The sequence below is a fragment of the Nuphar pumila genome, chromosome 16 (genome assembly GCF_984573655.1).
Source record: "Nuphar pumila chromosome 16, dmNupPumi1.hap1.1, whole genome shotgun sequence".
NCBI lineage: Eukaryota > Viridiplantae > Streptophyta > Magnoliopsida > Nymphaeales > Nymphaeaceae > Nuphar > Nuphar pumila.
Genome location: NC_143264.1, coordinates 58,716,384 through 58,788,472, shown reverse-complemented (window position 1 = coordinate 58,788,472; position 72,089 = coordinate 58,716,384). Strand labels below are relative to the sequence as shown.

General features: G+C 37.1%; 1 protein-coding gene across 1 annotated transcript; it reads right to left on the bottom strand.

Annotated features, from left to right (window-relative positions):
• Positions 1-28,136: 28,136 nt before the first annotated feature.
• Positions 28,137-64,042, bottom strand: LOC149813281 (uncharacterized). Its single transcript, XM_089991095.1, has 3 exons — positions 62,826-64,042; positions 28,248-28,323; positions 28,137-28,157 (listed from the first exon to the last, which is right to left on the bottom strand). Exons 1-3 carry the CDS (start codon positions 64,040-64,042, stop codon positions 28,137-28,139), a joined length of 1,314 nt encoding a protein of 437 aa, XP_089847221.1.
• Positions 64,043-72,089: the final 8,047 nt, after the last annotated feature.

Here is a 72,089-nt window from a genome sequence, read left to right as displayed (position 1 = left end):
GCCACCACACAAGACACCTGAAATTCCACTAGAGGCGGGGTGAATAGTGAAATACGATAAAGATCGATAAAATAAAATAATCAGGCAATAAGGCACAACACATAAAACACAGAATTTATACTGGTTCGGCCAGTATCCAGACCTACATCCAGTCCCCAAGTAAACCACTTGAGCTTTTCACTATAACATCCGAGTCACCGGATAAATAGTACAACACCCTCTTCCTCAGAGGTCTTCTTCTCTCAACAGAGAAGGGGCACACCCTCTTCCACAGAGGTCTTCTTCTCTCAACAGAGAAGGGCAACACCCTCTTTCACAGAGGTCTACTTCTTTCAACAAAGAAGGAATACAGTGAATAACAGAGTTATAATACTTCCTATAGAACCTTCAGAATGATATGAATGCACGAATGAAGGATTCTCAGAATGTTCTGTTTGTCACTCAGAGGATACTCTTTGTCAAAGAGCTGGACTTGACTTTTTCTCTTTTCTTTCTTTTCTTTTTCTCTTTCTTTTTCAAAGGCTCTCTTTTCAAATATCGAATAAGAATTTTTCTCGTTGTAAGCTCACACGTCTATTCCATTCCATGGTTTGAATAGTTTATTTGAGTGTGTTTATATAGCTTTTAAAAAGTAGTCGTTACATTTTGGAATTGTAACTTTTTGAAATGTGAAATGTGAAATGTTATGTCATTTCAAAAATATCTTTTAGAGAAGTTCGAGAATGCCTTTTTCCATAAAAGTAAAATAGAGGGTACACTAGTCGTTGTAATATTTTAGGTAATACATATTTTATGTAAAAAGTCTATTTCTTACAATAGTACATTGAACGTTGGGTTGTAGTTTTGTCTTTATTCTAATTAATGTTTTGAGGTACATTAGTACTTCTTTGCTTTAAATGAGTGTAAGTACAATGAGTGCTTTGAGATATTTATTTGTATATAGTCATGTCAAGTGTTTTCTTTATGTTGTGTTTTTCAAAGTCTCCAGAGAGAATGAGGACCAAAAGAAGGTCGACATTCTTTGAAAAGGATATTAACAAGGATTTGTTACAGGAGGTATTTAATGCTTTGTAAAGAGAATGATGACTTTAAGTAAGTTGACATTTTATGGTTATGAAAAAAGGTAACTAGAGTCCTTTAAAAAAACATATTTTATTTGTTTTTCTTTTGTGTAGCCGATTTATGTTTTTGTCTTCTTCTTATATTAAAAAACATTTCTTTAAAGAAGGTAACTAAAGTCTTTTCAAAACATATTATATTTGTTTTTCTTTTGTAGCCGATTTTATGTTTTTGTCTTTTTCCTATATTTCTTTTTCATGTTGTCTTGTATATAGTGTAAGGTACAATTATTACATGACAAAATATATTTTTCATAAAGGGTTGTAAGAAGGTACAATTATTAGTTTTCAAAAAGGAGCTTTTTGAAACTATCGTATACTTTTATGATATAGTGTTTATGAATGAGTATGTAATATGCAATATGCAAGTTCCTGAAGGTTCTATTACATATGACTCTAAAAAAGAAAAAAGTCTTCATCTTGAGGTAGCCGATCTCTTTATTTGAACTTTAGAAATGCATGGCTCATCAAGCTTTTTCTTCAAGGAGTATGATTGCACCATAGTTGTACTTGAACAGGAAGTCTTCATCCTTATTGGGTGAGATATCCTTGCATCAAATACTCGTTAGATTTATGGCAAAACATATTCAGTCATAATATAACATTTTCCAAGAGGACATATTATCATATCATATAAAATCAAATACGACAGTGTATCATATTATGTGACATCAAAACAGAGTTTCTCAACATTCTCCCCCTTTTTGATGATGACAAAATATGCTCCCCCTGTCAAAAAGACATTATGCATAGAAATAATAATATGATAAAAAAAAATTGAAAAATGTTTAAAGAGAGTATTTCTCCAATAATGGAGACAGGTTTTCTCCCCCTTTGTCATGGACAAAAAGGAAGGGATCAGTGTAAGAGAGTTATTACAGACCAAATATTACAGTCCAAAAGTAATTAAAAGTTATTACAGACCAAAAAAAATGAGTTTATCTCGAAGGTGGAGGAGGTGAATGTGTTCGGTCGGCACGATTCCGCTTGCGAGTCTGCTGCAACAGGGCTTGATTACGAAGGATACGATCCTGAGTGTGCTCGATATCCATCATAGCAGAAAAGTAATTGAAGGAGGATGTTGGATCTGCTTCATCAGAGTCGGGCATGTGCAGGGACCTTAGATTGAAGGTGGTATCATCGAGGACCTGAGAGGGACGGAGGATGACTTCGTTGTGAAGGGGTACTTTGAAGTATTTGAGAATGGGAGTTATGAAACACCCAAAAAGAAGAGGCTCGAATTTTTGATAACGAATAAAAAGGTCGAAAAGAATGGATGACCAGTTTATCGAAAGAGAAGAAAAAATTGCGTAGATAAGAAGAGAGATTTTTCGAGGAACTAATCCCTGGCGGGGAAGCTTGGGATAGATGTTGTGGAGAAGAATCTGGGCAAGTAGTTGAGCATGAGGTTGGAGATTCCTCATGTGCCATGGAAGTTGGTAGCAGTTGGTGCAGAGAAGTATTTTTCGAAGTACCGATCGTTCGATTGGTACTATGGTGTTAAGGTTGGTACCGGTGGAAGGTAGGTTTAGAATTCTACCTAGGTCGGAAGCATCGAAAATCATCAGCTTTTCTCGGACTTTGCTGGTGATTGTGGTTTGTTCATGATCAGTAGAGAAGTTGGTATAAAACAGTCGAACTAGTTCGGGATAATAGGCAGCTTGGGATGAAGATCCTAGTAGAGGTTTGAGTTCAGGGAGATAGGTGTCTAAGTCAAAGAGCATGAAGTCGTCAAAGTTAACCAATTTACCTTCATGAATGGGGCGAGAGCATAGTAAGTTGTAATTGTGAAACAAATCTGGATACCTTAGATCTGCTGCAGTAATCACATTGTTGGAGGAAGAGGCCATTGCAAGAGTTTGTAAGGAAAAAAGAGGACTAAGAAGGGCGAGTTTGAAGTGGGTAATAGTTTGTAGGATGATAGATAGATACGAGTGGAATTGGTGTGTGATGAACCAATCCATTAAATAGAGGAATGAAAATAATTTTGATAGGTTTTGAATGACATTGGAAGTGAGTGATTTTAGATTTTAGTCAAATAAGGAAATCCGTGAGGAGTAAGTTAAGAGACTTGTGAATGACAAATCAAATCAATGTTTGAGGATAGTGTATTATATTAGGTTGAGAAGGACATAGTATTGAAATATATAGTATATATATAGATTTTACTATGAGTGAGTTTATCGACTAGTGAGAGAAGCCATTAATAGAGTATGGGGTGTCATGTTGAAGAAAAAAAAGAGAATGATTTTTGAAAATAATGGCCTAATAAAACAAGCAACTTTTTACTTTATGTGGAGGTATTCTAAATTCGTGAATGGAGAGTTTAGAATAGGACAACCCATGCGGTATGAGTGAGAGGCAATAATAGTTTAAATATATGGATAAGCGTGAAAAGAAGAGTGAAAGATATAAAAAGATAATACGGATATGTAGAGAAAAGAGAAAGGTTATAAAGGACAACATTTACTTGATTTAGATATGACATAAAGTAGAGTTAGAATAAATAAAGTTTTGCTTGGATACAAGACTTTAATGATTCTCGATTTTAGAGAGATATACAATGTAAGAGAGAGGCATGGTCACGGATGGAAAGAAATGTCATGCTTGCTTATTTAATATAGAAATAGTTTTTTATGGAAATAGGTCATAGGGTGATCATGTGATGTGTACTTTGAAAGATATGACATTTTGAAAGAAAAGAATGACTTAAAAAAATGTGTCATGATTAATGTGTTTTCATATTTGTAATTTTTATGAGTATACGTAAATATGAGAAGGACACACTTTGACTTTGAATAGTGGTGAGAGAGATGATGAGACAAAAAGATATTCATGAGTGAAGAGTAATAATTCTTTTTATAGGAAGTATTTTTATGGATATGCGTGGAAGGAGTAAAAATAGACATAAAGAAAAGTGAGATGACATATATGGATTTTCGAGTAGGATAGGAATAAAAAAACAAGAGAAAAATTCATGATTGATATGAGATGAAAGACATAAAATAAAGTTATGATTGACATGAATTAATGTTTATTTGATAAACATATTTTTAAAGAAACTCGATTGGAGAGAGATATAAAATATATGAGAAGGAGCTACGTATAATATAAAGAGAGAGAAAAAGGTGATACAAAATGTACTAATGGGTGGAGTACAAGTGTTTTTATGATACTTTTTGCAAAAGATGTAAAGCATGAGGAGGTGATAATAGATAGTTCGTTAGGCTATGATATAAAAGATGATGTAGTAAAAATTTACGTGAGATATAATAGAGTGTACGTAATCTATGATATAACAAATGATATAGTAAAAAAATTTTACGTGAGAACATAGCAACTAGATCTTTTAGAAAAAGGTAAAAGAACCAAAAAAAATAATCATTCGATTTTAACTAATGAAAAGCATGAGTTCTCATAAACTAATATGTTATCAAGTAGAAAGGTGAAACAATTTATCGTAAGAGAAGTTTTCACAAAAGGACAAAAATAATAAAGGAGTTATGAGATGTTGTGATAGCTTTTAATATAATTGGTTTTTATGGATATGAGTGAAAGGAGATAGGACAAGGAGTCATAATGGATGTGTACTTGAAAGATGACAAGTTGAAAGACATAAAGCATGTGTCTTATAAGAGTTTAATGTATACGTGAATATGGAAACCTAGTTTGACTAACAAAAATCGATAAGAAGAAAAGCTATTTAAAATAAGATTTTAACAAAACTTATAAGAAGTATTATAATAAGTGTGATTAATTTATAAGTCACTTTGTTTGCATATTCCTAGTTCTCTTCTAATTCGTATAAAGTCTTCATGTTTCAATGGTTTAGTGAATATGTCTGCTAACTGTTGATTAGTGGGTATGAATTCTAGTTTGATTATGTTGTTTAAGACTTGTTCTCTTAAGAAGTGGTGTCTTATTTGAATGTGCTTAGTTCGTGAGTGTAAAATAGGATTCTTAGATAAGTTTATAGCACTCGTATTATCACAGAAAATAGTTGTATTTTCAAAATTTAAACCAAAATCTTTTAAGGTTTGTTTCATCCAGATAACTTGAGTACAAGCTAGGCTAGCAGCAATGTATTCGGCTTCAGTAGTTGATAAGGATACACAGTTTTGTTTCTTACTGAACCATGATACTAATTAGTGCCCTAGCATATGACATGTTCCACTTGTGCTTTTTCTGTCAGATTTACTTCCAGCAAAGTCAGCATCGCTGTATGAGATTAGATCAAATGTAGAGGATTTTGAATAAAATAATCCAAAATCAACTGTGTCTTTTAAATATCTCATTATTCTTTTTACAGCTTTAAGATGTGATTCTTTTGGATTTGACTGAAATCTAGCACACAAGCAAACACTGAACATAATATCTGGACGGCTAGCAGTTAAATAAAGAAGTGATCCTATCATACCTCGGTATACATTTGTATCAACAGACTTACCATCTTCATCTTTGTCCAAAACAGTAGTAGTGCTCATAGGAGTAGATTTTGAAGCAGTTGAGTTCTTGTTGAACCTCTTCAGAAGTTCACGAGCATACTTAGATTGATTGATGAAAACTCGATCCTTGGTTTGCTTAATATGCAGTCCAATAAAGTAGGTGAGTTCTCCCATCATACTCATTTCAAATTCTTTCTGCATGGACTTAGAAAATTCTTCACAAAGAGTGCTGTTAGAAGATCCAAAGATGATATCGTCGACATATATTTGAACAATTAGGGTATGATTATTCACTACTTTAACAAATAATGTAGAGTCTGCTTTGCCAACAGAAAAACCAGTTTTTAATAGAAAGGTTTTAAGTCTATCATACCAAGCACGAGGTGCTTGTTTTAAACCATATAAAGCACGTTTGAGTTTAAAAACATGATCTGGGTATTGTTCATTTTCAAATCCTGGAGGTTGTTTTACATAAACTTCTTCATTTATAAAACCATTTAAGAAAGCACTTTTAACATCCATTTGATATAATTTGAAATCCATATAGCTTGCATATGCTAAAAACGTTCTAATAGATTCAAGTCTAGCAACAGGAGCAAATGTTTTATCAAAATCAATACCTTCCTCCTGGTTGTATCCTTGAGCTACTAGTCTGGCCTTGTTTCTTATAACATTACCTGTTTTGTCTAGCTTGTTTCTGAAGATCCATCTTGTCCCAATGATTGGATGATCCTTTGGTCTAGGTACAAGATCCCAAACATCATTTCTTTGGAATTGATTCAGTTCTTCAGTCATGGCTAGCATCCAGAACTCATCAATGATGGCTTCATCAATCTTCTTTGGTTCAAGTTGAGAAATGAATGTCATGTTTGCAATCCGTTCTAGCTGAGCTCTAGTTTGAACCCCCTTTGTTAGTTCTCCCAAAATCTGCTTTTGAGGATGATCTTTGATATCGACAAAGATTCTTTGATGATCATCTTCATTAGACTTAGCTGTGTTATCTAAAAATAAATCTGTACTTTCAACATCATCATCATTAGTTTGTTTATGAACAGATTGATCAATAGATTCACAAAAACTAACATGCATAGATTCTTCAATAGTATTATGACTCTTATTGAAAACTCTGTATGCTTTACTATGACTCGAATATCCTAAGAATATGCCTTCAACAGATTTAGCATCAAACTTATCGAGGCTATCTTTTGTGTTTAGGATAAAGCATTTACATCCAAAGACTTTGAAATAGTCTATTCTTGGAGTTCTGTCATAGAATAGTTCATAGGGAGTTTTATTTAATAAGGGTCTAATGAGAACTCTATTTGTTATGTAGCATGCAGTATTAACAGCTTCTGCCCAAAAAGATTTAGCAAGATTATTGTGTTGGAGCATAGTCCTGGCAGATTCCTGAAGGGTTCTATTCTTTCTTTCTACTACACCATTTTGAGGTGCAGCTCTAGGAAAGGCAAAGTTATGAGAAATACCATGCAAGTTACAAAAATTTTTAAAAAGTTCATTTTCAAATTCTCCTCTATGGTCACTACGGATTTTAACAATAGAACAAGATTTTTCGTTTTGTAATTTTTTACATAAGATTTCAAATTGACAAAACATGTCACTTTTGTTTTTCAAAAATATTACCCAAGTAAATCTTGAGTAGTCATCTACAATAACAAAAGCGTATTTATTGTGATTATGACTAGCTACTCTAGAAGGACCAAAAAGATCCAGGTGGAGAAGCTCTAAAGGTCTTTTACTTGAAATGATATTTTTTGATTTGAAAGATGATTTTGATAATTTTCCTAATTGACATGCATCACAAAAGTAATCCTTTTTAAAAGAAATTTTGGGTAACCCACGTACTAACTTATTTTTAGCTAATTTAGACATGTACTTAGAATTTACATGACCCATTCTCAAGGGCCATAAATGTTGAGAGTCATTATTAGCTATAAGACAATGTTCTGTGATGTTTTCTAGGTATAGTTCATATATATTATTCTTTCTTATACCTTTTAAGATGATGTTTTCATTGGTGTCTGCTATGAGGCATGCATCATGATTAAAGCTAACATTATAACCTGTGTCACACATTTGACTGATACTTAGTAGGTTACGTTTTAATCCTTTAACAAGGAGAACGTCTTTGATAAGAGGTTTATCTATGTTACCAATATTTCCAATACCAATTATCAAACCTTTGTTGTTATCTCCAAAGGTGACGGTTCCTCCTTCTTTATGATGAAGAACAGCAAAAAGGTCTGGATGTCCTGTCATGTGCTTTGAACATCCACTATCTAGTATCCATCTGTTCTTCTTCTTTGGAGCCTGCAAAACATTAAGTAAATCTCTTTTTTGGTACCCAATCGGGTCCTTTTTTGTTAGACTTTGGAACCCATATCCATTTGGATTTGGGTTTGTCTATATCTTTAGAGGAGTTAAAAAGATTATCATTATAATACTCCTTATTTGGTTCAGATGAACTTTTCACAAACGTGGTCTTTTGATTCATACAAGAAGGCTTTTTGAAATGAGAGTAGCCAATACCATTCTTGTAAAAAGAGACTTTCTGAGAGGATAAGAGTTTATCCAAGTTCTCTTTACCTTTAGTAAACTTGAAAACCGTTTTCATGAGGTTCTCAGTTTTACTTTTTAGCTCTGAAATTTCTACTTGCAGATTTTTAGTTTTGGAGCTAGTACAAGAAATTTCAGACATAAGCATAAGATTTTCCTTTTTCAACTCAGAATTTTCCCTGCTGAGTTTTTCATTCTCTTGGGAAAGCTTTAGATTTTCAGATTTTAAATCTTTATTTTTGAAACTCAATTTTCTAGATTCTTCAAATAGTTCTTGAAAAGCATCTAGAAGTTCTTCAAAGGAAAAATCAGAGATTTCACTTACCGAACTTTCGTTTGCCATGAAGCACATATTTGCAGTTTCGGCTTCATCATCACTTGACTCTTCACTAGTGGATGGTTCTGAATCATCCCATTGAGCATGCAGAGCCTTTTTCTTGAAGAACCTCTTCTTTGGTTCCTCAGTCTTGGACTTTCTTTTGAGAAGGGGACAGTCACGTCTTAAGTGGCCTGGCTTATTACACTGAAAGCACATGGGATCTTCTTTAGGATCTTTTCTTTCCTTGTGCCTGTTTGGAAGCCGGTTCCTTCTCATGAAGCGCTAGAATTTTCTGGTAGGTAGCGCAATTTCTAATTCTTTATCTGAGTCTTCATTCTCAGATAGGGCTGGGAAAGCTAGAGTTTTCTTTACTGGTTGCTCTTCTTCCCTTCTTTCTTTCATGTGGACTTCATAGGCCATAAGATTGCCTATTAAGTCGTCCAAAGTAAGCTTAGATAAATCTTGAGCTTCTTCAATAGCAGTAATCTTTTTCTCCCAATCAGTTGTGAGAGATCTCAAGATTTTCTTCACCTTTTCAGTCTGGGAATATGTTACACCCAGAGATTTCAGATCGTTGGTGATGTTGGTGAATCTGGTAAACATCTCTGTGATGGGTTCATCTTTGTTCATTTTGAACAACTCATATTTTCTAACAAGAGATGAAATTTTGGCTTCTTTCACTTTGTTGGTTCCTTCATGAATAACTTCCAAAGAATGCCAAATATCATATGCAGATTCACATATAGATATTCTATTGAATTCGTTTTGATCAATGGCACAATATAAGGCATTCATAGCCTTTGCATTTAGGTTTGCCATTTTCTTTTCTTCATCAGACCATAAGCTATAGTCTGCGGATGGAGATGTGTATGGATGCTCAATAATTTTCCATACAGCAAAATCTATGGATTTGAGAAATATAGCCATTCTGCACTTCCAGTATCCATAGTTGGAGCCATTGAAGAAAGGTGGACGAGATGTGTGTTGACCTTCAATATCACGAGCATAGGAGGTAGATGCCATTTGTGCTGGAAGACTTGTTACGTCGAAACCAGCAAACCTGCTTTGATACCAAATGAAATTCCACTAGAGGGGGGGTAAATAGTGAAATACGATAAAGATCGATAAAATAAAATAATCAGGCAATAAGGCACAACACATAAAACACAAAATTTATACCGGTTCGGTCAGTATCCAGACCTACATCCAGTCCCCAAGCAAACCACTTGAGCTTTCCACTATAACATCCGAGTCACCGGATAAATAGTACAACACCCTCTTCCTCAGAGGTCTTCTTCTCTCAACAGAGAAGGGGCACACCCTCTTCCACAGAGGTCTTCTTCTCTCAACAGAGAAGGACAACACCCTCTTTCACAGAGGTCTTCTTCTCTCAACAGAGAAGGGCAACACCCTCTTTCACAGAGGTCTACTTCTTTCAACAAAGAAGGAATACAGTGAATAACAGAGTTACAATACTTCCTATAGAACCTTCAGAATGATATGAATGCACAAATGAAGGATTCTCAGAATGTTCTGTTTGTCACTCAGAGGATACTCTTTGTCAAAGAGCTGGACTTGACTTTTTCTCTTTTCTTTTTCTCTTTCTTTTTCAAAGGCTCTCTTTTCAAATATCGAATAAGAATTTTTCTCGTTGTAAGCTCATACGTCTATTCCATTCCATGGTTTGAATAGTTTATTTGAGTGTGTTTATATAGCTTTTAAAAAGTAGTCGTTACATTTTGGAATTATAACTTTTTGAAATGTGAAATGTTATGTCATTTCAAAAATATCTTTTAGAGAAGTTCGAGAATGCCTTTTTCCATAAAAGTAAAATAGAGGGTACACTAGTCGTTGTAATATTTTAGGTAATACATATTTTATGTAAAAAGTCTATTTCTTACAATAGTACATTGAACGTTGGGTTGTAGTTTTGTCTTTATTCTAATTAATGTTTTGAGGTACATTAGTACTTCTTTGCTTTAAATGAGTGTAAGTACAATGAGTGCTTTGAGATATTTATTTGTATATAGTCATGTCAAGTGTTTTCTTTATGTTGTGTTTTTCAAAGTCTTCAGAGAGAATGAGGACCAAAAGAAGGTCGACATTCTTTGAGAAGGATATTAACAAGGATTTGTTACAGTAGGTATTTAATGCTTTGTAAAGAGAATGATGACTTCAAGTAAGTCGACATTCTATGGTTATGAAAAAAGGTAACTAGAGTCCTTTAAAAAAACATATTTTATTTGTTTTTCTTTTGTGTAGCCGATTTATGTTTTTGTCTTCTTCTTATATTAAAAAAGATTTCTTTAAAGAAGGTAACTAAAGTCTTTTCAAAAATATATTATATTTGTTTTTCTTTTGTAGTCGATTTTATGTTTTTGTCTTTTTCCTACATTTCTTTTTCATGTTGTCTTGTATATAGTGTAAGGTACAATTATTACATGACAAAATATCTTTTTCATAAAGGGTTGTAAGAAGGTACAATTATTAGTTTTCAAAAAGGAGCTTTTTGAAACTATCGTATACTTTTATGATATAGTGTTTATGAATGAGTATGTAATATGCAATATGCAAGTTCCTGAAGGTTCTGTTACATATGACTCTAAAGAAGAAAAAAGTCTTCATCTTGAGGTAGCCGATCTCTTTATTTGAACTTTAGAAATGCATGGCTCATCAAGCTTTTTCTTCAAGGAGTATGATTGCACCATAGTTGTACTTGAACAGGAAGTCTCCATCCTTATTGGGTGAGATATCCTTGCATCAAATACTCGTTAGATTTATGGCAAAAACATATTCAGTCATAATATATCGTTTTCCAAGAGGACATATTATCATATCATATAAAATCAAATACGACAGTGTATCATATTATGTGACATCAAAACAGAGTTTCTCAACAACACCAGCTGGTCCATCATCTCCAACTCCATCAACGGCTCCAGCTCCGCCGAAGTACATCATCTTCCCCACTGGTGCAGCCACCCTTCTTGGCAACACAGCAGCATCCCTACCCAAGTCAAGGTAAGATCCCTCATATCCAAAGTATTCATTATATGATGTACATCTGTTTTTTCGTTTTTTTTTAATATATGTATTTCATACGTTTGCTATTGAAATAGAAGAATCCGTCCAATCAATGGACCAGATCTTCCCTTCTCGTAGCCACAAAAATAAGAATGGATATGATTCATACTCCTTGAGTTTTTCATGTTTTCTTCTAGGTTTAAATGCATTTTACGTTCTGTATATTGCAGTTAATTTCATTTTTTTTTATTTCTTGTTATTTAATTCAGTTTATATTGGTAGTTTACCGTGTTTCATCTAAGGTGTCTGGTTTAGTCGCCATTTCAAGCAAAAATTATCTTTTAAAATTCTAAAATTTTTATTATAGTTATGTTGTCTTGTCTGCAACATCATTCCAAAAACTTGAATCTATTCGGGTTTCGGAACCCATCCAAACCGATCAAACTCAACATCGGGTTTTCTGTCTTTGTGAACTTCCAGTTTGCGCTTTAGCAGACAAGAACCTCTGGTACCACCCTTGTGGAAGATCCAGATTGCTCTCCAAAAATCACAGTGGATTCATAATCAAATTTACTGATGATCTGGAAATTTTGAGGTTTTTCCAGTTTGTTTTGACCTCTGTCAAAAATCGGATTTTCCAGACTCCTGGGAAAATCGTGATTTTACTTTGTCAGGGTATAGATAGACTCTAATGCACCAAGTCCATCCAATCTGTAACCTTTCTGCAAAAACTTTCAACATGAAAGTTGTTCTTAACATCATTTCTTGTCATTTTCCAAAAATTGGGAATTTTTAGATCTGTTTTAGTATTTTTTACGGATTTTTAATTTCTGTCTGACAGATTTCAATATCCAGAAATCTCAGAGATTTAGGTCTCTGATAACAGTATGGCCTTTTCCAAACCATAACCAGAATCCCAATGGTATCAAAAGATAAAACTTTCCCCTATTTGTCAGAGATATTTTCCCACAATTTCAACCTTTTTCACATCTGTTTACTATTTTTCCCACATTTTTTTACCGAAACCTGTCTGTTTCCCCAAATCCTAGAGTCGTCGGATTCCGATCCGACTTGCCAGAGTGGCACAGCTCCGACCATAGGTCAAAACCAGAAAGTGTAAAATGAAAAAATCCTTGCCTTACTATCCTCTGTCACCCCATAAAATTTGGAATTTTTTTATGGAAGTTTGATATCCTAAATCTCCTTTAGAATCAACCTTTTAGGCAAAAATCATAAAATTTAGGATTTTTATTTGAATTTCTATGTTTAAAAATACAAAAAAAATAGATTTTCAATCTCCATTCTGTTTTTAGTGTTATTTTAGGTGTCCATGCCAAATTTGGTTTAATTCCAAGTTCATTTGCTCCATGTGTTAGTTTATCTTTAAATTCAGAAGCGAAAATCATGCAAAAATCAGGTCAAATTTGATATTTTATGATATTTTCGCCATTTTAGGGTTTTTATCATGTACATAAGCATGTAGAATCATATTAGGGTTAATTTCAATCTCCTTTGCATTTCATATTTTTCAATTTTGCAAAATTTATTTCAGAAAACCCTGGTTTCAAGGCCATAGTCTTGTTATCTGGGGTATTTTGGTCATTTTGACCTAAATTTCGAAATTTCAATTTCTAATTTCATAAATTTTCATGCATATCATCATATTTCAGCATATTATGTTTGATTTATTTCATTTGATTTTCAAATTTACAAAATTTCTTTCAAAAAACCTTGATTTTAAGGTCATCAGGGGTATTTTGGTCATTTTGACCCCAATTTCGGATTTTCAAGTTTATTTTAGAAATTTATTCATTATTTATCATGTTTATATCAAAGGGGGTATGAATTTGGGTTTATATCTGAATAATATCTGATAATTTCCCATATTTTCGGATAAATTCAAAAAAACCTACATTTTTTTGCTAACCTTGTTTTCTAGTTTTGCAGGAACATTCAAGAAGAAGATTTAGTTTTTATTTCTTTTATTTCAGTTCAATGTAAAAATCAATGTAATATTTGGAATAAGAGTTACTTTTCTGCTTAGAATAGGGTTGCATTGCATATAGTTTAATTTATGCAAATTTCAATATGTGATGTATCATTTATGCACATTATTTCAAATTCACTATGGTTGACACGAATGGCACATGCACAAGATTTTATGGAGTTTATAAACTCGGTGGGATTCGTATTTATGGCCATAGTCAGAATACAAAGAAAACCAAGATTTATGATCTTCATATTAGCCACATTCAGCCTACACATTTAGGCTAACTTTAAAATGCACTGCATTTCTCAAAGTTTTAAAAGGATTTCCCAATTTCTCAATTGAAATTCCCTTTTCAAATTCATATTCATTCATTCACATCATTCAAATTGCATCATTTTCCAAATCATTTCCCAATTTCATTGCAGAAAAATCAGTTTTCCCAAGAATTTTCAAGTCTTTCTTAGGATTTGATTTTCTCAGAATCCTAAGTTTTCAAATGACATTCCAAAGAATTTCCCAAGTTCAAATGAAGACTTTCCAATGTTTTTAAAATTCTCAAATTTCAAAATCCCAAGTTTTCAGAAATCGATTTTCTCAGATTTCCCATTTTCCCGAGGATCTAGTTTCCTGAGAATCCATTTTCCATTTCAAAAGTCATTTTCCAATGAATTTCTTGATTTTCTCAAGATTCTCAAATCCATTTTCTCATAAAAGCAATTCCAAGTTTCCAATCTCAAAACCAATTTTCTCAGATTTTCAAGTTTTCCTGAGAAATCACTTTTCAATGCAAAATTCTGATTTCCAATGAACTTCAATGATTTTCCCAGAAACTCCAATTTCAAGCACTTTTCCAATCATTTTCCAAATGCATTTCAATCTTCCAAAGCAAACATCATTCTTTCAAAACTTGCATTATTTTGAAAATTTCATAGCACAAGCCTGATTCTTTGTGCATTCTAGGAAAAATAGAGCATAATTTAGCTATTTAAGTCAAATTAAAGCACGTAATTGATCCTTGGTTCAATTACCCCTGGTAAAGGTGCCAGGAACGGTTGAACCTCGTACCGACAGGCGGATCCCATTCTACAGAATTTTCCCACAAATTTTCAAAACGGAGGCGAGTTAATTTTTAAAACCATTTTCAAAACTTTGGTCGAGTTTGACTCGCAAAATTCGTTTCTCTCTCGCAAGGGAGGGGGAAAATTTTGCGATGATAACATAAATGAGTTAAAAAAACATATGCAAAGTAATTACCCATACTCTTGTTGAGGAATACCCTTCATGGTCTGCACTGTCCAATCTTCGTAACAGTCGTACCCAACTATATTAAAAAAATGGACCTACAACACATATACAAGAGAATAAGATAACAAACATACGCAACAAAGTGAGTACATTATTGAATACATTATGTTATCATACTATTTGTTTGAGGTTCTTATTGGCTAAATATGTATTTGCATGGAATTGTACAGCCTGAAGTTCTTCTCCTTCATGTTCATTTCTCAAATAACCCAGTGATCTCTGTCCCAATTGAGAGGAATTAAGAGCTGCAACATAAATTGAGTTTAAGGTCATTGTGCTTATGAAAATTGAAGTTTTGTAAGTATGCAAAGTTTTGTAAGTGCTACTTTGTCTGTTTAAAGGAAATAATACATGTACTCTCTCTCTAAGCAGTCAACTGCCCCACTTCCCTGCCCTTTAGTTGCAACTATTTGTTGCGAATAGACAAGGTTTACTAGTTAGTTTTATTAGGTGGTAGAAAAATAATAGAAACATCGCTTTTTAATCTCACAAAGAAATATGGGGTAAGGTAAAGGGTCTTCGGCAAGTCGTTTATATCCATGTCTTTGTTATGGGCCGATTGGAGTCTATCAATGAATTTTGCTGGATGCTACATAGTATAAATTCAGTATAGTACATTTATGTTAGATTCAAATGAGTCTACATGCAAACGTAACAAAAGAACAAACAAATAAATGTGTAAACCTAATACTTATGTCACTTGCCAAATTTTTTTGTCAAATTCATATTCTTTCGGCTCTTCTATTTCTGCATAATTTTTTTTTCTTATTAACCTATTCTTATAAACAATTAAAACTGTATCAGATTCACATACATGTACAGTAGGACAAATATACACACATGACTTAGGATATTGATTATACCTTATGTACCACAATTTATTCCTTGCTTGGAGAATCTTTAAGCAATTTGGTTCTCTTTCTGCCATATTTATATATTGTGAACTACCTAATATATACATAGAAGACATAAGACATTAGAGTAATTGATTAAAAAATACTAGATATACATATAAAGAAGCAATTCATTAAACAACTTTAAAAAATCCTATATTTTGCAAAGCATACATACTCTAAGATACTGTTATTCGTGCTTCTGCCTATTATGGTTAACCTCACCACATACACTGCACTTGTATAATACAATATTCCCGTGTTTTGTTTTTTCTCTGTTCATCTTAGGTCTCTGCTTTATAAATCACTTTTGGTGGACAAACAAGTATAAAAGTAGATGGAGCGATCTATGAGACATTATCCACCATAAGAAAGAATAAATGTTCATTATATGCGGCTCAATATGATCCAACTATGAAAAAATTATCACAATAATCCTCTGGTAGCTTACCGTTATACAAAATGCATGTGATTACATCTTCGCAAGGAATCCCGCTAAACTGCTACTCCTCACAAGAGCGCAAGTACATCAAAAGATCAAGACTATAACCATGAGATCGGTCACAAACTTTGTATCAATGTTGGATGCAATGTATTACTTTCACACGTATTTGTTGTACCTTTTTCTTCAATTTTTCTAGTTTTTTTTACCTTTAGCACCACAAAACCTATCATAAGTTGACTGACATTCTTTCTTTTCTAAAAAAGTTTCATCAGTATTAGACAAAACTTTTCAATAAGAGAAATTAGGGGCTTGTCACATATGGCGATAATCCATGAATTAAAGCTCTCTACTATATTAGACATTAAGCATATATATCTTTTTGCTGAAAAGTGAATGTTAGCATAATGTTTTGGTTGCATGTCAGTGGTATTATAATTGTATGTGTATTCATTTTCCGCACAAATTTTTGAAGAAAATAAATGAATTGTTCTTTTGTAGCTGCTCAATCTGCACTTCACCAAAAGTGCACTAAGTGGTGAACTAAATTTCTTCAAAAAGTTCTATATGAAATGCTTTATGCAATATCCAATATAACATGTAGGCCATGTGTAGGGGACAACATACTTTATACCTTTATGCTTATCTGAGATAATTGTCAATACTTCTACCTCTAAACTCATCGAAGTGTATAAATTCATGCTTTAGATGTTATAAAAACCATGCCCATGACTCATTGAACTCCTTATCAACAACTGCAAATGCTACCAAAATATCTTACCACAATGATCAATATTATAAGTCGACAATATACTTGCACATCTTTTTAGGAACGTGACATCTACCATAAGAGTTGAAGGGCATCCTTTCAAAAGCCCATCGATCTTTCTGATCATTTTGAATGTACCCTAATGATCTTTGGTTAGCCTTCATGAGATGTCCAAATAGGCGAGAAGCATCCTGAATGATTCTTCGAATGAACCATATAATATCTCTTTAATCTGTTTATGTCCACACCATGCTTGTTTTTAAGTAACCTCAAAACCTTTTTCATGACTGATATCATTCATGATTTTTCTTGGAGTTATATGTGGGTTATTGTATATGCGTTTATGAATAACACATGAAATCTACTTAAAAAATACTTTTTCACTACAAAGTTGCCCAATGATTCACCATAATTATGTTCTGCTTTGATACTTCTTCACTTAAAATAACCATGCTTTGCACATCTTTGTTTTCTTGAAAGATCAGACTATTGAAGACATTAACAAGCTTGAGACAACTGAGTCTAGCACTTTGACTTAGATCCTCTTGATTCACCTGTTGATCAGCATATCATTGAGGAGATGCAAACACCTCATGATAATGTAGAGGAAGAAAATGTTGAGAAAGAGATTGAGGGGGAGCAGTCACCCCAAGAGCCACCTCTACAGTCATCGTTAAGGAGATCTACCAGAGAGAAACAACCGTCTAGAAAATACTCTTCACATGAGTATGTAATGATAACAGATCAAGGAGAGCCAGAGACTTATCAAGAAATTTTGAAGCATGAAAACAAAATCGAGTGGTTTAAGGAGATGAAAGAGAAAATGAAGTCATTACATGAGAATCACACCTATGATTTGGTGAAACTACCTAAAGGGAAGAAGATTTTGAAAAACAAATGGGTCTTCAGGCAAAAGAATGACGGGAACAACTCTCAACCTAGATTCAAGGCACGACTTGTTGTGAAAGGTTTTGGTCAGAAGAAGCAAATTAATTTTGATGAAATCTTCTCACCAGTTGTGAAGATGTCCTCCATCTGAACTATACTTGGTATAGCTGCAAGTATGAATTTAGAAGTTGAATAACTTGTGTGAAGACTGCATTTTTGCATGGTGACTTAGAAGAATAAATTTATATGGAGCAATCTGAGGGTTTTATTGAGAAGAATAAGGATCAGTTGGTTTGCAAACTGAAGAAGAGCTTGTATGGATTGATGCAAGTACCAAGACAGTGGTATAGAAAAATTGATTCTTTCATGATTGTGCATGGGTATTCAAGAACCACCACAGATTATTGTGTGTTTGTGAAGAAATTTCTAGATGGTAATTTTACTATTCTTTTGCTTTATATTGATGATATGCTAATTATGGGCCAAGACATAAGCAAGATCAATAAGCTGAAGTTAGAACTGAGTAAGTCCTTTGCAATGAAGGATTTAGGCCCAGCAAGACAAATTCTTGGAATGAGAATTGTACGTGATAAATCACATAGGCTGGTCTGGTTATCATAAGAGAACTATATCAAAAAGGTTCTTGAGAGGTTCAACATGGACAAAGCAAAGCCTGTTAATTATCCACTTGCAGGCCATTCCAAACTTATCTCAGGCCAATGTCCTACAAGTGATGAAGAAGAAAATGAGATACAGAAAATTCCTTATGCTTCAGCAGTTGGTTCTATAATATATGTCATGGTTTGTGCTCGACCAGATATTGCTCATGCAGTTGGGGTTGTTAGTAAATTTCTGTCAAATCCAAGGAAGGAACACTGGGCATCAGTGAAATGGATTCTGAGGTGTCTTCAGAGCACTTCAAAGATGAGTTTATGTTTTGGAAAAGGTGAACCTATTCTTGATGGGTTCATAGATTCTAATATGGCTGGTGATGTCGATAGAAGAAAATTTACTTATGGGTATTTGATTATTTTTGCAGAGAGAGCAGTTGCATGGCAATCAAGATTACATAAATATGCAGCTCTTTCCACCACAAAAGTTGAGTTCATTGCCATCACAAAAGCAAGTAAGGAATTACTATGGATGGAGAAATTCTTACAAGAGTTGGGATTAAAACAAGAAAGGTATGTTCTTCATTGTGATAGTCAGAGTGCAATCCACTTGAGCAAGAATTCCTCATTTCATACAAGATCAAAACATATTGATGTTAGATACCATTGGATTTGTGATGTCTTGAATGATAAACTGTTACATCTTGAAAAAGTTCACACTGATGATAATACTTCAAATATGTTGACTAAAGCATTGCCTAAGGATAAGCATGAGAAGTGTTGTCTCTTGGCTGGAATGGTCGAAGCCTCACATAAGTCGGGAGGGGGAGAATTTTTGGGTTTTTCTCCTTTGTGGGACCCATCTATTTACTGCATAAGAACTTTTCGTTAACTGATATTTATTGGCATGCTCATTGGAATCACGTATATTCATTATTGCGGCGGAATTCCCAAGTGTGACCTTTAATTATCTCAAGGTTGATTTATGGCGGTTCAGCTGAATAGCAATTTGTTGGTTGGCGCTTCAGCTTCATAGTGATTTGTGAGTGGCATTTTGCCTTCCACATTAAATGTGAATCACGTCCTCTATTTAGGGAGGGGTGATTCAGCTAGCAAAGATAGAGAGGTTTTTTACTATTTCTTTTTGGGGCTGCTCCGTGAGGCTGGTTCTTCAAAACATTTGTATCTTTTTTCGATGAGGTCTTTCTTTTTGTTTTTTGTTACACCTTTGTGTGTTTGTAAGGCTTATTCCTTTTGGCCACTTTGTAAACTTTGTTTGAAGATAGTTGAAGGTGTTGACCTATCGATCATCGTGGACGTATCTCAGTTTGAGGGAACCACGTAAATCTTGTGTGTTTTTTTTTATTTGTGATGTTATATCTATATTGATTCCATTATTTTTCACTTGGGAGAAAAGCCTATTTTTCTCACCATCTGGTATCAGAGCTTATTCGATTTGTTATATTTTGTATGTGAAAATTATGGAAAGCAACGTTGGGCGTATGATTAGTTTAAATGGCATAAATTGGATGACTTGAAAAATAAAAATGGAAAATTTTTTGGTTTGTAAAGATTTGGATGGACCCATAGAGGGTGATAGCGACAAATCAGAAGAAATGAAAGATGACGAGTGAAAAAAGCTAGACCAAAAAGATGTCGATTTTATTCGACAATGGATTGATGATAGTGTTTTTCATCATGTCTTTACTGAAAATTCAGTGCATGGTCTTTGGACCAAATTGGAGAGTCTTTATCATAGAAAGACGACAATAAACAAAGTTTTTCTATTTTGAAAGCTTGTGAATCTCAAATATAAAGAGGGCACTTCTATTGCAGAACATTTGAATGAGATTAAGAGCATTGTGAATCAGTTGGCCACCATGAAAATTACCTTTGATGATGAGTTGCAAGCTTTGTTACTTCTTAGTTCCCTTCTTGAAAGTTGGGAAACATTGGTGGTCACAGTTAGTAACTCCGCACCTGATGGAATGATAACAATGTGCCAAGTTACTAGTAGTCTATTGAATGAAGAGACAAGAAGAAAATCATCAGGTACTTCTCACTCTGAGGCTCTTGTGATGAAAAATCGGGGGAGCGGTAGGAGTAAGAGTAGGGCTCAGCACAATCGTGACAAATCGATAGACCGTTCAAGCTCGAGTTCAAATAAAGACGTTGAGTAATATTATTGTCACAAGAAAAGGCACATGAAATGGGAGTGCAAAAACTCAAGTTCAAAGAGCAGAACAAAGAGAAAAATTCAGAGGAAAAACAAAATGATACATCTGCAGTCACAGATGGTAAACTTATGATTATCTGTGATGATACTAGCACCAATTTGATTGAAGAGACGGATTGGGTAATTGACTCTGGAGCTTTATGTCATATTACCTCGCAGGCTGATTTCTTTACTTCTTACTCGCAAGGTGAATTCGAGAATGTTTGAATAGGAAATTAAGATGTGTCAAAAATTATCGATATATGTGATATTTGCTTGGAAACAAATATTGGTTGTAAATTATTTCTTAAAGACGTGAGGCATGTACCAAATATTTGACAAAAATTAATCTCTACTAGAAAGTTAGATGATGAAGGCTACAACAACAATTTCAGTGATAGAAGGTGGAAGCTATCCAAAGGTTCTCTGATGTTAGCAAAAGGAAAGAAGACTTGTTCTCTTTACACTATGCAAGCAAAGATTTGCAAGAGTGTTGTGAATGCTGTGGAGAAAGACTCGTCCACCGATCTATGGCATAGGAGGCTCAAGCATAGGAGTGAGAAAGGATTCCAAGTTTTGTTTAAGAAAGAGCTTTTAGCCATGATAAAAGGTACATCTTTGAAAACATATGTTCATTGCTTTCATGTTAAACAAAATAGAGTTTCATTCCGTAGAAATATTGCATCTAGAAAATCTCATGTTCTAGATTTGTTACATTCTGATGTATGTAATTCTTTAAAGGTTAAGACACTTGGTGGTGCGCTATATTTTGTTACTTTTATTGATGATCATTCTAGAAAAGTTTGGGCTTATACACTGAAAACTAAAGATCAAGTTCTAGGTGTATTTAAGCATTTTCAAGTCATGGTTGAAAGAAAAACTGGAAGACAGTTGAAATGTGTTCGCTTGAATAATGGTGGTGAATACATTGGGCCATTTGATCAATATTGCACCAATCATGATATTAGACATAAAAAGACAGTAAAAAAGACACCTCAACAGAATGGGGTTGCAGAGAGAATGAATCACACCATTCTTGAAAGAGTCAGATGTTCGTTGTCACATTCCAAATTTTCAAGATCCTTTTGGGGTGAGGCAATGAGGATAGCAGTTGATCTTATCGATTTGTCTCCTTCTATTTCGTTGAATGGCAATGTTCAAGAGAAAGTTTGGACATAGAATGAAGTCTCCTATGATCACTTGAGAGTATTCGGCTGCATGGCTTTTGTTCATATTTCAAAGGATGAAAGGTCCAAGCTTGACCCAAAAGCAAAGTAGTGCATATTTATTGGCTATGGACATGAAGAATTTGGCTATAGATTATATGATCCAATTGATAAAAAGGTTGTCAGAAGCTGAGATGTTGTTTTCTTGAAAGATCAGACTATTGAAGACATTAACAAGTTTGAGACAACTGAGTCTAGCACTGGAGATCTTGTTGACTTAGATCCTCTTGATTCACCTGTTGATCAAGATATCATTGAGAAGATGCAAACACCTCATGATAATGTAAATAAAGGAAATGTTAATAAAGAGATTGATGGGGAGCAGTCACCCCAAGAGTCACCTCTACAGTCATCGTTAAGGAGATCTACCAGAGAGAAACAATCATCTAGAAAATACTCTTCACATGAGTATGTAATGATAACAGATCAAGGAGAGCCAGAGACTTATCAAGAAGCTTTGAAGCATGAAAACAAAACTGAGTGGTTTAAGGTGATGAAAGAGGAAATGAAGTCATTGCATGTAAATCACACCTATGATTTGGTGAAATCACTTAAAGGAAAGAAGATTTTGAAAAACAAATGGGTCTCCAGGCAAAAGAATGATGGGAACAACTCTCAACTTTTATTTAAGGCACGACTTGTTTTGAAAGAGTTTGGTCAAAAGAAATGAACTGATTTCGATAAAATCTTTTCACCAGTTGTAAAGATGTCCTCCATCTGAACTGTACTTGGTATAGCTGCAAGTATGAATTTAAAAGTTGAACAACTTGATGTGAAGACTGAATTTTTGCATGGTGACTTAAAATAAGAAATTTATATGGAACAACCTGAGGGTTTTATTGAGAAGGGTAAAGATCAGTTGGTTTGCAAACTGAAGAAGAGCTTGTATGGATTGAAGAAAGTACCAAGACAGTGGTACAAAAAATTTGATTCTTTCATGACTGTGCATGGGTATTCAAGATCCACCATAGATCATTGTGTGTTTATGAAGAAATTTCCATATGGTAATTTTACTATTTTTTTGCTTTATATTGATGATATGCTAATTGTGGGCTAAGACATAAGCAAGATCAACAAGCTGAAGTTAAGACTGAGTAAGTCCTTTACAATGAAGGACTTAGGCTCAACAAGACAAATTTTTGTGATAAGAATTGTACGTGACAAACCACATGGGCTGGTTTGGTTATCACAAGAGAACTATATCAAAAAGGTTTTTGAGAGGTTCAACATGGACAAAGCAAAGCCTGTTAATTGTCCACTTGCAGGCCATTTCAAACTTAGCTCAAGCCAATGTCCTAAGAGTGATAAAGAAGAAAATGAGATACAGAAAATTTCTTATGCTTCAGCAGTTAGTTCTTTAATGCATGTCATGGTTTGTACTCGACCAGATATTGCTCATGTAGTTGGGGTTGTTAGTAGATTTCTGTCAAATCCTAAGAAAGAACACCAGGCATCAGTGAAATGGATTCTGAGGAATCTTCAGGGCATTTCAAAGATGAGTTTGTGTTTTGGAAAAGGTGAGCCTATTCTTGATGGGTTCGCAGATTCTGATATGGTTGATGATGTCGATAGAAGAAAATCTACTTATGGGTATTTGATTACTTTTGCAGGGGAAGCAGTTGCATGGCAACCGAGATAACAGAAATGCGTAGCTCTCTCCACCACAGAAGTTGAGTTCATTGCCATCATAAAAGCAAGCAAGAAATTACTATGAATAAAAAAATTCTTACAAGAGTTAGGATTAGAACAAGAAATGTATGTTCTTAATTGTGATAGTCAGAGTGCAATCCACTTGAGCAAGAATTCTTCATTTCATGCAAGATCGAAACATATTGATGTTAGATACCATTGGATTTGTGATGTCTTGAATGATAAATTATTACATGTTGAGAAAGTTCACACTAATGATAATACTTCAGATATGTTGACTAAAGCATTGCCTAAGGATAAGTATGAGAAATGTTGTCTCATGACAGGAATGGTCGAAGCCTCCACATAAGTCGGGAGGGAGAGAATTGTTGGGTTTTCCTCCTTTGTGGGACCCATCTATTTACTGCATAAGAACTTTCCATTAACTGACATTTATTGGCATGCTCATTGGAATCACGCATATTCATTATTGCAGAGGGATTCCCAAGCGCGACCTTTGATTGTCTCAAGGTCAATTTATGGCGCTTCAGCTTCATAGCGATTTGTTGGTTGACGCTTCAGCTTCATAGCGATTTGTGGGTCGCATTTCATCTTCCACATTAAATGTGAATCACGTCCTTTATTTAGGGAGAGGTGATTTGGCTAGCAAAGATAGAGAGGTTTTTGAACTACTTCTTTTTGGAGCTGCTTTGTGCGGCTGGTTCTTCAAAACATTTATATCTTTTTTCGGTGAGATCTTTCCTCTTGTTTTTCGTTATACCTTTGTGTGTTTGTAAGGCTTATGCCTTTTGGCCACTTTGTAAACTCTATTTGAAAATAGTGGAAGGTGCTGACCTATCGGTCATCGTGAACGTACCTCAGTTTGAGGGAACCACATAAATCTTGTGTGTTTTCTTTTATTTGTGTTGTTATATTTATATTGCTTTCATTTTTTTCACTTGGGAGAAAAGCCTGTTTTTCTCAACAGGAACACTTTCCTTGAGGGATGGTTTAATCTCAGTCTAAGAAAACTTGAGATACATAAATCTCACGTTTAATCTAAATCTCGTGGAGAAAGTTGCCACAAATTCTTTCATAAAGAGACTCGTGGCTTGTACTTTGAATTGAAAATGATTTCGCTTCAGCAAAATGTGTCCGTACATCTTGTGGGCCTCACAAGTTTTGACTGGCCCTTGTCTTGTTCCATGGGGCATGTCTTGTGTATAAGGTTGCCTGGCAAATTAATGTGTGGATTGGCCGCTTGATGTCCTCAAAGGTTAGTTTTCATAACACTTGATCATATACAAAAAGATATGATGTCGCAAAGGGTAAGTAGAAAACAACCAGTGAATAAAACATGCCATACCAATTATGTGCTGTTTAATTTGCAGTGTTTGACCTTGTCCAAGAATACTGTGAAACATGAAATTATTAAATGGGAAGCATCTATACCTGTCCTACCTTTCCTCTTGTTAATTTAAGTAGCTTAGGTTTAAAACTAGTAATTTGCAAGAAGCAGGTAGAATGAGTTCAGCAGTCTTTCCTTTTCTGCACTTCCAATCACTTCTTTAATTGAAGTCGTTCAACGTGGAATTCCTTGATATTGAAACTTGATTTTTTTTCAACTATAACTACAATTGAAACTTGAATTATAGTTGCATGGTTTTGTATCTGTCACAAAAAATATTTGTTTTGTAGTGAAGGTGACGATAAGAACAGACTGTAGTAGGTTGCTGTCATCCTTAGGTGGCTGGTTCGAATCCGGCATGCAGGATTTATTTTAGTATGCCTTCTCTCTCTCAAAAAAAAAAAAAGACAAGAACAGTAACAATGATGTGAAAGTAGTAACAATAACAAAAAAAAAACGGAATATGCAAGTTGAATATGATGGTGAATGATTCTGAAATCTAAACTAAACCCTTATATATCATTAAAAGCGTGAAGATAGTGACAAAAAAAAAATTATTATGATCAGTTTGAGGAGCTTGAGTGTGATGGCCAGATGGTTTTGAGCCATGGCAACTTGACCAAAGGGATCTTCAAGTAAGTCCTATGCTTGCTTCACTATTAGCTAAATAAATATAAAAACTATCTAAAACAGTATATAAAGTGAAATTTTAACAAGTAATACTAGAGAATGAACAAAAGAAGGAGGTTTACTATTTTGCTAGAGGTTCTCGAACGATTGCGACAGTAAGCTTGCCTACACGAGTAACAAATGTATCCGTTATGGTTAATGATTACTTTTAAACCTAAATATTATCCTTCTCAGTTCAAAAGGTACCGCTAATAATTTGGAATTGATATAGACTTAGTCCTCTTCTACTAGTCCTAATGGGACGAAATTGGTCAGGTAAATGCTCCTTTTCTTTTTCTTTTTCTTTTTCTTGCCCCAAGGGGTTTGGCACAGTGGTGGGGATCTTGGTCACTAGACGGGTGGCCTGCGTTCCATTCCCATGAATGTTGAACCCCTTGAATTAATGAGGTTAAGGAATAAGCCCTGCTCAGCTGAAACAGGGCGACTCCTTGGGGGGGAAGAGGTGCACCATGGGTTTACACGGTTAGGGAAGGCGACAGTAAGTCCAGCAGGCTGAGCCAACCGAACTAGGTCTCTGATCCCGAGGGTGGTTTTTCTGTCCTTCGTGAAAAAATGTGTGCCTTTTCAATTCCTTTCATTATGACGTAGTCCTTGGACTTTATTAGGGTTGTCTAGATGTAACAATCTTGAGCTAACAAACTCTTTGGGCATTGCAAGGACATAGAATTTGGCAGTTGGATGACGAGGACAGTGAATCTTGTGTTTTGGAAACTGTGGAATGATGAGGTATTGCTCCCCTGCCAGGTAGAATTCTCATGTAGGGATTTATGGGTTGGAATCATAGTGACAAGAGTTCAAAATGAGAATATAACGCCAACCTTTCCTCGTGAGAAATTGTTTTCTTTTTAAAATTTTCTCTTTTTTTATCAGCAAATATGGACAATCAACTAATCAATAGCCATTAACTTGGATTAAGCAAGTAATCAATTATCATTTTAAACTTGTATCTCAGACACCAATTTACCCATTTAAGAACAACTGGTGCCATTAAAATTCCAACCTTTATTAGAAGCTTCGTGGGTGTTTGCCCTCCCAACACAGTTGGCCCAATGGGCTTAAATGTGATGGCCAGATTGTTATCCTGCAAACATTAAGCAACGGATCTAGATCCAAATTGCATATTTGTCTAGAACAAATAAAAAAAAGAAAAACTAATGATGGTCATTGAGATTACCTTGTATCGAAACCATGGCTCCTCCCAAGAATGCATGGTGCGAATTTTGTTAAGAGTTGAAATACGTATACACACAAAAATGTAGTGCATAAATCACTTGTATGACAAAAGCACATTAAACAAAATGTGCTTTAAGGGCATGCACTAGCTAGTTCTAGAAATTTCTAGACAGTTTATTAACCAAGATGAACTGTGAGTTAGTGTCACTTTTTTGTCACATGAAAATCGACCGAGTTCATGAACTCCAGCTAGCCCTGACCTCTATGAACCTTCAGTATAGTTGGAGATCATGAACTTGGACACCTTTGGCATGACAACCAAGTGTGCCCTAACAGTGGAGCTAGAATCACTACCAGTTGTTTTTTGCAACCGTTGGACCACGTATTTGAATTTGGAACTTCTTTAACAAAAGCTGGTTTCAATCTCCCAAATCTCATTATGGCGATTTTCTTGGTAAGCGAAAATCTCACGATAAATATTTCTTTTCTTGAAAATATTGAGAAAATAGCGTCATGTAAAAATAAAAAAAAAAGAAACTAATAAAATCAAGATAATTTAAAGATATCTATATTATGAAAAAATAATTTTTTTGGCATTTATCGGCTTTTGATGATACCTTAATCAAGTTGTCAATGATTTTATAATGTCACCAATACTTGTGACTTCTGTTTCTTAAAAAAAACAGAACTTTTGACTTCTGTTAGTTTCTAACCTCTAGGAAAGAAAGATGAAAACTCCTTAACTCCTCACCTAAATATTTCTTTTTCCAACTACCAAATTAGGTAAATACATTTGCAGTAGTTCGAGGGCATTTATGTTACTTTGCGACTTGTGTTTGGTTTTGATTCGGTTGGCTCCAACCTGCTTCGACACGTTATCTCTGGATAAGGTTCTCAAAATAGAAAATAGAAATTTCAGGCTCATATTTCGATCATTTTTTTCATCAAATCTCATCTGTCTGTGCTTTTTACGTGCAAAACGCATGTTTTCAAAACTTTTTATATTGGATAAAGTATTACCATATAATAGTGTGGCCTAACCATCTAGCTATCTCATCAGTCCATTCTCTACTCTTTTTTTTTTGCATCATGCTATTGCAACTTGAGTGGGGGGAGAACTAGAACTCAAATCAAATATAGAGGTGCTTTTTCATTATTTAAAGCAAGATTTTTTAATTATAATTTTGTTATAATGTTGGCTAAGATAGGATTTTCATTTGTCTTGTCCATCAGGCACGATTCTCATATTTGTTTAGAATTATTTTCTCATTTGGGTCACAAATTTGTAGGGAATACATGAGATAAGAGATCACAAATAAACTGAAAAAGAAGAGGAAGCAGACCATATACTATTGTTTTTTGAATACATATTCAACCTATCACGGGAATAAAATTTTTTGCAAACCCACGACATGCCCTACTGCCCAGTCTGGCCAGCCTAATGGCCAAAGTGCATTGTAATAATGTTTACATGTAAACATTAAAGGGGGTTTTTGTTAGAATAAAATACCATGAGAACACCACTTACCGGAAATGGCCATTGTCGATCTAAAAGATGCTTCAGTGGAGGTGGGTTATCGGCGTTATCCTTAGCCAATTGACACCTTCGATAAGCCCAGGCCATCAAGTCAAGAGCTAAGCAGAACCCTTAACCCCAGAGATTGAGAGAAATCTATATCACGTAACCCTCATCACACTTTCATGATGATTTATATAATGGGAGGTCTACATTCATGGATAGTTATGTGACCTCTTCACATTCACATAACTATCCTGCAACCATAACCTCTAAAAAACTGAAAAACCCTAATGACTTCATTTGATGTGCCCTTGTCAATATGGGTCACATCCGAATGGATTCGATCCAAAGTTCAGCATTCTCCCACTTGACCCATTGACACAAAAAAACTCATTATTGAGGTTCTTTATTGTTATCTCGATTCAAGTTCCATGTGGGTTCATATGCTATAATGAATCACAAGAATGAATCATACAAGTCATGGAGAAGAACATTTCTATATGAGATGTCATATTTCAATGTACTACAATATCATTCATTTTAAGTGCTTAACATGTTAAGAGTACCTTTAAGAACATGTAATTGGTCTGTGACCCATTCTTTTTTGTTCTTTTAATGTTGTTATTCTGCTATTCTCTTTTAAAAAATAAGAGACACTTTACACAAAATTCAATAATCCATAAAACATAAATAATCAATTTAGTTTCAGAAATATGATCATTATAATGTATTATCATACATAAAAAAGAATTAAATAAACACATCCTCATTACATTTTTGAAATACAATCCTGATGCAAGCCCTTTAGTAAGAGAATTCATAGTCATTTCTTTTATGCCGATTATATCAATACACACTAAATGATTATCAGTTCTTTATTTAACAATAAAGTACTTTAACTTCATGCATCTACATGTAATGGAGCTCTTGTTGTTATTAGAGAAAGATATAAAAACTTTATTATCATAAAATATCTTTAATGGCTTCTCAATAGAATCCACAATACCAAGACCCAAAATGAAGTTTCTAATCCATATGGCTTGAGACAAAGTCTCCTTTAAGCAATAAATTTTGCCTCCATGGTATAAGTTACAATTATAGACTATTTTTCTTTTCTTCATGAGACGACACCACCTGCTAATAGAAAGATCTCATAGTAGACTTTTTACTGTCAAAACATCCTTCTAAATTCACATTCGAGTATCTAACGACCTCTAGATGGTCTACCTTTCTTTAGGTCAATATATAGTCATTTGTTCCTTGTAAATAATGCATGACTTTCTTTGCAACATTCTAGTGTGTAATGTATGAATTAGTCTGATATCTACCAAGCATCCCAACAACAAATGTGATGTCAGGTGTTGTGCAGGTCTGCACATATTGCAAACTCCCAACCATTGAAGCATACAAAATGCTTGCCATCTAAATCTTTTTATTATCATCTTGAGGACAATCCTTTAAGCTCAATTTATCCCTTTTTACTATGGGTGTCGAGCTTGAATAGCAATTCTTTATCCCATATCTTTTAGTAATGTAGAATCTCTAAGAGAGGTCGAGTACACCCTTAGTTCTATCAAGACGGGTCTCAATTATGAGGATATAAGTGGCCTCACCTATTTAATTTATATCAAAATGAGATGAGAGAAATTATTTTATTTCATTTAATAGACTCAAATCATTAGTCGCAAAAAGAATATCATCAATATACAAAATCAAAATTATGAACTTACTCTCACTAGCCTTAAGGTATATGCACTGATCAACAATATTTTTAGTGAATTCGAAAGTCAAAGTCACTTAATTGAACTTTTTATACCACTAACGGGAGGTTTATTTAAGTTCATAAATTAATTTCTTTAATTTGCAAACTATATTGTTTGAGTCATCTACATTGAAACTATGAGGTTGTTGCATATATACTTTCTCTTTTAGATTCTCATTCAGGAAGGTTGTTTTCACATCCATTTGATGTAACTCTAAATCAAAATGAACTACAAGGGCCATGATTATTTTCAATGATTCCTTAATTGAGACAGGAGAAAAGATTTTATTATAATCAATGTTCTCCATTTGAGTGAATCCCTTTGTAATGTGCCTAGCCTTGTACCTTTTCACTCACCTTTTAGAGTATGTTTTGGTCTTAAAGACCCACTTGACTCTATTAAGTCAAGGTAAAAGATCTCACACTTGGTTTTTTACCAGAGAGTCAAGCTCTTCTTTCATAGTATTGGTCTAATGTGTCTATTTATCACTTTCAATGACTTTTGCAAAAGTTAAGAGATCATCATCAGTATGTATGAAATCGTTGGGATCTTGTAAATACACCACATAATCATAGTGAATAACGGATTTCTTAGTCCTCATGGATCTACATATAGGCACTACTGGTGGTTCAATTTGAACCTATGCATCTTATTGTTGTTGTATATCCTCATCAATAACTTGTTATACTTGAGATTGATTGTCATTGACTGGATTTTTTTTAACATCAACCAAAGGGACAATGATAAAAAAAAATTGAGCCTTTTTCCTTTTTAGGTAAAGAGACATAATCATGCAATTCCTCAAATATAAGACTATGAAAGACATTTATCATAATAAAACTATGTTAAAAAAATCTTGCTTTATTTATTTCTATTATTTATGGTATATGATGTGGAAAATAAAACCTAAAGTCCTTTGATTTTTTTGGATAACCGGATGCCCTAAAAAGAGCCCTTACTTGCACCTTTTGGAGAATTCGAGAAAGGAATGCCCCCAAAAAGCCCTTACCTATATATGTATATATATTCATCACAAATATCAGAATATTTTGAAGTACATAATCCAATTTTTTAAGATTTTAGGACAAATATTTTGAATCAATACATTACATTATGTATAGTTGAAGATGTATCATCCCCACTAAATTATCCCTCTTTTGTCAATTAACCTTTCTTTCTTTCTTTCTTGATGTTTGTTTCTTGATGACTAAACAATTGGATTTTTTAGATTAGAACCACTCTTGTTTCGCTAACTATTTTGGATTTTATCATCGATATTTTTTAGAACTATCCCCTCAATTATTCATGGGTTGTGGATGATCAGTGATACAATTCTAAATAATTGATTGATACAACAAAGGAGTTCGTCTCGAAATATGAATAATATTCATATTTGTTACTTCAAGTGCTTCTTTTTGGCATTCATCAAAAAGAACAAATAAACATGCAATTGGTCCAAATTTGACCAATTAAGATGCCTGAGAACACTATTTCATTACCTCTGCATTCAAAATGAATGAACCCTTATTCTATTTCTAGAGACAAGGACTAAACAAATTACACAGTGGGAAATAGATCCATAGGTTCCATACCTCCTTATAGAACTCGTGCTTCATACATCATAGAAAAATCAAACATAGTCAACAAATGAATTAGGTTCATTAACAATTCACGGATTGAAAGTGAAAAAGAAGAAGCATTAAATCCCCTACCATATCTTGCATCTATCGTATTTCTAACCTGGGGAGTTTCTCTCTCATTTAATAAAAGTATGGAACGTTGGGTGACTAACTAGTAGAATACCAGAATGATATTCAAGAAAAGAACATTCTATAAGAATTCATCAAATTAGAAGAACTGTTCTCATTGGAAAAAATGATAAAGGAGTATCCAGAGTCACATATACAAAAGCTTCATATAGGAATCCACAAAGAAACAATACAATTAGTAAGAATGCACAATCAAGATCATATACATATCATTTTGCATTTCTCGATAAATATAACCTATTTCACTATTCTAAGTGCTTATTTTATTCTAGGTAATAAAGAACTTGTCACTCTTAATTCTTGGGTTCAGAAATTCCTCTATAACTTAAGTGATACAATAAAAGCTTTTTCTATCCTCTTATTAACCAATTTATGTATTGGATTCCATTCACCCCATGCTTGAGAACTAATGATTGGTCTGTTCTACAAAGATTTTGGATTTGTTCAGAATGATAAAATTATATGCAGTCTCATTTCTACTATTCTGGTTATTCTAGATACACTTATGTAGAGCATCCAAATTACTAGAGCATTGAAGACAAGTTGGATGCAAATCCAACTCTCTAGACTCGATCCGGGATGCAATACCCTAGAAGATCCAATTTCATACAGGCCTATTCTGGTCCAAATGAATCTTTGGGGTAAATTCATCATTTTGGCACATCTTAATTTTTGAGAATATTGTTTTTTTATCTTCACAAAAAATACCTCTTGTTGTGATTCCACTTTGCGAATATTGGAATCATTTGTATATATTTTTTATTTTTTTATTTTAATTTTTTTATGTGCCAAATCTTATAGATTAGGATAGTTTTGGTGTCTGATAGGATTATTTTAGGTCACTAGAGGGTATATGGGGTTATTGAGTATATTTTTATTTTTTCTCATTTTAATTTTTATCTAAAGAAATTTAGATAATCTTTTTGAGATCTATTTGAAGAATTGGATCTTACCCAAGATCCAATACTTTAGATATGGGTCCATATTGGCCCCTATGGGTGGACCAATATGAACCTCGTGTGTGGTGTTGGTTGACTAAGTCAAAAAGAGGTAAAGCATGTGAGGGTTTTGAAAACCTTTTCAAATGGGGTCTTCCCATTGGTCACGTGAAAGGTGACCAAGTGAATGCGTTTAGGCTTTGTAAAAAAAGTGTATGGCTTCTTTTGACTGATGAGAAGAGGACAAAAGTAATTCAAAAGGGTGTTCTTTTATTGGACATATAAGAGGTGACCTTGGAAGCTTTCTAAGCTAATTTTCAAAAGAAGGACATGCATTGGCCACATGAGAGGTAGCCTTGAAAACCACCTCCCACCCTTAACTCAACTGGGTTGAGTTCATATAGCTTCGAAAAATTCCTACAAGCCATTCTCTCTTTGACAAAAAAAAATGAAGAAAAAAGAAGAAGGAAAAACTGAAAATAGAGGACTTCCACCATTGGCATTTTTGCTGGAGAAGGTTTGAGCTTGTTCCCTGCGTGAAGATTGTTGTTGTTCCTTCTGTGAAGGTCCAACCGTTGTGAAGACATCTCTTGGTCGTGTCAATCTCTTTGAAGCTGAAAGAGATGCTGCAAAAATTGTGCTCACTGTCTTGTTGAAAAGAGACACTTGCCAAAACTGTGGTTGTGCCTTTAAGTTGCTAAAAAAATTCCTCTTGCTGCTGAAAGATCCTTCATGTAGTGTGGAAGAATCCTTTAGAGACCATACCATGGTGTTGTTGTGTTGCACCACCATCTATCCAAGACCTACGTGAACCCTTGTCGAAGTTGTTGTTCACTTGCTCTTTCTTTCACTCGGTGTGTCACCCTGAATCTTGCATGTGACTACTATTGTGAGTCGTGGCTTGATTAAGGATTGTGTCAAACTATCTACTAATCTGGTTTGAAATATATTCTCACAGTTTACAATAGATCTAGCCTAGTATCTGTTAAAAAAAATTGCATCTCTTTGAGTTTGAATCCTGAGAAAAAGTGCATGCTAGCTAGTTTTATGCTTGAGCTTTATGTTTTTAATCTATGCTAGAATAACTAGGATAAGGGATAAGGAGTAAGGAATTTTGACATCGGAGAAAACATGTTAAAAGTGTTTGTGTGTGAAGGTTGATCAGTAAACCTAAAAATTAAAATTTGATTAATCTAAAAGGTATGTTAAAATCGTGTATACACTAACTGGGTTTTCTGACTGTGTGTGTTAGATACAATCACACCATTCAGGGCGTATCTCTCATTGTAGACCATGAACATTTTTGTGTGATATCTTGTTGAAAATTTAACACTTGTGGCTAAAACTTACATGTTTTTCATATTTGTTGATTCATTCATTTTGGTTGTCAAAAGGGGTTTGAAACAAAGAAAATAATTATTCGGGTGATTGTTCAAGATTGTATCAGTCTGACCTCTTGTTCAGCTAGTACCAGAGACATACGATCTCCGATTCAAGTGATTTTTATTTTTGTGAATCAGTAATTATATTTTCTACAATGTTTATGTTTAAAAAACTTGTTGAATCGATCATCTATATGGTCAAAAGTATCTTAGAATAGATAGAATAGTATCACAGGTGACTATTTAAAACTATACCAGTCCTCTACCTTGTTTGGGTCTTATTAGAGTCATACGACCTTTGATTTGAGTGATTTTAGTTTTTCTAGCTCTGAAACTAAAATACCCACAACTTTTGTGTTTAGGTCTTCATTTGAATCTATACGGAACAGTCCTGTTCTGGCCTGCCCCTTCTGGACAGTTCCAATAGTCCCACCTGTGAACACCGGTCATTTAATCTGGTGTCAGGTTCGTATCTTGACCATCAATGGTTGAAATTTCATGTTTCTATATTCGTTAGAAAGGTGAATTTGTCCTCTATAGAGTTTGCTTTGGCATTGTCCTTCAGTTTAAAGCACAACTGGGTTAAAATGATCCTAAACTAAAAACTACCAGTTCCAAGACACCCTATTTTAGCTTTTATGCATCAAGATTCATTTGGATCTTGGATCATGGATCAGACACTTTTTGGATCAATATCATACAATTTTGAAATATTGGATCTTTCATTATTTGAATTGTATATCTCCTTTACTTGTAGTGATTTATCATTCACGGAATGAGTAAAGAACTGATTTAATCTGACAACATAAAGAAAATTGTAATGTCACTTTGTATATAAACCATTCAAAATCTTACCCATTCTTTATACTTTTACTCATCCAAGAGATTAGATTACTTCTATGTTCTATACAATGGTAGAATTGGGGATAGGGAACTATACTAACTCCATACCTAATTTATTATAGAAATTTCCCAGATCAATTATTAGACTATGCCAAAAAGTAGAAATACTTTTTCTTGGGCAAAGGAATAGATGACTCAATATATTTCTATATTGATAATGATATATGTAATAATGCAGGCATATGCATTGTTGTCCTAAGAGGTTCAACCTACAAGGTCAAGAAAAGGGTTGAGTGATTTAACATCGTTCGAACCATCTCTTTAAGCGTATGGTTTCTCCTTTCAGCTATATCATTCTGGTAGGCACTACTAGATATGGTGTATTTAGACACTATGTCATTCTCCTTTAGAAACCATGCTAATGATCCTTTATTTTTGTTCCATCTTAATAAAATGATCATAATATTCTCTATCTCTATCATACATGACCACTTTTATAACTTCACTAGTCTGTTTCTCTAATTCTCTCTTAAAGTCCTTAACAACTCAAAAAACTTTAGATTTCTCAAATAACAAGTAGAGATACATGTACCTAGAGTAGTTTTCTATAAAGGTGACAAAATGCTTTTTACCTATATAACATGGGGTAAACGACTCACAAATATCCATATGTACAATCTCTAATTTACCATTGCAGTATTTAAAATATTTCTTGTATGTATTGGTCTGCTTAGCCTTTATGTAGTCAAGACATGGTTCTGTATCTATAAAGTCAAGGGATTATAGAATCCCTTCTTTCACAAGACTCTCTCTTTCGAAATATGACCTAACCTTCGATGCCAAAGCAAATAAGATTGGACATAATTTAAATAACGTTTATTACCAATCAACGTATTCTCAACGGAGTAAGATTCCTAGATATGGAGTTTGGTTCTCAAATGATACAAACAATCAACATATATGCAGAATAAATAGAATTTAAATTTTTAATAATAATAAGTTTGGAGTTTTTAAAATTAAAAGCAAAACCAAACTTATCAAGTCTAGAAATTGAAATAAGGTTTTGACTGTAAGATGGAACATAAAATGTATCAATCAAATTGAAATTGAATCCAGACTCCAAAACAACTTTATAAGTCCCAATGTTCTTCATATGCAAACACATTTTGTTTTCTGAGAAGATGCTTTTTTCATGATTCATTAGTTTTCTTTTGTTGAGAAATGCTTGCAAAGAGTTAGCAATGTTTACAGTGGTACCAAAATCAATCTACCAACTATTCAATGAAACATAAATTAAATTGCACTCATGAGAAACAAATGACTTGTTACCTTTCTTCTTGAGTTATTTCTTATGCTTCACGTAATACAACTTGTTATGTCCCTTCTTACAAAAGAACCACTTTATAGAAAAAAATTTAGTATGATTTTTTACATTCGCCTAAGAGTTACAAGTCTTTCTAGAGGTTTTTTTCTTGCTTTTTTTCTTGAAGGAACTTTTATTTGCCCTAGGCCTATACTTTGCATGATGAGAAGCCATATGTTCACTTTGCACTTTATCACCCTTCAATCTTTCTTCCTCTTCAACACACTTATTTAAAATATCATTAAAGGACTACTCATCATTATGTGTGTTGTAAGAAATTTTGAAGGGTCTATATTCTATATAGGCAATAAGGTCATAATCAAACACACTAGAAAGTAGTAAAAATGGCAAGCTTCATGTCATTCAGCTGACATATAATATTTTTTATTTCCAAAATATTGGTTGGATGTAACTGTCTCCAAAATATTTCATAGATACCAACTTGGACATGAGAGTATTGGCCCTAGCCTTATTAGAACTAACATACTTAACTTCAATGACTTTTAAAAATTCCTTCATCGTCCTGCAGTGAGGAATGACACCTCAAATATTCTTAGTCATTCGTGATTGCAAAAGCAATAGGCTAAGCCTATTTTGAGTGCTCCCACTTTTCATAGACAACCTTCTAATCGGTTGTGCTTTACTCTATAAGAGTGAGGTTCGTGATCAGTTCTTAAAGATAAATCTTTTATTCTTGTATCCCGAAGTGAATAACATAATTTCTTTCTAATAAAAAAATTTGATTTGTTTAAAATAGAGATAATGCTAGAATTGTCAATGATCAAAGAACTGGTATTGCAAGAATGAAAGAAAAAATAAATAAATGTTCATACAAGATTCATATCGAAAAGGTAAACATGAGACCCCTTATTATTCACATTTTCTAAGGCAAGCATAATAAGGTCATTATGGTTTCACTTTGGTGAAAATAATAATACTTAGAGATGCTTCACATTCTCAATTCTCAAGGAATTGTCACTCAATTAGTAAAACTAGTAGATTATGTAACCAGATTCAATTCTGCATTGTACCTTTGGATATGAACATGCTTTATAAGCTGGTGTACATAACTACTATTACACCCTGTATGAATTTAGAACACAATGCTATGTCTTTGGGTAGAATCATTGCTTCATAAAGATACATGATCACAATACCGAATTTCAATCCTAACATGGTCCAAATAACCCTTAATTATTAAATCTCAAATCACTTTGGTGATTGCAAGAGTGAGTTGATCGAGATATATTATCATAAGTATATTCATATTGCAAAGCATGCCACAACACATATACTTTGAATTCAGTCATAATCTCATGCTTATATATATCATGGACAACATAAAACAGTCATAAAATATACATAATATCATGCTAAAGTCATGCATCCATGATAAAAATACCATAAAAAGTATGAGAGAAATGACAAAAGCATGTTGTTATAGGTAATAACCAGAATTGACATGAAAATAGCCTCAAACAGGTCTTTAAAGACTCTGAATCGGTTCTCGAAACCCTAAATCAATCCTAAAAAACTCTGAATTGATCCTGAAAGACCCTGAATCGGTCCAAAAAATCCTTAAATTGGTCCACAAAAACCTTGAATCGGTCCTGAAAAACCCTGAACTAGTCCTGAAAAACCCTAAACTAATCCTGAAAAGCCCTGAACTGGTTTTGGACTCTAAAAGGTTAACAAGGTCCAATTGAGGACTTGATCTAACCTATAATGTGATACTTGGGTCGGATCCTATGGATCCATATCTAGTCTGCTAAATCGGATCCCTAAGGATCCAAGCCCGATCTGCCATCCTGGGCCTCAGACTCGAGCCAAATCCAATGATCCAGGCCTGGTCCACCCTAGAATGGGCACTCGGATCGAGTTAAGAGCTTTTCCACCCATAACCCAGGTACTGTGTCTGAGTCTAGGACCATGTATGACTAAGTCAACCTTAGATCCAATCCACTCGGAACCCCTATACTAGGTCCAGGTCCTGGACCAGATCCCATTGGGTCAGGGTCAAACCTAGAACCCAAGTATTGGGTTCGAGTCTTGGACCAGGTCCACCGAGTCTGTGTCATACTCAATAAACCTGGAACCCAATTATTGGGTCTGAGTCTTGGACCGGGTCACTGATTCACTATAGCTACAGTGCTATAGTGAAACTCGACCCCCACTGGGATTACATTTTTTTATAGGTTATGCCTTGTCCCACTTCCTTCACCACCTCCACCACCAGCAGGTGCCACTGATGGTCGGCCACGATTGTCGGTCTCCAGCGGCCAGCCACCGTCAATCTTGATCATCTGTCGGTGATTGTAGCGCAAAAAACAAAAAACAAAAAAAAAAGATAAAAGAAGGGTGGGGGTTACAGATGCCGGCTGAGTCCTGGCTCTCGGTGACCACCGCCAGCCTTGACAGGGCATGGACGACGTCAGCTCTGACCTGCAGCCGGTGGGTTGTTTTTCGGCACCTCCCCTCTCGCCGCCGATTTCCAAATCTGAACGAGAGTCTGGTAAGAGAGAAGGATCTTTTGACGATACTTCCCCTCTGTCTCTCTCTCTCTTGCTAGTGGCCTACCGTTGATGTCCAGACCCAGCTGGTCATCAACGTCCGTTGCCGACTCAAACTCGAGCAACGTGTAGTTGGATATGCCTGTGTCAATATGGGTCACATCCGATTGGATTGGATCCAAAGTTCAACAGTTTTATCCTTTGTAGTTGGATATGCTTCGTCTTTGATTAGGGTCTAGATCTAGATTTGAATCCTTTTACAAGGTTCAACGTAGATGTCAAGACTATTATAGATTCAAGATGTATATAAATTAATAAAAACCCTTTACGAATTGCTTCCAGCAAGTATAGCATAGATTCAAAAATCAAGGTGCTGTTCGGAATTATGGGAATTGCATCAGCGGATACGCTTTAAGTGGACTCACCTTTCTGAACCGTTTGTTCTATACTTCGATGTTAACATGTAAGATGACTGTGTAGTGACATCTTGTCGCTTTCTTTCTATAACCTCTCTATTAATTGAATGCAATCCTGAATACTTTTCATTAAAAATAAATAAAATTACATCCAGCCATTTTTTTACGGCCCTAACTAACACTTGCAGATTGAAATACAAGACAATCGAACTACTTTTTTTAAGATAAAACGTCTTGTATCTCCGATTTAAGATCTAGTAGGAAATAGTACTCAAGTCTAGGTAATGATGTTACCAGCTTGGGCTTCCAACTTTGTTTCATTTTTTTAAAAGGTTGACTACTCTATTAAAAAAGAAATCACAAGTTAAATATGAGTTTTTTGGTTTTTGAGGGGCAAGCTGGAGGTCGTGGAGTTCGTACTCGATGTCCCTTGGTTATGCTCGTGTTACCTAACCATTCATTTGTAGTATATTATGATAAAATCACATTAATTACATTCTCTCTCTCTCTCTCTCTCTATATATATATATATATATATATATATATATATATATATATATATATATATATATATATAAAACTAATGAAGGTAAGAAACTAATGAGCTAGAAATCATAAGGGTAAACTCAATCTAACCACATAGGATCAAGCCTTGGATAGTGCACAAATGTGATCTTTTGAGTTATGAAATTTTGGCACATTGTGGGCCATTAATTTTTGGACCTTCTTTTGAAACCTAATTACTTGTTATAATCACATGATTCAAAACAAGTTTTCTACTAGACAAACAATGTAGATCACATAAATAATTGAAAATTTTTGAAGAAAAAAGTGATTTCTACCCATTAGTTCCTTACCTTCATTAGTTGCCATATATATATATATATATATATATATATATATATATATATATATATATATATATATATATATATATATATATATATATATATATATATCACTTTGTGAGCCTACCGCCAGCCCATCACCAGTAAATAGCGCTGACTTCAGGTTGTATTGGTTTTTCGCACATGTGACCCTACAGATATATTAGTCATGGTCGATTTGCTGGGAAATGACACTTGATCATGTCTTTTTTGATAAAAATGATTTTTTAAGCATTGAATACTTTTAAAAATTGTAAACCATTGATTTTTAAATCTTATAAAAACCAACCTACGTGTTGGAATCGGATGATCCTATCGATTTATATAAAATCAAGCATGTGGATCATACATGTATGGTCACATTTCAGAAAAAATAGAAAAAACCCTTCCAAGGCCCAGTAGATTGACAGTAGGCTAAAAGAGTGGTAGGCAGCTATCACCTACTCTTTCTTCCTTTATGTATATATATATGTGTGTGTGTGTGTGATTGCTGCCTACCACTTTTTTAGCCTACCCGACTTTGGGAGGGTTTTTTTCTTTTTTTTTTTAATTCTGATCATACAGATGTGATCTACAAGCTTGCTTTTATAGAAGTCGACTCTTGGATCGTCTGATTCCGACATGCAGGTAGGTTTCTATAAGATTTAAAACTGTTGGTCGATAATTTTTTAAAATATTCAATGCTTAAAAAACATGGTCTGAGTATCATTTTCTAGCAAATGGACTATATCAAACACATCTGGAGGGTCAGATTTGCCCAAACAAGCTGAAAATACCTATTCTCTGGTTGTAGACTCAAAAAGTGGCAGACAGCTACCACTTCTCTCTCTCTCTCTCTCTCTCTCTCTCTCTCTCTCTCTCTCTCTCTCTCTCTCTCTCTCTATATATATATATATATATATATATATATATATATATATATATATAGAGAGAGAGAGAGAGAGAGAGAGAGAGAGAGAGAGAGAGTTTATGATCATTTCAGGCTCCAGCAGACAGAAGCCCAATTCGGCCACCTAACGAGTGGTTTGATCAACGTGTTGGTCCTCAAAACACTAGTTCTATGTTTGCTTACTTTCTCCTTGCTGTGGATTACGAAAGCGGAGTCATGTGGGCCCATGAGTATTTCTTCTGGGCCACCAACTATCCTTCCTTCATATGCCCCATTCGCTTTAGTATCTGCATCACCAATTTTATCATCAGAGGCCTCTCTACCCTCTCGTTGATTCTTCACAATCACCTTCTCTGAAGAAATTAATACTCTCTCTCTCTCTCTCTCTCTCTCTCTCTCTCTCTCTCTCTCTCTCTCTCTCCACGGCACCGGGGATTCTCAAAATTTTAATGGGGTGCAAGGAATGTGAAATCCCGAAACCCAAGTACCGGAAAGGTCTGTGGTCACCAGATGAGGATCAAAGGCTGAAGAATTACATAGTGAGGCATGGCCAAGGGCGTTGGAGTGTTGTCCCATTGCAGGCCGGTGAGTGCATGTCAATATGTCATTCTTCTTCATCAACACATATATATCTCTCTCACGTTCTTTGGGGTATCTTTCACCACGCTTAACCCATATGGTTCAGCCTCAATGAGACTTAACCTACCATTCATTTCTATTCAAGTTTTAGTTCACCCTAAACTCTTTTGCATTAATTCTCATTGGAGTTATATTGTGCCACAACCTCCAAATTCCCATTACTTCTTTGATTCTAGTTGCTCCAACTCGTGCCATAGTAAATTAAGCTTTCATGTTTGGTATCTAATAGAACTAAATGCAAACTAACTCAAACGAGGATTGACCAAGGTGTAGGTCTGCAAAGAACTGGCAAGAGTTGCAGGCTAAGGTGGATCAATTACCTGAGGCCAGGACTCAAGAAAGGAGTCTTTACTGAGAGGGAGGAGGAAATCATCATTGGTCTGCACAACGTGCTTGGGAACAAGTAAGGATCCCTCTCCACTTTTTTTTTTAACTTGCATTGCAAAATAGAGAAAACCACCCTGTTGCCCTAGATCTCCCCACCACTTAAACGTGATTTATAATTTGGTCTGCTTAGAATGCATATATATATATATATATATATATATATATATATATATATATATATATATATATATATAATCACTTTTTTAGGGAAAAAGAGATCTGGAAGGGAAGATGTATCATCAGAAATAACCAGTCAACCATATATATGGCCCAGTCTGAAATAGCCTAGTAGGACTCTCCTAGAATATTAGTTGGATTTGAGCCAAACAAAACAGATCAAAATATTATCAGGATTGGATCCTAATTATCCCAACCCTTAGATTGACTATATGGCAGGCCAAGTTTGCCATGTTTGTATATCAAAGTTGGATGTGAACCAACTTTCTTCTACCGTCTAGATCCAAATTTGGCGTATTTGTAACCTTATTATAGTAGGGTCAATAATTACCAATATAAACAGGGCATGCTTGTACCGGATCCGGGCGGGTGTTGGGACCATTAAAGATCTCAATTTACTTGATTTTTTGCTTTTTTCCCTCCCTTTTTAAACGAAAAAGTCTTTGAGCATTTTGACTCGTTCCCCTATGCAGATGGTCCCAAATAGCCACCCACCTACCAGGACGTACGGACAACGAGATAAAGAATCATTGGAATTCCCAACTCAGCAAGAGAGAGGTGACCAAGGTGGCCATAAATCCTGACCGTCCAAAAGCCCCTCACAACCCTGTTGCCCTAGATCTCCCGCCAAATACAATGTCAGTGGAATTAAAAAACACGCTATCATCAGCAGCAGCAACGCAGTCTTCTAAGTCAAATTTGGAATCCTTGGAACCGTTGGAATGCTCCCCTAAGAACTCCATTTTCAATTGTGGTTTAGGGGATAAACCCTTATTAGCCTCGGAAGACCTCATATTAAGTTCAACAACAACAAAGAATAAGGCTGCTCCATTACCAAAAGTTCTCTTCTCTGACTGGTTGACAAATGGTGATCATTGTTTGATAAATGATCATGATTTAACGGGATCTGTTTGTAATTCATTTAGCGGGTCGAGTTTTGAGACGGTGGTTGGGATTAATAGTTTGACGCAGCCGGGTGGAGGATCAGGTTGCGGTTTCGCAGATCTTCAAGGGCAATTTGAGAATGATTATGATGAGCTTGTGGCAGCAGGAGAGTTGTATGGTACTCTCGTTAATGAAGATATATATAATAATTTCGACCTTGGCAATGATGTGATATATTATTAGGTCAGTTGATAAGGGTGATGATATGGGATCTGTACTTTCTCAAATGTCATGAGGATCCTTGGAAGTTGCAACCCTTCTTGTTTGTACTCCTTTCCAAACAACAATGAAGATGTTTAATTGGTCTGTTCTTTAATTTTTACAGGTTTATGTTAAGATGTGATGGACGAGAGGGTGGTGTATGTTTGCCCCTGATGATTCACTGAATCCCACGTCTGTGTTCGGGGCTTTGAATGAGCACCACGTATACAAGCACATGGGGCTCATATTCCCGTGTATGTTGACATAACTTTGCATCGGACTCTGGTGTTGTTGCAAAGACTTAAGTACCCTTTCTTGCTATTCTTTTCATAAAGTGATGGTTTGAGAAAATAACAAAAATGCCCTTTATTCAAAAAAGAAAAAACAAACAGTTCAAAAAAAGGACAAACATGTCCTTCATCCAGAAAGTCGAGGATGATGTTGACTCTTCAAAGTCTTCTTCTTTTTCTGTTCAAAAAAAGGACAAACATATCCTTTATCCAGAATGTCGAGGATGATGTTGACTCTTCAAAGTCTTTTTCTTCTTTCTCCGTAAAACACTGTAAAACCCTCTCTCTCTAGAGAAGAAATCAAGGGAAACAAAGAGTTCTTCCTGGAGAAGGCCATGAACATCAACCCTCTCACTCTCTCTCCCTTCTCTCTCTACTTCTGTGCACATCCAACAGACGATCCTACATTGCTCCATCGCCATCTTCTTCTTCTTCCTTCTTCGTAAAACATTGTAAAACCCTCTCTTTCTCTAGAGAAGAAATCAAGGGAGGTAAAGGGTTCCTCCTGGAGAAGGCCATGAACACCAACCCTCTCACTCTCTCTTCCTTCTCTCTCTACTTATGTGCCTGATTTAGAGTTTTTGCCCTTACAGGAGGGGGTCCGGGGCTCCCCCCCCCCCCCCCCCCCCCGGCGCGGATCCCGCTGCGCGGGGGGCTCGGGGGGCAGCGCCCTCCGGACTAAAAATTTTTTTGGCCTTCTAACAATGATTTGTAGTATTATCGGACTTTCCTACAACAATTTGTAGTATTTTCGGGTCTCCAACGAAACGCTATAGTGATTTGCAGAAGACACTACAAATCGCTATAGTGATTTGCAGAAGACACTACAAATTGCAAATCGCTATAGCGATTTGTAGTGTCTTCCGTAAATCGCTATAGCGATTTGTAGATTCTTACGCAAATCTCTATAGCGATTTGTAGATTCTTCCGCAAATCGCTATAGCGATTTGTAGTGTCTTCCGCAAATCGCTATAGCGATTTGTAGTATTATTCAGTAAGCAAATCGCTGTAAATCGCTACCCGAATTAGGACCAACTTGTCAGTGCCATATCTCCCTAATCGGAGCTCATATTCCAAATCCGTAAAAAGTGGTGTCTTCGTTATTGAGTCTACTTTATTTCTGTAAATTTTCAGTGATTTCTATTGTTATTTCATTCCCCATTTTAACTTCAACAATACATTACAACCACAATCATCAAAAGAAAGATTGCCCAAGCTAAGAGTCTTGAGAGAGTAGAGGAGGGCCTCACCACCCACCAAACAACAAAAAATACAACGACTCAACTTCAAGTGCAATAAGGACCCAGAGTCGAATAAATTTAGAGGCAGCTCATCAGTAAGGACCCACAACAGTCAATGTGCAGGTCAGTCGGTGCTTGATGGAGCAATGTAGGATCTTCTGATGGATGTGCACAGAAGCAGAAATAGAAGAGAGAGAGAGTGAGAGGGTTGATGAGCCCCCGGACCCCCCTCCTGTAAGGGCAAAAGGCCATGAACACGCTGGGAGGAGCCCTCAGACCCCCCTTCTGTAAGGGTAAAAGCTCTGAATCAGACTCCATAACTCTTCAAGTTGAATGATGCTACCCACACTGGGAGGAGCTCACAGACCCCCCTTTCTGTAAGGGTAAAAACTCTAAATCAGACTCCACAACTCTTCAAGTTGAATGATGCTACCCACGCTGGGAGGAGCCCCCAGACCCCTCTCCTGTAAGAGTAAAAACTCTGAATCAGGATTTATAACTCATTTAGTTGAATGATGCTACCCACGCTGGGATGAGCCCCCAAACCCTCCTCCTGTAAGGGTAAAAACTCTGAATCAGGCTCCACAACAGTCAATGTGCAGGTCAGTCGGTGCTTGATGGAGAAATGTATGATCTTCTAATGGATGTGCACAGAAGCAGAAATAGAAGGGAGAGAGAGTGAGAGTTGAATGATGCTACCCACGCTGGGATGAGCCCCCAAACCCTCCTCCTGTAAGGGTAAAAACTTTGAATCAGGCTCCACAACAGTCAATGTGCAGGTCAGTCGGTGCTTGATGGAGCAATGTATGATCTTCTAATGGATGTGCACAAAAGCAGAAATAGAAGGGAGAGAGAGAGAGTGAGAGGGTTGATGTTCATGGCCTCCTCCAGGGGAGATTTCTTTCTCGGATAATCCTGCAGTGCAGAGACTGGGTCTTAAATAATCACCTTCGGGGCACTTAAGTCTTTACAACCACTCCTTTTCAAGAATCGTCATTTTTTTTGCACCAATGGAGGAGAGGGTACTTAAGTCTTTGCAATCGCATCAAACTCCAACGCTAATTAATGTTGACAAACATGGGGATACGAGACGCACATGCTTACATACGTGGTGCTCTTTGGGACCCCTGAACATGAGATGTAGCTAACTGCCCTGTTCAGGGGGGAACATATAACCTGCTTTGGTGATGGACACAATAAGTGAGAGCCCAAAGACGTGAATAGTAAAAAGTGCATATAGTAACTTATATTGCCTCTCTTATTACATTGTAGTTAAATAGAAAACTACAAAAATATGAAAACTGATCCCTTGATTGTTGGGATTCAAAGCTGTTACAAAATACAAACTGTTACAACATTTGAATTTTAATCCTTTTTCAGTTGGATAGCGCGATCCTTGGTAACTAATTCACGCTAATATTTTGATTCATGTTTTCTTATTTTTCTCACAGCCTTTATCTATTTTGCAAGTAACGTCTCCCTCACAGCCTTTATTTGTTTTGTTGGTAACGTCTTTCTCATCCTTTGCTGAATATGTGGGATCCACACAATCTTCATTACTCTCCTGGGCCCTTAAGGATTAATTATGCCCATCTTGCTTACTAGATGAATAAACTGATCACGTCTCACCACTTTGGTGAATATAATTGCTTTCTGATTTTTACTGGGGACGAACTTAATGCAAACAATCTAACTTGATGTGCTTCGTCCGCTCATGAAAAACTGGGTTGGCTGCTATGTGCATCATTGATTTATTATCACAAAAGATAAAGATCTCTGTAGGCTTGTTTTGCGAAATTCTCAAATCATTAAGTAAATACCTTAACCATGTTACTTCACACATATCTGCTGCTAAGACCCGATATTCAGCTTCAACGGACGAACGTGATACTGTGCTTTGTTTCTTAGTCTTCTAAGAAATTGGTGACACCCAAGGAAGGTGCAATAACATGTAGTTGACCTTCTACTGAAGGGACAACTTGCCCAATCTGAATCCACATAGCAAGATAAATTGAAATTCTCCTTCTGACTCTAGTAAAATTCCTTACCCCAATGTCAATTTTAGGTACCTTGTGAGTTTCACCATCGCTTCCCAGTGTGATTGCCTTGGTTCTTGCATGAATTGGTTTAAAATGTGGACCACATATGTTATATCCGACCGAGTTATGGTCAAATATACGAGCTTCCCAACAAGTCTTTTATAAGATGTTGGATCTTTGATAACTTTCCCAGAGTGATCCAATTTGTGATTTGGTTCCATGGGTGTGTCACTCGCTTTAGATCCTAGTAGCCCAACTTCTTTCAACAATTCAAGAGTATATTTCCATTGATTCAAGAAAATACCTTTCTTGGATTGAGCCACCTCAATTCCAAGAAATAAATTTAATTTTTAATATCTTTGATATGAAAAGATCTATCTAAGAATGCTTTGAGCCTTGTCACCATTTCTGAATCGTTGCTCATGATTATTACATCATCAACGTACCCAAGAACGTATGTTTGCTTATCTCATAATATTAGCAAAAATAAGGAATAATCTGCTAGAGACTGTTTGAAGTTTGCTTTCTTTAAAGCATTTGAAAATTTAGCAAATCATTGCCTTTGTCTTGGGCCGATCTTTCAAAATAGGACATATGCAATGTGGAGCTCTACTGAGTGAAAAATGCATCAAGCGTAGGAATGTGCGGTATGTGTTCGCTTAATCGGTGACGTGCGATGGTAGCACGACATGCGATAGGCATCAGTATCGTCATTACTGCATCATTGTGTGGTGGCACAGACGTGGAGTGTTGTTTGGTTAAGTAGTGCCAGCGGATCAAAGGATGTTGTCTTTGGGGATTTGGTTAAGGACCTCTCGGCTTGCAAGATTGTCCCATAAGTAGCGTTTGGATGCACGGGGGTGCATGTGGGCTAGGGATAATTCTCCTAGGGATCACATTAGATGATTCCAACTGAGTATGGTGACTTTGGGCTAGAGATAAATCTCCTAGGGATCACATTAGATGATTCCAACTGAGTATGGTGACTCAAGGCTAGGTGAGTGAATGCCTAGGTACCGACGAATGAGTTTGGGTGGTGCTCTTCGCTATGGTGTTCAATCATCAACTGGTCTTTGGATTGGGGGCTGCAAGGTCTTGCTCCTTCAGTGGTGAGGTTTTGCTATGTTGTGTACATGGAGTCACAATACACTCCATGGCATGCAAGGCTAAGGCAAAATTTGTGTCTCTTTCGAAAGTGATAGCCGGTATGGGACGACTATGCACTAAGCAGCATAGACTACATGGAATGCGCATTTGAAAATGCGCTTGATCAACTTTCGCTAGGCAACTGCGCATGAGGTGGTGCGCAGAGCCAATGAAAATGATTCAACACATGAAAAGATGTTGGTACGCAGCCTTTGGCTATTAGGTTGGGCAGTTTGGTGCGTCACGGATTTGCAAAGCATTCTATAACCGTGACAGAGCCATAGAAAGGCTTGTGGCGGTAAGGAAAGACCATCACGCCATACTGGCTTATTAAAAAAAGTAAGCCTATGACAAATTGGCATTAGAGCAGAAAGATTCACGAGACCTTGTTCTTCATTGTATGCGACACTGAGAGGACAACTATGGTTTATCTTGCTTACATAATTTTGCGCAGCTGAAGTGTGGTTGACCAAGCACAGAAAGCAAGATGTTGACAAGATGGTATGGGACATCTTGTCGATGATAAGCAGAAGTGTAAGGTTGTTGTTCAATTAGCTAAAGAAACGTAGATAAGCCAAAGATTTTCATCAGTTGTGCATTTGTCTCACATGTGAAGCATGACGTTTGCCTTGTGCATGCAAAGAATGCACATTGGATTCGGTTGGATGGATTTGTACCTTTGGGTATGTGAGACTTAGTTAAACTTTTAGATTCTTTCCCAAGTTTGTGGGTTAGCAGAGTGCCACGTTGAAAAAGAATGCCCATTGTTTTGGTCCCTTGAGTTGGTAGATCCTCAATGGATTGTATGTGCAAAAAAAATATTATTCATAGCTTGTTGGTTCCTACGGAAACATTTTGCTGACTCTAAGAGAGAATTACAGCATGTTGGCTTCAAGAGGGGAGTTCCAGCATTGGGCCAAAGGTGCCCATGTGAGGATGAGTACCCAGAAAGACACTTTAAAGGATACTTTGGGGTGATATGCAAGAAGGCGTCTCCCAATTGAGGACTAGTTTAGACCATTGAAAAACCGCAAGTTGATGCTTAAGGAAGTTGATATCCCTCTAGCATGAATTGGTGGTCGTCTTTCTCTGCGAGGACCATGAAGGGCTTAAAATTGCCCTTGCTGGGGTTGGAAGGCACTCCATCCATGAGTATAAAAATGGTAAGTTTGTCGTGCGTGCAAGGATGACCCGTTTGTGTTTGAGACTACACTGAGGTCTCACGAGCAGAGAATGCTCGATGATGATAAAGTAGAAGACCATTGTCTAAGTGATCGGAGGCGCGTTAAGAAATGAGACTTGACGTGTTAAAGGTTATGGTAATGGTGAATGTAATACAGAACAAGTTGAGTAGGATGAAGAAAAAAAGTAAACCAAAGATAAGTATAAAGGAAAATTGGCATATCAGTAAAAACTATTTTCTTACCTGCACCAGCATTATCGAGGACAATGGTTTTGGGTGGGGGAGAATGTCTCAGACCGATCTTTCAGAATAGGACATGTGCAATACAAAACTCTATTGAGTGGAAAATGCATCAAGTGTAGGAATGTGCATTATGTGTTCGCTTGATTAGTGACATGTGGTGGCATCACAACATGCAATAGGCATCGATATCATCATTAGTGCATCATTGTGTGGTGACACAGACGTAGAGCATTGTTTGGTTAAGCAATACTAGTGGATCAGAGGATGTTGCCTTTGAGGATTTGGTTAAGGACCTCTCAACTTGCAAGATTGTCCCACACATAGCATTTGGATGCACGGGGGTACGTGTGGGTTAGGGCTAATTCTCCCAGGGATTACATAAGGTGATTCTAACCGAGTATGATGACTCGGGGCTAGGTGAGTGAATGCCTAGGCATCGCCGAATGAGTTTGGATCGTGCTCTTTGCCATGGTGTTCAATCATCAACTGGTCTTCGAAGTGGGGGTCACAAGGTCTTACTCCTTCAGTGGTGAGGTTTTGCTATGTCGTGTGCATGGAGTCGCAATACACTCCATATCACGCAAGGGTAAGGCAAAGTTTATGCCACTTTCGAAAGTGATAGCTGGTATGAGACGATTAAGCACTAAGTAGCATGGACTACATGAAATGCGTATTTGGAAATGTGCTTAATCAGCTTCTGCTAGGCAGTTGAGCACGGGGTGGTGCACAGGGCCAATGAAAATGTTCCAGCATATAAAAAGGTGTTGGTACGCAGCCTTTGGCCGTTAGGCTGGCCAGCTTGGCGCATCATGGGATTGCAAAGCATTCTATGTCCGTGATAGAAAGGCTTGCGGCGGTAAGAAAGGTCTATCGCACCACACTGGTTTATTGAAAAAAGTAAGCCCATGACAACCTTGATGCTTGCTTTAATCCATATAGATATTTATTCATATGACAAACTCGATTGTCCCCCTCATGCACAAAGTCGGGTGGCAGTTTCTTATAAATCTCTTCATCAAGGTCATCATGAAGAAAGGTGTGATTGACATCTAATTGATATAATGACCAGTTGGATTTTGTTGCAACTGAAAGTAGACATCTCATGGTGATTAACTTTGCAACAGGGGCAAATTTGTCATGGTAGTGAAGCCCTTCTTGTTGGATATACCCTTTAGCCACAAGTCGAGCCTTGTATCGCTCGATGGTGCCATTAGATCTAAACTTGATTTTAAATACCCATTTGGACCCAATAGGTTTCTTTCCCGATGACAAGTAAACTAAGGTCCAAGTTTTGTTTTGTCTAAAGGCTTGGACCTCAGTTGCCATGGTTGCTCTCCACTTCTCATCTCTTAATGCCATTTGGTAGTCTCATGGCTCTTTGTGAGAGGAAATGAAAACAAGAAAAACTTTGTGTTCCTTAGAAATTTGAGAAAAAGATAAGAAATGAGAGAGAAGGAAGGGTGTCCCTGTTAATGAAGGCAGTGTGGGCATAAAGTGCAACAGTCCCACAGTAATAATCATCCAAATAAGCATGTCATGATTGGAGCCAATTTGAACATCTAGATTGGACATTACTTTGATCGAAAATGGTTTGGGTTGTTTGGGTCTCTTGGGTGGTTTTAGGTGGATCTTGAGTTTTATGAGGCATTTCTCCTATTTGTTTGAAAAGGCATGGTTTCTTGAAACAATTCACTAAAATCTGGAATAGGCAAAACAAAATTCATATTTTGGAAAATCGTTTCAGATTTGAATGGGAACACATCCTCATGGAAAGTAACATCCCTACTAATAAAAATTTCTTGTTTGTCAATGTCAAATACTTTATAGCTTTTTTGTCCTAAGGGATATCCAATAAATATATATCTACGAGCATGATGATCAAATTTGTGTTTGTAGTGTACATTGTGTGCAAAACAAAGGCATTCAAAAACTCTTAAATGAGAATATTTTGGTTTCATGTTATGCATGACCTCATGAGGAGTTGTTGTAAAATCACTTTCTAAGGAGGAAGTTGGAACCCGATTTATAATGTAGGTAGTTATGAGAATGTATTCTCCCCAAAAAGGATGTGGCAAAATGACTTAGAACATTAATGTTCTTGTAATCTCAAGCAAATGACTATGTTTATGTTCCACAACACTATTTTTTTGGAGTATGGCAATGCAGCTGTGTTGATGAGAAATGCCTTTTCTCAGAGAAAATTTTGAATATCATTTGAGAAAAACTCCAATTCATTGTCAAATCTAATGCATTTGACTTGAGCATTAAAATGGGTTTTCACCATTGCGATAAAGGATTGCATCATCTCTTTGGTTTGAGATTTGAACCTCATCAAGAATTTCAAGTGGCCCGACTATAATCATCGACTATTGTAAGAAAATAGTGAGCACCCATAATTGAGGGAATACAGTATCCACCCCATATGTCAAAATGCACTAAATCAAATGGATTGTGGGAACGACTTTCACTAGTAGGAAAAGGAAGTCTAGTTTGTTTTGCTGGTGAACAAATTTCACACAAGCAACGATTAAAGGAAATTGAATCACATGTTCTAGACAAAAATTTTAAATGATTAAAAGACATGTGGCCCAAACGTCAATGCCATAAATCAAAATTGTTTGATCTAGTGATGGTAGTTGTTGCTACCTTATTTTCATTCGAATTTAAAAAATAGAGTCCTCCATGCATTCTACCCACTCCAATCATTTCCATCGATTGAGATTCTTGAATATGACAATGAGAAGAATAAAAGGTTACTATGCATTTCAAGGAATCAATGAGTTTACAAACATATATTAAGTTGAATTTGAAAGAAAGAACACATAACACATGATCAAGTTTTATTTTGGGAGTCAAGGACATATTTCTAATATAGGTGACCAGACTATATATCATTTATTTGAAAGTTTGAGGGGTTTTGAAAAAGAATGATTATCAAAGTAAGTGAACATGGAAGGGATGCAACACATGTTGTTGATTGCTCCTGTATTAAGAATTCAAAAAGATGATTAAGAAAAGACAAAGTTAATAAGGAAATTACCTGCCACTTTTGTCATTGGAGACATTTTATCTTACGACACTAAAGAGAAGTGTTGTGTATATTGATCCATGATCAACTGAGGTGCAAGATTGGATGGTGAAGCTTCTTCCTTTTGAGTGGCATTTGCTCTTGGAGGATAGCCATACAACTCGTAACATTTATCTTTTATATGAACCAATTTTCTGCAATGGTTACATTTTGGACTTTCTCTGAAGCCTCTCCCTCTTCCATGACCCTCTCTAATAGGTCGATTCACACGGCTATCAACAGCTGCAACAATATTTACTTCAAGGTTGAGAACTACTTGAAGCTCTCTTTGTCGTTCTTCCTACAGGAGTAGGCTATAAGTCTTGCTTACGCTTGGCATGAGATCCATGATGAAGATATGACTTCAAACCGCTGTGTATGAATCATTTAAGCTTATAAAAAATTGTATCAACTTTTCTTCTTGATACAATTTCAAAAGGGCTTTAGAAGCTCCACATGTGCATGTCGAGAGCACAATATTGGTCACCAACTTGCCCCATGGCACCTTCATCTTCCTATAGTATGATACAATCGATTGGTTTTCTTGATGAAGGGTCACAATGGCACACTTGATTTGAAAAATGTGTGGGCCATTAGATTGAGAAAACTGTTCTTTTAAATCATTCCATACCTCCACCGTCGTTTCACCAAAGATTACACTTTCTGATAACTCTCATAAAAGAGAGTTCAAAAACCATGAAAGGACCATATTATTACATCTGGTCCAGCTGACAAACTGAGGGGGCGATGCATCCAGTTTGATCACGGATCCATCAATGAACCCCATTTTATTTTTAGCCGATAGTGCTACCATAACAACACGACTCCAAGAAGCATAATTTTCACCTGTAAGAGGAGTGGAGACGAGAACCTGACCTGAGTTATTAGAGTGATGAAGGAAATATGGATTCTCACTTTGTTCGCCATTAACAAATGTCACATTCTCGTTTGTGTTTGCCATCAAGATTGATTGGGATGAAGATGACAATGCGTAGGTGCAAGTTTGCTATGATGGGGTTCATGATGTTTTTTATTGTCTTCACTAAGCTATGATGGACAGAACATGTGAGAGCCCAAAGATGTGAATAGTAAAAAGTAAATATAGTAACTTGTATAATGCCTATCATATTACATTATGGTTAAATAGAAAAGTACAAAAGTAAGAAAAACGATCCCTTGATTGTAGGGATTCAAAGTTGTTAGAGATTGTTATAACATTTGAATTTAATTCTTCTCTAGCTGGATAGTGTGATCTCTGGTAACTAATTCACGTTAATATTTTGATTCATGTTTCCTTATTTTCCTCACAGCCTTTATCTATTTTGATTCATGGTAACCTTTAAATGTTGATATTTTGGTTTAGATTTATACAACACCTTATATGGCATTTTATAAAAATGTTTATTCAATCCTGAGATAGGTAATCTGTTTATTAAATAAGCTACCGTGAGAATACATTCACCCCAAAATTTGATGAGCAAATTTGCTTAAAATCTTAAGGTTTTTGTAATTTCTAATAGGTGCCTATGTTTACATTCAACTATTCCATTTTGTTGGGGTGTTAAAACACAAGAATGTTCTTGCAAAATTCCATTGGTGGAAAGAAAATTTTGCATATCATAAGAAAAAAACTCAGAACCATTATCAAATTTAATGCATTTAACTTGTGAGTTAAATTACACTTTAATCATATTGATGAAGGTTTGAAGTGATTCCTTAGTTTGAGATTTGAAACGCATAAAAAATAACCAAGTGGCACGTGAAAAATCATCCACAATAGTAAGAAAATAATGTGTGCCAGTAATAGATAGAATGGAATATCCTCCCTAAATATCAACATGAATTAAATAAAAAATACAAGAAGAACCTGAGTCACAATCATAGAAAGGTAAACAAGTTTGTTTTGCTAACGGGCATATATCACATTGGCAATTATTAAAGTGAATCATCTCATTGTATTCAGATAAATGCATTCGGTACTGAGAAATTGGATGTCCTAATCACTAATGCCATAGGTCTAAAGAAGGTATTTGGTTGGTGGAGGTAGCAGCAGTATAGCTTAGCTTCGTCTCTAGATAATATAGTCTTGCACGCACTTTACCCATACCAATCATCATCTTCAATCGATGGTCCTGGATTTCACAATGGGCAGTAAAGAAATGAATGTCACAATTCAAAGATTCAGTAAGTTTACTAACAGATATTAAATTGAATTTAAATGATGGTACATAAAGAATATGATCTAATGTAATGTCTAGAGAAATGATGGCTTTTTCAACATGGGTCATATAAGAAAGTGTACTATTTGGAAGTCTAATAGGCTGTAAATAATGGGGTTGGATTGAAGAGAGCATGGTTAGTGAGCAACACATATAATTGCAAGCTCTAGAATCAAGAATCCACACGCTAGCAAAAAATGAATTAAGTTGGCAAAGTGATTACCTATCATGTTCACCATTGATTCTTTGCCTACTGATATAAGAGATAAGAATTTGTTGTATTGATCCATGGTGAGTTGAGGAGCAAGACTGTTGGTCGAAAGTATTGGCTCAGATTGGACTTGCGCTGCAAAATTTTGAGATTGATGATTTTTCTTATTTTGGGTCCCAACATGCTGATTATGAAAACTGGAAGTTTTTATTGGGAACCCATGAATATGATAGTAGTGATCTTTAGTGTGTCCCAACTTTTCACAATGATCACATTTTGGTCGCTCTCTTTGCCCTTTACCCTTGAGACGGGGTTGCTTAGTGAGAATTGATTTAGGCATCCACTATGATCCACAGCAGCAGCCCCATTATTTTCAACCATTGGCATAATTTGAAGTTCTTTCTGTCTTTCTTCTTGCAACAATAAGTTGTAGGCTTTATTAACATTCGACAATGAGTCCATGATTAAAATTTGTCTCTTATAGGAGCATAGGATTCATTGAGACTCGTTAAAAAATCTATGAGCCTCTCTTGTTGAAGTAAATCCGAGAGACTTGGAAGCTCTGCAAACACATGTAGGAATAGCGAGTTATGTTGACAAGTCATCCCATAAAATTTTTATCTTTGTATAATAATTTGAAATAAAGAGATTTTTTTGATGTAAGGTTACAATGGAGCGACAAATCTAAAAAAGTTATGGTTCATTAGTTTGCAAGAAACGTTCATGAAGTTCTTTCCATACGTCGGTTGTCGTTTCTCCATAAATTACACTCTTTGTCAAATCCTTTGATAATGAATTCAAGACCCATGAGAGGACCATGTTGTTACATCTGGTCTAGATAGCAGAAGTGGATGAATATGTGACCGGTTTCATAACTGAACCATCAACAAAACCCATTTTATTTTTTTCTGATAGAGCCACAGTATGAGAATTTCGTTGGGGCGTTCCCTACTGAGCGATGTGTTGTACTCTATAGGCCTAGAGGCAGTGATAAATGGGCAAGGGTTGCTAGGTCATCGCTTAGAAGTGACGCGTCACACCGGCACCCGGCTGTGGTGTCAAATAGGCAAGGGTTCCCTCACTTTGTTGGATTGGTGGGGGTAAAGAAGTTAGTCCAAGACCATAAAATTAAGTTAGCCACTTGGAACATAGGGTCTTTAACTGGTAAGTTGGTAGAGTTAGTAGATGTTATGTGCAGGAGAAAGATTGATATTTTATGTCTACAAGAGACCAAATGGGTAGGTGAGAAAGCAAAAGTGATAGAACCTTGGGGATATAAGATTTGGTATACAGGAATAAATAGGAATAGGAATGGAGTAGGGATTGTTATGAGTCGTGAGTTTATAGATAATGTAGTTGAGGTCCAAGTATGATGTAGATCGGAGGAGACTGTGGTGTCAACTCTCTAACCACTTGGGTCATACTTGTAATGACACCAGTAACTATTGCCATTACGGCGAAGAATTCCTCTCTCCCTACCATGGGAGGCTCAGCAGAGTCTTGAGCCTGTGGGACTTCGTTGTTTCTTTATTCGTTAGTCATTCTTAATCACACAATAATTTAATCACTAACGTATCTTATTCGAGAAGAGACTTACATCTTGTCAATGAATCTTGTTATGAATGATGAACCCTTTTTCTGTGTAAACCTGACTCTGATACCACATTGTAACACCCCAATCTGGGACCTCAAGAGTCTGAGTTCGGTTTGTATTACTTCCCAGAGGGAAGAGTGCAAAGCTTACATAGAGAAAACGTGGCTAAAAAAAACTTTTCATTTTATTTCCATAATCAACTTTTTCTTACAATGTTCATCATTCATAACAGAATAAAAGCAATTACAATTTATTCAATAACAAGGAAAAGAAATTATACCAAATGCTCTGCTGAAGACTGCTCACACGCTGACTGATACTAATGTGTGAAACCTACAGTTGTAATTAAACAAAAATGGGGGTGAGTGTACAACCCAATAAGAAATAATTATAAGTAAATAAACAATCAATTTACAACTGTAGTGGGCTATAAGCCCCTAGTCTTAGTTTAGTTCTCGATACACCACATATGTTTATATATTTTAATTGCCCTCATTATTATTCTCAAATACTCTCTTTCTCAACTATCACTAGGTTGGCTATACCAGTAATAGTCATCTATGGGCGTAGCAACCCTGTAGAACACCCCAATTCTACATGTTGGCCAGACAATGAACCATACACTCACAGTGGTCCCCGAACCACCAGGCACTGCAGTGAACCACTACAGGGACCCCACCGGTAGCTAGCCGGGAGGTCAAGCTCTCATTCTCGACATGGTTCATGCTATATCCTAACCATGATGATTATCAACAATCTAGGGTCCTCCAGAGTCCCAAACCAGTGTGAGTGAAATCCTAAGTCATAACTAAGTTCACACATTGAACAATATTCTCACATTCATAGTTCACTCGTTCTCTCATGACTGACCATAACAATCTCATTCTTAATCTCATGATGACATTAAGACTCACGCATCTCTCACTTAGCACACAATGATGTAGTGTCTTTACATCGTTAAATCACCGACGACTCACTCTCAATGGTGGATGCACTCTGGCCGTGAACCAGGTAGTCATTGCCACAGGTCACCACTTTCAGGATTTAAGGGGTCATGCATGTTGAACTCTAAATATCCATTCATACAACATGAATAGACTAATTTGGACTCTAATCTAAATATGGCTTCATCACAATGCATGATATTAATGAATTATCTAGACATGCAATCACAATAGAATTTCTTTTCATCATGCATGACATATCAAAACTAACTTGCATATCACACAAACATGTATATAATTCTACTCATAATGTCAAGCATGGAAGTTATGCATGTCGTGGTCTCACCCAAAAACAACCATGCTAATCAATTACAACATTACATTAACAAACAATGTAAAAATGTTTATTGGCATCTAAGATTACTTATACTATCCCTTACCTCAAGTGTGAATCTGTGATCTCTCCAAAACCGAGCCTCGCAAAGCTTTAACAATGTGATCTGGTTACATAAGATGTTCATATTAATGCATAAAACTTCTTATGTTATAATTAAATTACCAACATACCCCTTCCCAAATTTAATCATAAAACTTTGATTTCTGAATTACGAATTTGGCTGAATTTTATAAACCAATGGATTCCCCTCTCTAATACGAATCCAACGCACCAAACCTCACTCGATTCTGAGTTCGGAGTGCAAAGATATGTCCATTTTACTGAAATGGATCTCGGGTATCCAATTGGATATTTCGGATTTCGAGACAACTTGAGACTATCTCATGATCCGATCTGAGTCCAAATTCTGATCTGAATCCAAACCCTGACTGCTTGGATCTAGATCCAACACTTATCTGAATCCAAAACTGCTTGACTGGATCTAGAAAAGTTTGACTGGATCCAGGATATTCTAACTGGATCCAGAATAGATTGACTAGATCCAGAACAGGATCCATACCCTCTTACTGGATCCAAGACAGTCTGACTGGATCCAGGATGGTCTGACTAGATCCCGAATTGTCTGACTGGATCCAGAACAGCCTGATCAAGACTCAGTTCTGAAATGGATCAAAGACTGATCCAATCAGATCGAGAACAGTCTGATCTAGACCCAGTTCTGAAATGGATCAAGGATTGATCCAATCATATCCAGAACAGGTCCAGATCCAACTAGATTCAAGCTGAGAACCCAGATCCAGTTATATCAAACTGGTTCGGCCTGACTCGGGTTCATCCAAACCGGTTCAGTTCAGACCTGATTCAGTCTGAACTGATTCTACTGGAACTGGTTCCATCCGAACCGATTTGGTCTGAACCGGTTTGACCCGAACCGGTACACCCAAACTACAAATATTATTATTATATATTTTTTTCCACCTGACTCGGTTCGGTCTGGGTGCGACCCGGACCGACCCGATTCGGTCTGGGTCGTACCCAGGCCAAACCGACCTTTTTTTTTTAAAGGGCTCGGTCTGGGCGCGACCCAGACCAACGGGCTCGGTCTAGGTCGCACCTAGACCGACCCGGTTCGGTCTGGGTCACCCCAGACCGACCCGGTCTCTTAATAAAAAGAGCGGAAGGGGCGGAGCCCCTTCCGAATCCCAGGTGCAGAGGGGGGTCGGCCCCTGCCGACCCTCTCTCTGCTCCCATCCCGACCTGGGCCGACCTCCGGGCCGGCCATTGGTGTTGGCCGATCGTCGGGGCCGGCCGACCCCCCTCACTCTCTCCCTTTGTCATAAAATATTTTTTTTCTGTTTCCTACAACTCGCCGGCAGCAATGGCTGGCGGCCCCTCCCCCTTTGTGCTTAGATCAGAAAAGAAGAACGAAGAAGAAGATGAGGAGGGTGGAGTCTTACCTCGCTGTCGTCGCCGCTGTCGCCGGTAAGCGCCTCACTCTTTCTCTCGCTCCCCTTCTCTCTCTGTCTCTCCCTCTGCCGCTCGTTGAGATGTGGTGGAGGGAGGCTGCGTGAGGGCTTTTATAGCCCTCACGCAGAGTGAGGATAACCCTCACCCTCTGCGGATTTTTGGGGGGTGAGGTTTATTCTCACTCCCTCCCGTTATGCGGTTTCCCCTTTGGGGAAACCGCTGTTTTCTTTAAAATTTTGTTTTTTTTTTTATGCTTATCCCCTCCAGCGACTTTGCTGGAGGGGGTTTTATAATTCTACCTCCCTTAAAAGAAGATTTGTCACGAATCTTACCTGGAAACAAATGTGGAAATTGCTCGCGGATATCAGATTCATGCTCCCAAGTAGCCTCCTTATTGTTGTGATGACTTCATCTAATCAATACTAGAGATAACTCTTTGTTTCTCAGCTTTTGCACTTTCGTATCTAAAATCTTTATGGGCTTTTCTCTCATACTCAAGTCGTCTTGTAAATCTAATACAGTCTCGACTGTATCCAATATATGGGAGGGATCTAGCACATACTTTCGTAATATGGAAACATGGAACACGTTGTGAATTCGATATAAGAAAGGTAGTATAGCTAACCGGTATGTTGCCTGACCAACACTCGCAAGTATCTCAAATGGTCCAATATATCTGGGATTCAACTTTCCCCTTTGACCAAAATGCATTACTCCCTTAAACGGAGATATCTTCAAAAATATGTGATCACCTTGTTCAAATTACAACTCACGACATCTTTGGTCCGCGTAACTCTTCTGTCGACTTTGTGCTGTGAGAAGACACTCTCGAATGAATCTCACTTGGTCTGTCATTCGCTGAACCATCTCGAACCCTAACAATCTCCTTTCTCCGACCACATCTCAACACAAGGGTGTTCGACATCATCGATCATACAATGCCTCAAATGGAGCCATACCTATACTAGCTTGAAAGTTGTTGTTGTAGGCAAACTCCATTAATGGTAGAATATCATTCCACAAGTCACTATATTCCAAACTACATGCCCGAAGCATGTCCTCTAGGGTCTGAATGGTTCGCTCTGACTGACCATCAAACTGGGGGTGAAAAGTTGTACTCATTTTTAATTGTGTCACCATTGCTTCTTGAAAACTTTGCCAAAATCGTAATGTGAACTTCGAGTCTCTATCTGAAACAATTGAATCTGGTACTCCATGAAGTCTAACAAACTCTCTACTAAACAATTGAGCCAATTGGTCACACGAGTGAGTTCTCTTACAAGCTAAAAAGTGGGCAGACTTAGTTAGCCTATCGACGATCACTAATGTTGAATCCATCACATTCTTCGTCTTTGGAAGCCCCGTAACGAAGTCCATTGAGATATCCGTCCATTTCCACTCGGGTATGGGAAGTGGTTGCAAAAGACCACCTAGTCTTTGGTGCTCAATCTTCACCTGCTGACATACTAGACATTTGCTAACAAACTCAGCAATGTCTCTCTTCATACCACTCCACCAAAATGTATCCTTCATATCTCGATACATTTTAGTGCTACCGGGATGGATGTTATATCTAGAATGGTGTGCATATTCCAACAATTGATTTCTAAGTTGGTCATCCTTAGAAATGCACACTCTCTGGCGAAATCTAAGAAGTCCTTGATCATCAATTTTGAATTTTGATTCTTCATTTTCTGAAATCTTCTTTCTTACTTGCATTAATTCTGGGTCTAAGGGTTGTTTTTCCTTAATTTGATCTCATAATTCTGACTTTAATGTGGTTTGCACGAATAATAACTGACATGATAAGCATTGAGTTTCTGCTTTTTGATAGCCACCGAGGAAAATAACTCCCAATCTGCAAGTCTAGTTAGTGCTCATTCCTTTCTGCTAAGAGCATCAGCGATTACATTCGTCTTTCTGGGATGATATTTTAGCTCAAAATCATAATCTTTCAGAAATTCCAACCATCTCCTTTGTCTCAAGTTCAAATCTTTCTAAGAAAACAAATACTTAAGGCTTTGATGGTCGATAAAGACCTCAAATTGTTCATCATAGAGATAATGTTTCCATATCTTAAGGGCAAATACCACCGCTGCTAGCTCCAGATCATGCGTCGGATAGTTGACTTCATGAGTTTTAAGCTGACGAGATGCATAAGCTATCATTTTTCTGTGTTGCATCAGAACACAACACAATCCTTTGTGAGAGGCATCGCTATAAATAGTGAAACCTCCAGATCCAGAAGGTAAGACCAACACTGGGGCAGTGGTGAAACGCTTCTTTATCTCCTGAAAACTCTGCTCACATTTATCATTCCACTCGAACTTTACGTCTTTCTTTGTGAGCTTGGTCATAAGAGCCGCCAACAAAGAAAATCCTTCTACGAATCGTCGGTAGTACCCAGCTAATCCAAGAAGCTACGAATCTCAGTAGGATTCTTGGGTCTAGACCAATTGATGATTGCTTCAATCTTTGCAGGGTCTACCATAATCCCGTCTTTAGAAACAATGTGTACAAGAAAGAACACTTGTTAACCAAAAAGCACACTTAGAGAATTTGGCATAGAGCTGAAGTTCTCTAAGTGTCTGCAGAACTATCCTCAGATGCTTTTCATGTTGCTCCTTCGAGGTAGAGTATAGAAGAATGTCATCGACAAAAACCACCACGAACTTATCCAAATAGGGTCTGAAAACTCTATTCATCATATCCATGAAAGCAATTGGTGCGTTAGTTAGACCAAAAGGCATGACCATGAATTCATAATGGTCATATCTTGATCTGAATGTTGTCTTAGCTACATCTTCTTTCTTGATCCTCAGTTGATGATAACCTGATCTTAAATCCAACTTTGAGAAGCATGCCGCTCCTTGCAGTTGATCGAATAAATCATCAATTTTAGGCAATGGGTATTTATTATTTATGGTTACTGCATTCAATTGATGATAGTCTATACACATGCGCAAAGATCCGTCTTTCTTTTTGACGAATAGGATCGGAGCACCCCAAGGAGATACTGACGGACGAATAAAACCTTTCTCTAATAATTCTTGCAGTTGCTCCTTGAGTTCCTTGAGTTCCGCAGGTCCCATTCGATAGGGAGCCTTCGAAATGGGTGTTGTTCCCGGAACTAGATCGATTTGAAATTCAATCTCACGATCAGGAGGGAGACCTAGTAGATCTTCTGGAAAAACATCATCATATTCACGAACTATGTCTACATCTGATATTGTGAGGTCTTCTTTTTCTTCAGTTTTCATATAAGCCAGGAATCTCATGCATCCCTTTTTAATATATATATATTGGTCTTTAAACAAGATATGACAGCCGGCTTGGGTAATTTTCTAACACCCTGGTATGTGAAAGTTGGAGTTTGAGGTATTTGAAAGCTGACACACTTTCTTATACAATCGATAGTGGCATGATGGTCAGACAACCAATCCATGCCCAGAACAACATCTAGATCTTTGAAGTTGAGTTGCAACAAGTTCACAGGCAACTCGCAATCTTTGATTTTTACTACGCAGTTAGAATACACAGTATCCACAATGGTGGTTGCTCCTATAGGTGTCTCTATTAAGTAAGAAACACTCAATTGAGAAGGTGCCACTGGCAACCATTTTCCAAAAGTTGAAGAAGTGAAACTATGTATGGCTCCTGAGTCGAATAATACACGAGCAAGAACACCAGAAATAAGAAGTGTACCTTCAACCACTTCAGGGTTGGCAAGAACTTCTTGAAGAGCAGTCGCATAGGCGCAGCCTGGTACTGCTGGCTTCGGCTTTGGTGGGGCATTGTTTCTTCGATCAGGTTGTGGGCAATCATTGGCATAATGACCTATCTGCTGGTAGTTGAAGCATTTCACGTTCCTCAAGTCACATTTACCCTCGTGCCTATGGAGACCACAAGTCTTACAAGCGTTATCCGAATGGACCGGCTTCTGGAACCTTTGTCGCTTGGCTTGTTGATTGTCTGCATACTTGACTTGCTTACCATGGTTCTGACCATGGTTTTGACCTCCGAAATGCCTCTTGTTGTCTCGCTGGAATCTTCCTTTAGAATGAAACTTCCTCCGATAGGATTCTACTATATTGCCACCGCTGTGCTGGGTCTTTTCTTTCGTCTTGGCTTTTTCTTTCACTTGAGGCTTTTTTGTTGTCTGCATCTCCCAAAACTCGTACCTAGAGGCATAGTCTACGAGTCGACTGTATTTCTTTATTTGTTGTGGCCCGACCAACCTCAAAATTTTGGGCCTCAAACCCCTCTCAAACCTTCTGCACTTCTCTTTCTCATTTGCCACTAAGGACTTGGCAAAACGGGAGAGAGAGTTAAAATGAAAAGTATATTGGGCGACCGTCATGTCACCCTGCTTCAACTTCCTGAATTCTTCTTCCTTTTCTACCCTCTGACATTTTGGAAAAAATTGCCTATAAAATCTTCTCACGAATGTGGACCAAGGCAAGTACGTATCTGACTCCAAGGTGTCCCTGATAGACCTCCACCAGTGCTCTACATCGCTAGTCAGATTGGATACAGTTATCCATACCCTCTGATCCTCTGGACATTGGATGGCATCCAATGCCTTCTCAACTTGCATCAACCATTTTTTTGCCATGACACCGTCAGGAGTGCCATCGAAGAGCGGAGGTTGCATGTTCTTGAACCTCTCCGCCCATGAGGTGATATCAGAAATCACCGTCTAAGGTTGACTCTGTTGGGCTCGGGTAGTTTGCAGAAGCTCATACAATATGCGGTTGGTGGTGTACTCTGGCGGTATCCTTGTACTTTGGCTCATTGGGGATCTAGGTGGGATCTTCATACTTTCTTCTTTACCTTCTCAGGGAGTATATCTCTCCGGTGTGTGAGTTGTTGTGTGGCTTTCCTGAACTTGTGCCCCTTCTGTAGTAGGGGATGATGAGAGTGCCCTTCGCGACGGTCCGCCAATGATTTCTCTTTCCTGCCTAGCTGCTACCGTGTCCTTTGAAAGATAAGATATCCATCTGCGAGTGACCATTTGTACTGCAGAAAAATGATCACTTAACATCACATGGTTTATTAGATTCGTACAAGATTTTATCACATCTCACGCAATATATATAAAATTATTCATTTTATTTCATTCAAAAAGTCTCATACACACACGAGGAACATTATTAGCAAGCAAAAAGAAAGAAGAATGCAATTTAAATAATGTGACTCTACTAAGCAACTAGCTAATCCTAATCATTCTTCAATCCATCCGAAGCAGGGCATGTTCCTTGTACTCCCTTGAGTTTGCTGCTGATGAGTCTCAGGAGGAGCGTTCAGGTCGTACTGAGAAGAAGCATGAGTGTAAGTTGGTGAGGAAGATGTGTGGGTAGGTGTGGAAAGAGTGTATGTAGGTGAGGCTAGATCATCACTTGGGTCTTCATCCTCGCCTTCCTCTTCTGAATTTCCCGAAATTGCTCGCCCTTGCCCAAACCCTGGGTCGCTTTGATTGACTTTCGTTGCCCGTCGAGCTGCTTCGGCTGCCTGAACTGCAGCTCTTCGAGTTTCTTCAGACAGAAACTCTTGGAATAGAGGTGGAACCCTCTGGTTTCCCACACTCATGGCAGACGCATATCTAGCTCAGGACATATGTTGTCCTCGTGCGTTGGCCATACGAGACCCTCCCCGAGGCACAAAGTTTGTGTTCGGAGATGCTCTTCTCCCTATTCCTCCTCGAGCCGCAATCTGATTTTTCCTCATCCGTCCACGTGCAGACCTCGCTCTCTGACAATTGCACTGGTGATTCCTCCTTCCGTAAGGTGGTGGATGTTGCCCCTAGGTAGTGTAGGGGTAATTCTGATGGTAAGAGTCTCGATCTCCAAGTATGATGTAGATCGGAGGAGACTGTGGTGTCAACTCTCTAACCACTTGGGTCATACTTGTGATGACACCGGTAACTATTGTCATTACGGTGAAGAATTCCTCTCTCCCTACCATGGGAGGCTCAGCAGAGTCTTGAGCCTGTGGGGCTTCGTTGTTTCTTTATTCGTTAGTCATTCCTAATCACACAATAATCTAATCACTAACGTATCTTATTCGAGGAGAGACTTACATCTTGTCATTGAATCTTGTTATGAATGATGAACCCTTTTTCTGTGTAAACCTGACTCTGATACCACATTGTAACACCCCAATCTGGGACCTCAGGAGTCCAAGTTCGGTTGGTATTACTTCCCAGAGGGAAGAGTGCAAAGCTTACACAGAGAAAACGTGGCTAAAAAAAACTTTTCATTTTATTTCCATAATCAACTTTTTCTTACAAGGTTCATCATTCATAACAGAATAAAAGCAATTACAATTTATTCAATGACAAGGAAAAGAAATTATACCAAATGCTTTGTTGAAGACTGCTCACACGCTGACTGATACTAATGCCTGGAACCTACAGTTGTAATTAAACAAAAATGGGGGTGAGTGTACAATCCAGTAAGAAATAATTATAAGTAAATAAACAATCAATTTACAAATGTAGTGGGCTATAAGCCCCTAGTCTTAGTTTAGTTCTCGATATACCACATATGTTTATATATTTTAATTACCTCCATTATTATTCTCAAATACTCTATTTCTCAACTATCACTAGGTTGGCTATACCGGTAATAGCCATCTATGGGCGTAGCAACCCTGTAGAACACCCCAATTCTATATGTTGGCTAGACAATGAACCATACACTCACAGTGGTCCCCGAACCACCAGACACTGCAGTGAACCACCACAAGGACCCCACTGGTAGCTAGCAGGGAGGTCAAGCTCTCAATCTCGACATGGTTCATGCTACATCCTAACCATGATGATTATCAACCATCTAGGGTCCTCCAGAGTCCCAAACCAGTGTGAGTGAAATTTTAAGTCATAACTAAGTTCACACATTGAACAATATTCTCACATTCATAGTTCACTCGTTCTCTCACGAGTGGTCTTATGACTGATCACAATAATCTCATTCTTAATCTCATGATGACATTAAGACTCACACATCTCTCACTTAGCATGCAATGATGTAGTGTCTCTACATCGTTAAATCACCGACGACTCACTCTCAATGGTGGATGCACTCTGGCCGTGAACCAGGTAGTCATTGCCACAGGTCACCACTTCCGGGAATTAAGGGGTCATGCATGCTGAACTCTAAATATCCATTCATACAACATGAATAGACTAATTTGGACTCTAATCTAAATATGGTCTCATCACAATGCATGATATTAATGAATTATCTAGACATGCAATCACAATAGAATTTCTTTTCATCATGCATGACATATCAAAACTAACTTGCATATCACATAAACATGTATATAATTCTACTCATAATGTCAAGCATGGAAGTTATGCATGTCGTGGTCTCACCCAAAAACAATCATGCTAATCAATTACAACATTACATTAACAAACAATATAAAAATGTTTATTGACATCTAAGATTACTTATACTATCCCTTACCTCAAGTGTGAATCTGTGATCTCTCCGAAACCGAGCCTCGCGAAGCTTTAACAATGTGATCTAGTTACATAAGATGTTCATATTAATGCATAAAACTTCTTATGTTATAATTAAATTACCAACATACCCCTTCCCGAATTTAATCATAAAACTTTGATTTCTGAATTACTAATTTGGCTGAATTTTATGAACCAATGGATTTCCCTCTCTAATACGAATCCAATGCACTAAACCTCACTTGATTATGAGTTCGGAGTGCGAAGATATGTCCATTTTACTGAAATGAATCTCGGATATCCAATTGGATATTTCAGATTTCGAGACAACTTGAGACGATCTCATGATCCGATCTGAATCCAAATTCTGATATGAATTCAAACCCTGACTGCTTGAATCTAGATTCAACACTTATCCGGATCCAAAACTACTTGACTGGATCTAGTAAAGTTTGACTGGATCCAGGATATTCTAACTGGATCTAGAATAGATTGACTAGATCGAGAATAGGATCCATACCCTCTTACTGGATCCACGACAGTCTGACTGGATCTAGAACGGTCTAACTGGATCCCAAATTGTCTGACTGGATTCAGAACAGTCTGATCTAGACCCAGTTCTGAAATGGATCAAAGACTGATCTAATCGAATAAAAAGCAGTTAGTCTGGATTCAGAACAGATCCAGATCCAACTGGATCCAAGTTGAGAACCCAGATCCAGTTAGATCGAACCGGTTCGGCCTGACTCGGGTTCATCCAAACCGGTTCAGTTCAGACCCGATTCGGTCTGAACTGATTCTACTAGAACTGGTAACATCTGAACTGATTTGGTCTGAACCGGTTCGACCCAAACCGGTTCACCCAAACTACAAAAATTATTATATATATATATATATATATATATATATATATATATATATATATATATATATATATATATATATATATATATATATATATATATATATATTTTCCACCTGACTCGGTTCGATCTGAGTGCGACACGGACCGACCCGATTCGGTCTGGGTGGCACCCAGGCTGAACCAGCCTTTTTTTTTTAAAGGGCTCGGTCTGGGCGCGACCCAGACCGGCGGGCTCAGTCTGGGTCGCACCCAGACCGACCCGATCTCTTAATAAAAAGAGCGGAAGGGGCGGAGCCCCTTCCGAATCCCAGGTGCAGAGGGGGGTCGGCCCCTGCCGACCCTCTCTCTGCTCCCATCTCGGCCTGGGCCGACCTCCGGGCCGGCCATTGGTGTCGGCCGGTCGCTGGGGCCGACCATCGGAGTCGGCCGGTCATCAAGGCCGGCCGACCCCCCTCTCTCTCTCTCCCTTTGTCATAAAATATTTTTTTTTTCGTTTCCTACAACTCGCCGGCAGCAATGGTTGTTGGCCCCTCCCCCTTTGTGCTCGGATCAGAAAAGAAGAACGAAGAAGAAGAGGAGGGTGGAGTCTTACCTCGACGCTGTCACCGTTGTCGCCGGTAAGCGCCTCACTCTCTCTCTCGCTCCCCTTCTCTCTATGTCTCTCCCTCTGCCGCTCGTTGAGATGCGGAGGAGGGAGGCTGCGTGAGGGCTTTTATAGCCCTCACATGGGGAAACCGCTGTTTTCTTTAAAATTTTGTTTTTTTTTTTAATGCTTATCCCCTCCGGCCACTTTGCCGGAGGGGGGTTTTACACATTCTGTCATGTGTAAGGATTGTCATTATTTACAGACTTGTTGGTCTCCCTATGTATCAGCCACAAAAGATGAACTAACTCCTATGAAATAAGAAAATTACAAGAGCATACTAAACAGTAAAAAATACAATGGTATATGCGATAATGTTATGATAAAGACAAGCAACACCAACCTGTGTTCTTGGACTCCCGATCTTTGAAGATAATAATCCACGTTCATTGGACTCCCGATCTTTGAAGATAACGGCAGTTGCTAGAGCACAAATGTAGCAATTGCCCACGATAATTGAGGATACAGAGATGAGTCTGACGAGTTTAACATTTACCGACTCCAATTCTACAAATCGGCTACCACCATGGCGCGGGAGGTGGTAGTCTACGACTCCCACTACAGTTCCTCTCCCGATGGTCGCATTACGTTCTTCCGGCACCCTTTTCACCTTCCACATTAACTCCACAGCTACCATCTTAACTTCTCTATATATTTTTTTTCATTAGAAACCCTCAGCATGAGACACATGCATGTGCCATGTTTCATTGGAGGCCCTCAGCATGTGAAATATAAGCGTTATATTTTTTGTCATTTGAGGCCTTAGGCAGTGCCCTCAAATATCAAAGAGGCCAGACGGCCCTGCCCACAGCTACCATTTTAACTTCACGCAAATACCCCAGGCAGTCGGTCATTTTTCTCTTTCTTTTTCTTCACAAACCCCTTTTTTTTCTCTAGCTCTAGAGGTTGGCCGCTGCAACAATCTTCGTCTTCTGCCATTTGAAGGCAATTCTTTGTCAGGCAGAGGGAGAGTTTGATATCTTTTTTTCTTTTTATATTCATGCTTTTTTTGTTTCTAAACAGAGTCTAATTAAGGTTCAACGATCTGGTTTAACATCTTTGCTTGTTTCCAAACAAAGCCTAGGCTCGATGTTGTGGCCTGTCCAACGCTCTGATGAAATGTCCATGCTTTTAGGGTTTGAACCAGTTCATTGAACATGCATACCAACTGTTTGATACAATGCTCAAGATAACGAGGTTAAACCATGCTATTATTCTCTGCGCATATTTCTTATGTAAGCTATTATATTGTTTGAGTCTCACGGGGGTTAGGTTTGGTATGTTTATTGAAGCGGGTACGTTATTCACGGATGATGTGCTGAGAGGGCACGATCATTGAGAACCCAAGACTCAAATCTTATGACCCTCACACAAGGAGCAAACTATTGGGTCAGCAGATGTTGGGGGGGGGGGATTTAAGCTTTAACGTGAGGGTATTCGTTCCAGGCTAGTGGGACCCACCTCGGCCAATACTTAATTTGTATTGGGTCTGGTTTGCGAAGGCCGCAATATCAGACCCGGGTCTGAAGTTGCTTGAGATGGAAGACGATAATCGCCGAGGTCCACAGTCAAGTGTAGCTACTCTAACGTGTTAGGATAACATTTTTTTATCCTAATCAGGTGCAGAGTTGGGGGATGCCCCACATCAAGAAATGATGTCAATGATAGCATCTCTATACCTATCAATGATAATTGGATCGATCTGGGCCCTATTGTGGTCGGTGATAGTAGTCCCAAGTAATTGGAAAAGTGATGTCCATCACCTTAATCAAAAATCCCGAATGAGATGACTTTGAAAGAGGCCATGAGGATTATCAAAATTGGTTAGGGTGGGCAGGCACAAGCGAATATCATTCGGGAGATGAAGCTCCAAAATCGACATATCTCCCTCTTGAATTAGTGCAACACCCCTAAAGTGGCATAAGGGTTTTTGGTGTTGGAAGGACTGTTTATTATGTGAAAATAAAGTTAATGATGTGGAACTTGAGAGGCCTGGGCAACAGACCTAAAAGACAATTCCTTGCTAATTATATCAAGTAAAGGAATTTCAACATTGTTGCTTTTTCGAAAACTAAGTTACATTCGATCACCCCGGTCTGCATAAAGGAAATTCGGTGCAACTACAAATTTGTCTTCTTTCCATCCAATCGATGGGTGGGAGGCTTGTTGGTAGCATGGTGGGGGTCCATGGAAGTGGAGGTGATACATCAAGTTACTTTCTCCATCAATATTAAATATTTTCTTATTTAAATGATGGACAATTCTATATTACTTCGGTTTATGGTCGGCTACTCATACCATAAATGAATTTTTAGGGCGATAATTTGATGAGATTAGTAGGAGAAGGTTATCCCCTTGGTGTTTATGTGGGGATTTTAATTACATTTTACACTATACGGATTCACCACCCACAGTCCCTAACTAAAAAGCACGGGGGAGTTTGCAAAAATTATAAAAGATTGGGATCTTGCGGAGGAGCACCTGGAGGGAGAGAATTTTACATGGTAAAAAAGAAAAAGACAATCCCAATTTACTCAAGTTGCTCTGCTTCCTTGTTTCTATGGATTTCCTACATATATATGTCATGATTCCTGGGTTGTCATTGATCCACAGACAATTTTGAATCATGCATGGGGTGAAGGGTGGCAGGTTAGGAAAGAAGGGTTTAAATTTGAAAATTGGCAGCTCAGACAAGAAGGTATGAGTGATATGTTAAATGATTGGTGGATGATTTCGCAAGAGGCAAGGTGGGCAGCACTTAGAATATCTACAAAATTGGATCTCACTAGAAGGCACTTAATACAGTGGTACAAAGAACAAGGGAAGAAAAAGTTTAACTTGATAAGAGGATGGGAAGAGGAATTGGACAGCATATAGAAGGTTTTGGCAAATGAGGTGGTATGGGTAGAGGCAGGGGATCAGACTGAACAGAGGGATATCCTACTAATGAGGCAATCCTATTTGATTAATAATATCACAGAATGGGGAATTAGGGAGGTATACCGATAGAGACAACAGGACAAGGTACATTTACTGAAACATGGTGATGAAAATACTAGGTACTTTCATACCTTTGCCTCCTCAAGAAGAATGAACCATTTTGGTTCACTCTCCGTTGAGGGGCTTAGATGCGAAGGGGCTAAAATTATTGAGCAAGCAACAAACTACTTTCGCCCAAAATTTTTGTATTCGGGTTAGGATGATTATGATATGAATAGGATGCCCTTATCGTACATTGATGTTTTGGATTTGTTGGCATTGGAGATGTCGTTCATGTTAGAGGAGGTAAAAAATGTGGTATGAGGATTGCCCACAGGTAAATCGCCGGGCCCTGAACGACTTCACTATTGAATTCTTTAAGACCATGAGTCTCTTGTAAGGGGGATTCGTTGGAGGCTTTTGTGGAATTTGGTGCAGACCGACCATGAGTTGGTTCGCAACCAAGACACCGAAGCTACTATTCTATTGCCGGAGCTTTCAAAATGAGATTTCAGAAATAGGACAGTGACTGATACTACTGAAATTCAACTTAGTAGGTCGCTGAATTTGAAAATATGATCAACAGAGAAAACGCAGAGGACAAAAATATCTTTTCAACGTTTTAAAAATCATGATTTTTTTATATCGAAAACCTGTGATATGATACGAACAATAGGTCTGACTGATGCACAAAAAATACACTCACACGAATGACCACACTCTCTATTCAGGTCCGTGACAAAAAT

What these genes read in the sequence shown, in the direction of transcription:
- LOC149813281 (XM_089991095.1), bottom strand. Translation starts at nt 64,042, where the DNA reads ATGCAACCTCCGCTCTTCGATGGCACTCCTGACGGTGTCATGGCAAAA. An exon ending in GTTGTTCTGGGCATGGATTG is followed by an intron (nt 28,324 to 62,825) that starts GTTGTCTGACCA and finishes GGCTTATCGAAG; the next exon opens with GTGTCAATTGGCTAAGGATA. An exon ending in ATCGACAATGGCCATTTCCG is followed by an intron (nt 28,158 to 28,247) that starts GTAAGTGGTGTT and finishes TTTGGCCATTAG; the next exon opens with GCTGGCCAGACTGGGCAGTA.